This window comes from Eleginops maclovinus, chromosome 22 (assembly GCF_036324505.1).
Source record: "Eleginops maclovinus isolate JMC-PN-2008 ecotype Puerto Natales chromosome 22, JC_Emac_rtc_rv5, whole genome shotgun sequence".
NCBI classification, from domain to species: Eukaryota; Metazoa; Chordata; class Actinopteri; order Perciformes; family Eleginopidae; genus Eleginops; species Eleginops maclovinus.
In genome coordinates this window covers 23,325,554-23,397,642 of record NC_086370.1, presented here as the reverse complement: position 1 = coordinate 23,397,642, position 72,089 = coordinate 23,325,554, and the positions used below count along the sequence as shown (strand labels likewise).

At 43.6% G+C, this 72,089-nt stretch overlaps 2 protein-coding genes across 2 annotated transcripts; one reads left to right on the top strand and one right to left on the bottom strand.

Annotated features, from left to right (window-relative positions):
• The first annotated feature begins 10,927 nt into the window (after positions 1–10,927).
• Positions 10,928–13,511, top strand: LOC134858946 (protein phosphatase 1 regulatory subunit 3C-B-like). Its single transcript, XM_063875188.1, has 2 exons — positions 10,928–11,113; positions 11,642–13,511. Exons 1-2 carry the CDS (start codon positions 11,100–11,102, stop codon positions 12,648–12,650), a joined length of 1,023 nt encoding a protein of 340 aa, XP_063731258.1. The 5' UTR covers positions 10,928–11,099; the 3' UTR covers positions 12,651–13,511.
• Positions 13,512–37,147: 23,636 nt separating this feature from the next.
• hectd2 (HECT domain containing 2) lies at positions 37,148–71,359 on the bottom strand. The gene is made up of 22 exons (XM_063875504.1): positions 70,887–71,359; positions 68,244–68,388; positions 62,648–62,786; positions 62,378–62,480; positions 62,087–62,176; positions 61,854–61,918; positions 61,346–61,391; positions 60,352–60,461; positions 59,204–59,352; positions 58,942–59,065; positions 58,760–58,856; positions 58,424–58,531; positions 57,779–57,911; positions 55,019–55,101; positions 51,718–51,782; positions 51,423–51,516; positions 49,648–49,722; positions 46,952–47,039; positions 45,929–46,035; positions 41,238–41,353; positions 40,216–40,359; positions 37,148–39,609 (listed from the first exon to the last, which is right to left on the bottom strand). The coding sequence occupies exons 1-22, from the start codon at positions 70,953–70,955 to the stop codon at positions 39,489–39,491; spliced, it is 2,271 nt and encodes a 756-aa protein (XP_063731574.1). The 5' UTR covers positions 70,956–71,359; the 3' UTR covers positions 37,148–39,488.
• Positions 71,360–72,089: the final 730 nt, after the last annotated feature.

Here is a 72,089-nt window from a genome sequence, read left to right as displayed (position 1 = left end):
AGTCTGGAAGCTTTATTACCAGACATAAAAAAATAACTGTCTGTACTGTTTCAAAAACAAAGCAATAAGTATGATTTATTTAGAGCTGTATGAAGAATCAAACATCTTGTAATGTCTTCTCTCTTCAAGATGATTTCATCAATGGAAATAAATCACTGTCTGTTCTATTGAAAAAAACATATTGCTGTTTAAATGTGTAGCTGCATGCAGACTCCTGAGTGTGTCTCTGCTGCTCTCTGCTGGGAGACGGACAAAATTACAGAACAGCTATATTAATAAATCCAGAGGGATCTCAGTATGTAGTGTCTCTACTTTAAAGAGTCCTCTCCTGCTGATGTTCAGGTGTATATCAGTATGTAGCGTCTCTACTTTAAAGAGTCCTCTCCTGCTGATGTTCAGGTGTATATCAGTATGTAGTGTCTCTACTTTAAAGAGTCCTCTCCTGCTGATGTTCAGGTGTATATCAGTATGTAGTGTCTCTACTTTAAAGAGTCCTCTCCTGCTGATGTTCAGGTGTATATCAGTATGTAGCGTCTCTACTTTAAAGAGTCCTCTCCTGCTGATGTTCAGGTGTATATCAGTATGTAGAGTCTCTACTTTAAAGAGTCCTCTCCTGCTGATGTTCAGATGTATATCAGTATGTAGAGTCTCTACTTTAAAGAGTTCTCTCCTGCTGATGTTCAGGTGTATATCAGTATGTAATGTCTCTACTTTAAAGAGTCCTCTCCTGCTGATGTTCAGGTGTATATCAGTATGTAATGTCTCTACTTTAAAGAGTCCTCTCCTGCTGATGTTCAGGTGTATATCAGTATGTAGAGTCTCTACTTCAAAGAGTCCTCTCCTGCTGATGTTCAGGTGTATATCAGTATGTAGTGTCTCTACTTTAAAGAGTTCTCTCCTGCTGATGTTCAGGTGTATATCAGTATGTAGTGTCTCTACTTTAAAGAGTCCTCTCCTGCTGATGTTCAGGTGTATATCAGTATGTAGAGTCTCTACTTTAAAGAGTCCTCTCCTGCTGATGTTCAGGTGTATATCAGTATGTAGTGTCTCTACTTTAAAGAGTCCTCTCCTGCTGATGTTCAGGTGTATATCAGTATGTAGTGTCTCTACTTTAAAGAGTCCTCTCCTGCTGATGTTCAGGTGTATATCAGTATGTAGTGTCTCTACTTTAAAGAGTCCTCTCCTGCTGATGTTCAGGTGTTTATCAGTATGTAGAGTCTCTACTTTAAAGAGTCCTCTCCTGCTGATGTTCAGGTGTATATCAGTATGTAGTGTCTCTACTTTAAAGAGTCCTCTCCTGCTGATGTTCAGGTGTATATCAGTATGTAGTGTCTCTACTTTAAAGAGTCCTCTCCTGCTGATGTTCAGGTGTATATCAGTATGTAGAGTCTCTACTTTAAAGAATCCTCTCCTGCTGATGTTCAGGTGTATATCAGTATGTAGTGTCTCTACTTTAAAGAGTTCTCTCCTGCTGATGTTCAGGTGTATATATCAGTATGTAGTGTCTCTACTTTAAAGAGTTCTCTCCTGCTGATGTTCAGGTGTATATCAGTATGTAGTGTCTCTACTTTAAAGAGTCCTCTCCTGCTGATGTTCAGGTGTATATCAGTATGTAGAGTCTCTACTTTAAAGAGTCCTCTCCTGCTGATGTTCAGGTGTTTATCAGTATGTAGAGTCTCTACTTTAAAGAGTCCTCTCCTGCTGATGTTCAGGTGTATATCAGTATGTAGTGTCTCTACTTTAAAGAGTCCTCTCCTGCTGATGTTCAGGTGTATATCAGTATGTAGTGTCTCTACTTTAAAGAGTCCTCTCCTGCTGATGTTCAGGTGTATATCAGTATGTAGAGTCTCTACTTTAAAGAATCCTCTCCTGCTGATGTTCAGGTGTATATCAGTATGTAATGTCTCTACTTTAAAGAGTCCTCTCCTGCTGATGTTCAGGTGTATATCAGTATGTAGTGTCTCTACTTTAAAGAGTCCTCTCCTGCTGATGTTCAGGTGTATATCAGTATGTAGTGTCTCTACTTTAAAGAGTCCTCTCCTGCTGATGTTCAGGTGTATATCAGTATGTAGTGTCTCTACTTTAAAGAGTCCTCTCCTGCTGATGTTCAGGTGTATATCAGTATGTAGTGTCTCTACTTTAAAGAGTCCTCTCCTGCTGATGTTCAGGTGTATATCAGTATGTAGAGTCTCTACTTTAAAGAGTCCTCTCCTGCTGATGTTCAGGTGTATATCAGTAGTTCTTTCCTTCACCACTAGAGGTCCCTGATGTATCACTGGAGGAAAAACCAAACGTGGATGAGAGCAAGAGATGCATCCAGGTGCATTCAATACTGGCTTTGTGGCTCAGCTTGTGAACATGTATTTGAAACACTAAAGTCTTTGTGTTTGTTTGCAAAAATACTTGTATTTATCATGAGGTAAAAAGAAGTAAAAATGAAGGAAGTCCAGGCCAGTCACTCAGAGACAGTGCATGAATAAAACTGAGAAACAACACACCCAAAAACGTCATCTAAGGACGACTGAGAGCTGTGGTGTTTGGCAGCAAAACAACGGAGACACTAAGAGCTTCAGCTCCTCCAAACATCCTTTTATAGGGTAATTAGAGCAGATCTGCAACACCTGAGCAAAGAGGAGGGATCAGAAGAAGGAGGAGGTGTAATCAGGCTGGGGATTACATGTCCTAATCAGCACAGAAAAAGGGATTCAGATTAATGTTACATCTCTAAACGCTGTGGATTAACAGCAGGACTACAGTGTTAGTAAAACCCTTTAGTGTTTGTAGTAAAGGCTCAGATGATCTCTCTTCTGTGAGCTGTTCTGTAGGCTCATACTTTAAGAGTGCATCTATGTCATGTGTCGGTCTGGAGGCATCCGATGTGTGAAATAATCCCCTCAGAGTGTTGGACCTGCTGCTGCATTCAGGTGGACGTGCACAGTTCAACATGTTTCACACCGGGGATAAGATGTGTGATTAAACCAGTGGTCTCTCCACAAAAGTTCATTTGGTTTGGTCGCACTGTGGGTTTGTTGGAGGACATTGGGATACTTAGATGAGGTAAAAAGTAACTACAGCAGTATTTGACTTGTGTGTCGTGTGTGTGTGTGTGTGTGTGTGTGTGTGTGTGTGTGTGTGTGTGTGTGTGTGTGTGTGTGTGTGTGTGTGTGTGTGTGTGTGTGTGTGTGTGTGTCAGTCAGGACTGACCTCGATTCCCATGTGCCAGTCCATGGGGTTTAAAGAGAGATACACACCTCAGCACGCTGAAACGGCATGACTGATAAAATGCTTTTAACTTTATTGACTTCAGTAACACAGGGACACAACATAACGCATTATGTCACCACCGCTAAGCTAAAGGAGGCTAATGTTGGGCTATAAAGGAACTACAGCACGGTCACATGACTTCACGTCACCACCGCTAAGCTAAAGGAGGCTAATATTGGGCTATAAAGGAACTACAGCACAGTCACATGACTTCACGTCTCCACCGCTAAGCTAAAGGTGGCTAATGTTGGGCTATAAAGGAACTACAGCACGGTCACATGACTTCACGTCCCCACCGCTAAGCTTTTTTTTATGTCATCCTGATCCTTGAATCTTGCTGCCACTAAATGTTATTATCATCTAAGTTTTCCACTTAACACTCCTCACTTAAATACCAAACACATGGGTTTGGCTAGATATACTTCCAGTGCTGGTGCACACTTAACTCTTTCTAGTATTACTTGCTTAAGGGCATGTCCTCGTGTGCCAATGAGATAAACACGTTCTAATAAAATTAAAAATCCAGCATGTTCTCTCTCCCTGAAGGTGTCGTTACAGCCTCCCGCAGTATTCCCGTTACCTGAAGCCTTCAGTGATCACCTCATTTTCTCGCCAATGTTGAGTGTGTTGCCATCCGACCGGTTCAATCTGCCGCCCGGCCTGAACTCTGCTCCTGCTCTGCTGTTTCTATTCCTGGAGGTGTGTTACAGAATGTGATGATGCATTGTTCTGGATGCATCTCGAACAATCTGACCCCAGAACAGGTGAAATCTATAATTTTAGTACGTCTCTTTCAACACCTCAAGGCCGATCTACAGTATGTCTTCATTGCGAGTACTCAGGAACTTACCCTAGGATGACCTTAAAAGAGAAGCAACTCATCAGTAACCCTATGAAGTTTGAAAGTAATCCTGAAGCCACCGTGGTGACTTTAGCCAGTTTAGCCAATCCCTCGGTGATATTGAGTGGGCAATAGAAACCACATTTAAGTAAGAAAATTCCTGCTTTTCTCAGTCCCAAATCCCACAGCTGTACCTGGGAGATGAATTATATGTTGTTGCCCCATCACGCCATCCGGTGCTCGAAATAACAAAAACATTTAACCATTTCCATGGGTCTGACAGTCCGGTCCTTCCTACATCATTCATTGCAAGTTGGACCCAGGTACGCCTCAAGCAAAAGACAGCTGAAGAAAATCTTCTTCTGACCCGATTGATTCACTTGTACCTTGACCACAAGCAGCACCTCTAGGGTTTAGCTCATTTGAAATGATCGGAAGCGAATTGACCTGCATTTCTGTTGTTGTTCTGAGTTGTTATCTTTCTGGTTTATTGCATTTATTCTGAGTTGCTTTATGTCATGTAATCTAACCTCAAATATCATTTGATCTCGTTTGCAATAACTTCGAAAGAGAGACAATTGGTCAGAAAAATAAGTTGGGATTATGGGAAGTAATAAATTACCCTAAATTCAGAAAGACCCCGAATTAAAAAATAGAGTCCGGTGGGTAAAGTCAAAGACAATCCCTAAAGACATCTCAGCTGACCTGAGAAGAACCTGAAGTCAACAGTAGCCCGGTAAACTGTCAATTATAATAACAATAACGAGTAGACCCAAAGTGAGTTGTGCAAAAAGCAGTCTCATGACATTCTGTTATGACAAACATTGACATAAAACATTGAGTACAAAAAATTGACTTTATCCTGCTCTGATTTAATATCTGTCCATGAACTTTATTGCTGGTTTCTGCAGCCAAAGACATTTTCAGCCAATCCATGGAGTATCCTCACCGTGTGCCTGTGTTGTGTTTATTGTTGTATGCATTGTTTTTATATATCACACACACATATAGACATATATATATATGCTGTATACACATGCACACAGCTGGGGCCGAAGCACTGGGTGATCTTCAGGATCATAAAACTGGACAACTGTCTCTGTCTCAGAGTGAGTCTGTCTCAGAACAGGAAGTGTTTGTCAGTATGAAGGTTAGCTACGTTAGCGAGCTAGCTCACAGCAGATCTGCAGTGACATCAGAAGGAGTCATGTGATCACATCATTAGAATAAGACCAGATAACATTTCAGGAGAACAGCAACAGAGACCCAGCTGTGTGCGTCTCTCTTTAGTGTCCCCTGGTCTCCAGCTGTGTGTGTCTCTCTTTAGTGTCCCCTGGTCTCCAGCTGTGTGCGTCTCTCTTTAGTGTCCCCTGGTCTCCAGCTGTGTGCGTCTTTCTTTAGTGTCCCCTGGTCTCCAGCTGTGTGCGTCTCTCTTTAGTGTCCCCTGGTCTCCAGCTGTGTGCGTCTCTCTTTAGTGTCCCCTGGTCTCCGTTGTGTTGGAGCTTCTTGCAGCGTTTGGTTTCTGCAGCTTTTAGTAAACTGCTCATGTTTCCTCTGCTGAATGTTCTCTAGATGCTGCATGTGTTGAAGAGCTGCTGCAGATGTTTCTGTGTGAGTTTGTGTTTCTATTTCTGCATCGGTTCTGAAGCTGCAGCACGTTCCTCCAGATGGTAGAAGTATGGGCCGTTTGGGCTCGTTTGTATCTGTCGGCCACCGTATATTATCCTTTTGATCAAAACCAAGGGCAGATATTACTAATTGTTGGTTACATTTCTATGCAGATGACACTTTATTAAATGCAAAAGAATTCATCACTGAGAAAAGGCTCTTCTTTTTCAGCACAAAGATCCCTCAACATAAAGCTAAATAAATGCAACACACAATAGTATGGGCAGTATAAAGAACTGTAAGACTATTTTATCATCGTAGAGTAAAGCCTCCTAACACATGTTAACCTTCTCAATGTGTTTGCAAATGTCAGCACTACCGCAGAACGCTGCCAGATCCACAGACAGAGAGAGAGAGGGACCTCGTATCAGGGCTGGCTCTGGCGCGATCTCTGACTTTCCAGTTGGCGCTGCGACAGTTCACGTAGCGACCTCTACTTGACCCTCATATGAAAAGGATCAAGAGAGGCTATCTGACCCTGTGAGTGGCTGGCAGCTGTCACAAGACCTCTCTTAAAATGTTGACAGCTATGAGGAGAGTGTTATGTCAGGCAAACCTGCTTGATAGCCAGAGTAAAAATACACCTGATTCCCTCCATGTATTATATCGCTTCATCTTCATTCATACCGGTCAGTGAATGGGAGGACTGAAGTCAGTGGTCAATGTCAAACTGTGGGGAAGAGGTGGTGTGTGGATGAATCCGAAAATCCTTGTTATTATGACAATATCGTCAAGTTATGTGTACTGCCGTCAGCATCGTGCTATTCGTGCTACGATGGCCGACAGGTGCAAATGCGTTACAACAGCGTAGACTCTTCCATCGGGAGAAACTGCAGCTTCAAGAAGGATGCAGATATAGAAACACAAATCAGAACTCCTGCAGAAACATCTGCAGCATCTAGAGAACATTCAGCAGAGGAAACATGAGCAGTTTACTGAAAGCTGCAGAAACCAAACGCTGCAAGAAGCCCCAACACAACGGAGACCAGGGGACACTAAAGAGAGACGCACACAGCTGGAGACCAGGGGACACTAAAGAGAGACGCACACAGCTGGAGACCAGGGGACACTAAAGAGAGACGCACACAGCTGGAGACCAGGGGACACTAAAGAGAGACGCACACAGCTGGAGACCAGGGGACACTAAAGAGAGACGCACACAGCTGGAGACCAGGGGACACTAAAGAGAGACGCACACAGCTGGAGACCAGGGACACTAAAGAGAGACGCACACAGCTGGAGACCAGGGGACACTAAAGAGAGACGCACACAGCTGGAGACCAGGGGACACTAAAGAGAGACGCACACAGCTGGAGACCAGGGGACACTAAAGAGAGACGCACACAGCTGGAGACCAGGGACACTAAAGAGAGACGCACACAGCTGGAGACCAGGGGACACTAAAGAGAGACGCACACAGCTGGAGACCAGGGGACACTAAAGAGAGACGCACACAGCTGGAGACCAGGGGACACTAAAGAGAGACGCACACAGCTGGAGACCAGGGGACACTAAAGAGAGATGCACACAGCTGGAGACCAGGGGACACTAAAGAGAGACGCACACAGCTGGAGACCAGGGGACACTAAAGAGAGACGCACACAGCTGGAGACCAGGGGACACTAAAGAGAGACGCACACAGCTGGAGATGCTGAGTTGCTCATGTCTTTTGCAGATCAGAAAAAGCTTGTTGTAATAAAGTTTTGTAATCGTGTTAATATTTACTCTCATGTTGATCTTATTGCTAAACTCTGCTTTTCTTCCCGGTTTATCGTCCCTGCTTCATGTTTGCAGGGTGTGGGTTTTAGATTTTGTAATATTTACTCTAGGTGCCGATAAAGGTCGCTGAATTTAAATTGGAAGAGGGAGAAGGATAGATGAAAACTCTCCAACACAGAGAGAACTTACCTCGTGTCCTTTCATCTTCTTTACTCCTTTCGTCGCGCTCTCCTTCCTTCCTTATGTCCTTAGCTGGTTGCATGTATTCTCTAAGAATCAGGATAGGTTTCGTTGTTATTATCCCAATCAGCAACTGTTTTTGTTGGTTATTCCCTTTATGTATTTCTCAAGGAACGCTATTCCTGCCAAACAGATGCAACCAGCTAGAGTAATTTTCCTCCTCCAATCATGTATCTGATTTCTAACCGTGTATATCTCAATCTGCTCGTGTGTTGCATCAGTTTCCCTTCAGTGTGTTTAACCTCAGTTTGAAATCTGACTCCTGAATGATCAGCTGCACCCTGCATGACAAGTGAGACCTTGGAGTAAACACTGAGTATTGGAAAGCTTTAACACCAAATCAGCAACAGATACGAAGCAGAGTGAGATTGAGAGTAAGAGTTGCACAAAAGCAAGAAGAAGAAGACAATCAGAGTCCCTGATGCACACTGTATAACATAGTCTCTGCATAAGCCATACTATTGACCTGTTTCCCTTCTTATAAACATGTTGTCAGTGTTTGGAAATGTTTGTTGACTTTTACACCATTGGTCAGTAATGTTGGAAATGGTTGGGATTGATCTTGGTGGCTCATCCAGACGGAGATAAATATGGAGTGTTGTCTTTGTGAGCATGTGAAAGTGACATGCTCCGTCCTCTGAGTCTAAAGTCTGCTGCACACCAGCGGGGAAAACCCTTCAGGGACGACCTTCGACCTGCAGGTTCGCCAAAAAATCAGAAAGCAATAACTTACAAAACTGAGATAAAGATGGGATTTAAAGAAATGAAGATATTTGAAAAACAGACGGACTGAGAGTCTGTCCGTCATCATTACAGTAAAGTGATGGTTTTTCACTCTTTACATTCACATTATGTTTGTTTTCATGTGTAAACAAGGATCTCATTCCTATGGAAGAGGATTACGGACCACATCTTTGGACCAATTTGTTGAATTTCTCAGAAAAAAAGTCAGAAAATAAATAAATAAATAAATAAGATTCATATTTTTTTTCTCAGGAATTAAAAAATATCACTTTTTGTCCTTTTTTTTTTTGGATGGCCCGAACCCTCTTCCATGGATAAATGCATTTCACTTGCATCATTATTTCTCTTGTGCCATTTTATTCCATTTAATGTCTGTAGATATATTGTTGCATCTACTGGACTTCAGGCACATGAGAGCTACCCATCCGGTGCTTCCCCTCTCCCCTTTACAGGGTTATACAAACTCCTTCTGAGGTTTTTCTCCCATCACAGAAAAGTAAGAATACCAAGCATTTTGGATCCACAAGGAGCCCAATGAGGGATTAGACAGACAACAATTAAACCAAGCCTTTGGAGATCGATGATCGGTGGTGAAATGAAAAGCTATGGAGGGTTGGTGGCCAGCACTCAAACTGGGGCTCCCTAGTCTTGCCAGTGTTTGATAGTTTAATGCCTTTGACTTTTATCTGTTTACTTTGAGAGTCAGGCGCCATCCACCCTAAGCTTCCTTTCTCTGGAACCTACTTCCTGTCTCTATCAGAGAGGCTGCAGCGTCCAAACCTTTAAGAGAGTGTTGAAGCCTTCCCTTTTAATGAAGCCTGTTAGGGCGGCTCATTTAAATCTGAGAAATTCCATTCTCAAGTTTGAAACTGTCCATGATATTATGTCCTCCCACCCCCGGCATGCAACAGGTGACCTAAATACACAAACCACTCCCATGTGACAATGGCTGGAAGTGCTAAACGGCATTTAGACGCTCCTCAGCCTACAGTTGAATCTGGATTAAGAATGCCCTTTGTTTGTCCTCCGTAGTCCTACACTTTATGGTATTTCATTTATTGTTTTGTTGAAATCTATATTGTTGTTTATAATGTTCTTTATCTGTGAACACCGTCATGTGAGCTAACCTGTAAACCCCACTGAGACACAGGTCTTCTGTGATGTTGGGCTTTGTGAATAACCTTTGATTTGACTCAGCGACGGTCGTTAGCCTCGTTAGCATCACACTGTGGCTGTGATGAAGGCTTTCTCACAGACGTTGTGAGTGGAGGCCTGAAGACACAGATCTTATCTTTTACTAAATACAATCCTCATTTGGATCTTTGACCTGGAGATCAATCAAAGCTCTCCTCACACCTCACAGAGATCCTTTAATTCATTCATTTCTGTCAGTTGTTTAAAAAGCTTTCCTGATCGGCATACAGATCAAGTCCCTGACTCTGACGGGGTGACGTTTGACCAACCGCTAAAAGAAAAATCAATGAGGTATGTATAAATAGCCTCGCTGTCAACATGAGCGAAGGTCAAAATACCATGGACCAAGAGAAGGAGTCCAAAACACCAAGAACATTTTAAACGTCAGGAATATGTTGGACTCTACACCCTCTAACATGCATGTGTTAAAGTCTGAAGTCATTTGTAATTAAAGAAGGAAATGTGTGACTATTTGAGAAGCCCAGGGTCTTCGAGTCTTTTAAATAAGCATTTGTGGCTCTAAGATTGAAGTGATTTCTGTGGCTCAGTGGGTTAGTGCACTGGATCAATCCCCACTGCTGTCAGCATGTCGTTGTGTCCTTGGGTAAAACACAGAGTTAAAAAGACAAGTCAATCCACCCTGACTCACACTTTGAAAGTACACAGACTGATGGGATCGGTGCACAAGAGAGGGCAAAGTTGTTTTTTACCTTTACGGCAAGGTGGTAAAGGGGAAACCATTGCCCCTTATGATGCTGGGTTATTGGAATACAGATAAATACATGCACTAAAGAATAGTCTTGCCTGGACATAGGATCAGTTTCGTGGGTAAGATTCCCTCTCTTGTGCCCCAGCAGCAGTCTACATTTTGAGTACATATTTTAGAAGTAAACTGCCTTTCTATCTGCTGTACAATCCTGGGAATGCCCCTTTAAAGAATCCCTAAAAAAGCAATAAAAATAATCAAAATCCAAACACATGCTTGATCATCTGTTGGGTTGACTTCCCGAGAGAGTCCCAGCCCTCAGATTGACCGAGCAGGAACACCTCCCCCTCCCACCAGCAGGGGTCCATCATGGCCCTCAGATATCAGCTGAGCACCAGCCTGAGGTCTGCAGCCATGAGGACATGAGGGCGACACACCCCTACCAGCTGGCTGGAAGCCACACAAAGCTCCTGCTGATTGGCTGCAGAGGAACTCCACTCACTTCTCATTGGCTGATTCAGGCAGCAGATGATTGCATATGCAAATGTCCTCTGTGAGGCAGTTGAAATCCCAGAGTGCTGAGCAACCCCGGCACTAAAGAGGCAGGAAGGGCAAGAGAGAGGAGGCATCGCTGGGGCTCAGCATGGTCTGCTAGAAAGAAGGACTGAAGACTCTCCAAAAAGACCCGTTCTGTTTCTTTGGAGCTGCTTACTTCTTTCATCCATGAGTGCTGCAAGGTAAGGATCAGAGTCGGTTTGTTTTCTCACATGTTGCTGATTGAACATCGAGTTCTTTGTACTGTGGAGAGGATTTCATTCCCAGCTGAGTTTTAATTTGATTTAAAAAACTGTTATGTAACTAAGGGCATTTACTCAAGTACTGTACTTCAGTAAAGAATTGAGGTACTTCTTCCTGCACTATATTTATTTTAAATGTTCAGTTCCTTTGCTGATTTATTTGCAGTTACTTTATATTTGGTCAAATGAGTACTTTTACTTTTGACACTTTTTCAACTTTAACTTAAGTAACATTTTGACTGCAGGACTTGTACTTGTAACTGAGTATTTTTACTCTGTAGTGTTGCTACTTTGAATTAAAAGAACCTGTCCCTATGCAGAGTTCTGGTGTCTTTCTAATCCAGAATTTTAAATCTAAACAGACATTTTGAAGTCCTTAAAGTGGAGCCATTGTTCTGACTCTCCGCCTCTGTCTCTCTCCACCTCTTCCTCCATTTTCTCTCCCCGACACTCCTCCTCCTCCCGCAGTGTGCTCAGGTCTTTCAGTCCATCAGCGATGCCTGGCCCCGTAATGCCGATGGACGTGGCTATGAGATTCTACATGAGCCACTCTCCGCCTCCTCTCCGAGGTTTCCTCAGCTCCTACGAGGACCTGCAGAGGACCAAGAACCGGGTGAACCAGTCCGTTGGTCAGCAGCTGTACAAGCCCCTGCGGCCCTGCCTCAGCAGCCAGCAGAAGGCCATGGACGACGTGGACTGCTTGGGCTGGAACAGCAAGGCCTGCAAGAAGAAGAAGGTTGTGTTCGCCGACACCCAGGGCATGTCTCTCACCGCCATCCACGTCTTCTCCAAGTTTGACGACGAGCCGTACCAGAAGCGCAGCAAAGGCATCGCAGAGGAGCTGCAGTTCGACATGTCGGACCTGGAAGCCGCCACCAAGGACCTAAAGATCAGCTCGGTGCGCAACCTGGCGCTGGACTTTAAACAGCCCTCCGCCGACTACCTGGACTTCCGGAACCGCCTGATTGCCAACTCTGTGTGTTTGGAGAACTGCTCGCTGCAGGAGCGCTCACTGACCGGCACCATCAAGGTCCGAAACATGGGCTTCGAGAAGCAGGTGCAGCTGCGCGCCACGTACGACTCGTGGGTCAGCTTCACCGACGTCTCGTGCACCTTCATGAACAACGTGTACAGCTGCCAGGACAGCGACACCTTCGCCTTCGTCCTGGACCTGCCCGCCCACATCCCGCCGGAGAACCGCGTCGAGTTCTGTGTCTGTTTCAAAGCCCAGAACCAGACCTTCTGGGACAATAACGACGGCAAGAACTACATCCTGAAGCACGTCGGCTGGAACGGAGAGGACCTAAACATTCTGATACCGCCGGCCTCTCTGGACCAGAGGAAGCCCTCGGAGCACAAGGGGGTGAGGGTTCTGGAGATGGAGTTCGACCAGTTCGGCAGCCCCCGCATGTCGAGTGGACTGTTCCCGGGCTGGCAGAGCTGGGGTCAGATAGATAGCGCCGTGCCTTACTGGTGAAGCCAGGACTCTGTTTGCTGAAATGACATTGGAATAAGATAAGAGACGGGGCATTCGGTGCGAGTCCAGCTGTGGGTCGAAGCTTAGAAACTGAACTGAAGCAAACATGTAAAACCAGACCGCTCACCTGAGCCGCCTCCCGCCGGCCTCAGAGCGAGGACTCGTGTGGAAAATGAGCCGCATAATTTTTGTAAAATATGAATGTGCCTTCTAAGAGTGCCTGTCCACTAAAATACAGACGATGTGTTCGAGCCCCCCCAGGAGGGCCTATTGTAATGGTTAAATATGCACTGATTGAGATGAGCCTCTCAATGTGATTTCTGTAAACTGAAGAAGTAGAAATCAAGATGATTACGTCCTTCATATTGAAGGGGAAGCACACGGCGATAAAATGGTTCTCTACTAATTGAAACACAGCTGATTAATTTTAATGGACACTAAGCACCTTCACGAGACGATAATTAGACTCTTTATTTTAAATAAAGTCATGCAGCCCTTCCTTCCCCTCCTGGTAAATTGCACATGTATGATGAGAAATGCTGTTGGGATGATGTAATATTTTGGTACGTGTATTGAGCTGCTATCAGAAGAGACGATGCACGTGATTGGTTGTCTCCAACTTGGGAGATGGATGGGTTAAAGAACGTTTTAAAGAGGAATGATTGGATGTTTATATTTGACTGTTTTAAGTGCAGTTGTGTGATGAGTGTACAGTATGTGTGGCTGGAAATGAGAAGTGTCCTTAGCTGGAAGCCATCGGTTCTCACTGTGAAGAGAGGTCTGTCTGCGCCCAGCCTTTTGTTCCACTTGAAGGTGTTTGTAAAGTATTTCCCTTTTCAGAAATAAAATGTCTATTCAAAAGTGACTCCTGATCTTTTTGTTGAATGTTGTCGTGTTTGCACACATCTAAGAGTTTATTTTGATCAAGGTGGTGCAAATGCTTCAATATGTATGGATGAACTCGTACACAACATTATTTATTTGCTTTAAACACCTTACTAGGCCTTCCCACTGTGTGAATAAGGAATACCACTGCTCCCAATATCAAATAAAAGTAGTTCCTTCACATTAAACGGATATTTTGGAGCCATGAAGAAGTTATATAAGGTCCATTAAACTTACACAAATTAAAAGTGATACTGAGTGCATGCAACAGGACATTAAGACATGCAAAAACATGCAAATCCAACATGCACACACACTCTGCCTCATGCATGTAGGATGTATGAATTGCAAAACCCTTTCATTAATCATTAATTAAACTACAGAGTGGACAGCCCAGTACACAGTACACTTGGATTGAAAACAGAGCGGATGCCTGAAGCGTTTTCACTGTGCTTCCTGCTTTTCAATTGTCCGTGTCGTCTGTTGTCCATGCATTCTCATTCTGCAGGAGGAATGCTCGCTCCTTCCTTTGGCATGTGAGCAGGAAAGACCTCAGGGCTGCACCGGGATGACCTTCTGCAGCCGCTGTAGCATCGCTTTAACCCTTTGAATACAGGCCATCTTTGCTCAAAATCCCCTACAAGTACTGTGACAATACATTTCCATGGGTCATAGGGGTGTTTACCCAGGGCACCAGGGTCTTCAGACTTCAGTTGTGTTTGTGCTGCCTTTAAATGGAAGAAAGTGAGCGGTTCAGCACGTATGATCTTTTCATTTTGTAAGAGTTTGTTGGCTAATGCCAGTTAGATCTTCAGAAGCGTGAATCAGACCAGTCCTCTCTGCGAGGTGTACTGTGGAGAGTAGAAGAGCTGATCCCTAATCAGCTTCAAAGATCCTGAACTCACCCTGGCCTCCCGCTCATCTCGACCTGACGGCTGATGGACCCACATTCCTGTTCTACCTGTAATTTCCTGATGGATCAGAGTAACCGGCCTCCTCCTCTCTGACCCTCCATCTCTCTGTTCTCCCTTCCCTTTGCTGACGTAGGTAGGAACCAGTTTGAACAGAAACACTCATTGTCTTTCTGATTTTCTACAAGGTCCGCTCTCATTTCCTTTCTCTGTTTTTTTATTTATTGGTGAATTCGAAAGGTATGTCAGCAAGAATGGAGGAAATACCGAGTCACATTTCCACACCAGCTTTAAAGAGTCCTCTCCTGCTGATGTTCAGGTGTATATCAGTATGTAGAGTCTCTACTTTAAAGAGTCCTCTCCTGCTGATGTTCAAGGTGTATATCAGTATGTAGAGTCTCTACTTTAAAGAGTCCTCTCCTGCTGATGTTCAGGTGTATATCAGTATGTAGTGTCTCTACTTTAAAGAGTCCTCTCCTCCTGATGTTCAGGTGTATATCAGTATGTAGAGTCTCTACTTTAAAGAGTCCTCTCCTGCTGATGTTCAGGTGTATATCAGTATGTAGAGTCTCTACTTTAAAGAGTCCTCTCCTGCTGATGTTCAGGTGTATATCAGTATGTGGTGTCTCTACTTTAAAGAGTCCTCTCCTGCTGATGTTCAGGTGTATATCAGTATGTAGAGTCTCTACTTTAAAGAGTCCTCTCCTGCTGATGTTCAGGTGTATATCAGTATGTAGAGTCTCTACTTTAAAGAGTCCTCTCCTGCTGATGTTCAGGTGTATATCAGTATGTAGAGTCTCTACTTTAAAGAGTCCTCTCCTGCTGATGTTCAGGTGTATATCAGTATGTAGTGTCTCTACTTTAAAGAGTCCTCTCCTGCTGATGTTCAGGTGTATATCAGTATGTAGAGTCTCTACTTTAAAGAGTCCTCTCCTGCTGATGTTCAGGTGTATATCAGTATGTAGAGTCTCTACTTTAAAGAGTCCTCTCCTGCTGATGTTCAGGTGTATATCAGTATGTAGTGTCTCTACTTTAAAGAGTCCTCTCCTGCTGATGTTCAGGTGTATATCAGTATGTAGTGTCTCTACTTTAAAGAGTCCTCTCCTGCTGATGTTCAGGTGTATATCAGTATGTAGTGTCTCTACTTTAAAGAGTCCTCTCCTGCTGATGTTCAGGTGTATATCAGTATGTAGAGTCTCTACTTTAAAGAGTCCTCTCCTGCTGATGTTCAGGTGTATATCAGTATGTAGTGTCTCTACTTTAAAGAGTCCTCTCTGCTGATGTTCAGGTGTATATCAGTATGTAGTGTCTCTACTTTAAAGAGTCCTCTCCTGCTGATGTTCAGGTGTATATCAGTATGTAGTGTCTCTACTTTAAAGAGTCCTCTCCTGCTGATGTTCAGGTGTATATCAGTATGTAGTGTCTCTACTTTAAAGCGTCCTTCTCTGCTGATGTCAGATGTATGATCAGTATGTAGTGTCTCTACTTTAAAGAGTCCTCTCCTGCTGATGTTCAGGTGTATATCAGTATGTAGTGTCTCTACTTTAAAGAGTCCTCTCCTGCTGATGTTCAGGTGTATATCAGTATGTAGTGTCTCTACTTTAAAGAGTCCTCTCCTGCTGATGTTCAGGTGTATATCAGTATGTAGTCTCTACTTTTGAGCCTCTGCAGACCATTTATATGCACACAAACCTACAGATTACACTACAGTAGAGGGAACACTCAAAAAGCAGAATAGGGTGTGCCGGGCATTCCTGATTGTCTAGATATCCACTATTATGGTGAAAACATATGCAGACCAGACAAACTGGTTTTAAGAGCCAAAACATTTCAGCATCAGGCAAAGCATAGCTGGTATTGATCAGAAACCTGTCAGACCGTTCTGTCCCAAAGTCGCGGTGTCACTGATCTGTTTGCATTTATTTAGGAGGAAATGGAGTCACATGTAAGTCACATTTGAACTATGTCAAACATTAATGGAGGCGGAGGACAGAAATGATGCAATGAGGATGCAAAGACAGAACCCTCTCAGTCAGCGTTGTTAAGGTCACAACAACAAACCTCTGCTCAGTCTGTGGGATTTAAACAGGTTACTAAAAGTCATAGTTATGTCTCTATTTATTAAAATATGCTGCTCTTTTTAAGCTACAGATGAGTCATTACTGGCTAAATTACAATGAGGTTATTAATAAAGTCAACACATCTAGAAGAGGAAAAACAAATGTGCTCTCCAGAACAAAAAGACATTAAGAAAAGTAAGAAATGGAAAGGGTTTTGTTTTGAAACGTTTGAAGGCGATTAGTGGAGTTAGATCGTCTGCTAAAACATAAATAACAGTTGTGAAAATGTGTCAGTAACCCTAAAGATATTCAAAGATGCTTCCATGTGCCTTTAAACATGTCAAAAAGAAGCAAAAGCCCAGAAAAGGCTATGCTAAATATAGCTAACCTACTCAGAAGTTCAATTCGGGGAAAGGCAGACTATGGTGTGCACATGAATCATTTAGCATCCTCTAGTCAGGGTAAAAGAAAGTGCTACGTGTTGCTGAATTAATCATTGTGTCTGCTCTAAGTATGCAACATTTACTCAGTCAACAACAAGGCCAATTTAAGATCACTTTTGGAGCTGGAAGGGACTGTTTTTGGATGATAGGGTTAGACACCGTTAGCGTTAGCATGCTAAACGCTAGGTTACCAGCTGATAAAAGTGTTAGCTTGGTTTGCAAGGTCCATCAGTCTTAATTCCTCCAAAACAGCCAATTCATTCGGTCTTATATTATTAGTAATCAACATGGTAGAACACATTTAAAGTGAACGCTACACAGGGTGACTTAAGAGTAAGAGTTTAGCAGCTGTCCCGCATTCAGCACATGTTGAAATAGGTGAGAATACCAATAAGAAAATCAATAATTACTGTTGTGTTTAGTAACATGGAGGGCCGCCAAGCCTCCGCAGAGACAGGACATGCAGGTTGGAACGTCAGGACAGGACTTTTTTCTGGCAGGGACAGAGATCAAATAGATAAGACCGGGACAGGTGGTCTAGTTTCAGGGTGCCATGTCCGGTTGTTTGTGCTTTGTTGATATCTATTATTTTAAGAAGCCGTGTTCATACATTAAACTCAAACACATGCGCTGACTCAGGAGAAAATCCACTCACTGAGATGCTTTTAGACTCTTATAAGGGCTCTTAGGCTTGAGGACATGTTTGTCTTTGCACAAAGGATCTGTTCTGCCGTGAGAAGGAGCCGTGTAGCGCTGGTTAACCGGGATGGAAATAGTCTGTGTGGGTTTGATGAGGCCTGAGGAGATGCTTTAAGCAACAGACTGTCGGTTTTTCTGTCTGACATGAGTTGTAAGATAGCCATCCAGGCACAACGAGGAGACATGTAGGCATGTAAGGAAAGACAGGAGCCAGAAATAAGCTCAGACATGCTAAGGAGTAACTATTATTAGCTGCCTGCATGACTCAGGACACAAGTTATCACATGGTGACACGTAGAAAAAATGAGAAGTGGTGTTCATTTGCGCCACAGTAAAACACCAGGCTACGGCTTGAAGTATTTATACTCACATACTCTGTTGTTGTTTCAATGGTGAGAACAGTTTTCATCCAAACTAGCTTTGAGGAAAATAATTGGGATTCATTTACAATATCTGTCTGAGGAAGAGATTAGGACAGGTTCTCCCGTTGCCATTGGCTTAGAACCTGAATAACTACAGTCTCATGATGTGAGGATCTGATGTAACATTGAGACTGGTTTTGTTGTTGACCCAAAGAAGAGTCAGCAAATGTATTAGGAGTTATAATTTGGGGTCCATGAACCATACAAAAGAATGTCAAATGTGTCCGTTAGTGGTTTGTGTAATGGTTCAGCATTGGTTTGGTTTCGGACAGCAGGCGGGTAGAGGTAAATATGTCGAATCATGCTCAGAAAAAGTCCATCCCACACAGGAAAGGGATAAACCAAAGGGACAGAAAGCAGACAGGAAACACAAGAGACAATCTGCCATTATATAATCCTCGCTGTGACACAAAGCACAAACACTGCTGTACACAACCAACCAGTACGGCCTCTGTGATGTGAAGGTGGGACCAATTTGCCCCAAAGCAACCAACAACAAAGACCTTCTTGTTCCTATCCTTCCCCGCTCGCTCGGTCATAAAACATGCATGTGTGTGTTTCTGGGAGCTGGAAACTGATTTCTGATTTAGGGAAATGCTTCAGGTTGGAAACCTTTAGACTTTGAGAGAGTCATGCACTGGAGACAGCAGAGGTGTGGCTGTAGGGAGTCAAAAAGAGGGGTTTAACCTCCTTAAGATACCATTAAGATATATACAATCAAATCTTGCCCCAGCAGTGGAAGGCCGATTGCAACTGGAAGTCAGATTGGGAAAGAAAATGTGGTGAAAAATTGCGATGACGAGAAATTGTCACTTCCTGACTCACACCATCTCTCTGCCAATGCAAAAACCCTGAGTGAGCAGGTGAGCGCAGCCAGGTAAAACAAAATACTCATGGCAAGTTAGCAGCAGCATTGTGGCTGTAGGCGGTCCAAAAAAGAAACTCCACGAGGGGTTGAACACAGTTAGAAACACCTTGCACAAACAAATCCATTCCACTCCTTCAAATACAGTTTATTACAAAAAACTTGCAAAAGATCGGACGAAAAATGTGGTCAATAAAAAATGTACTTCCTAACTCAGCCCTTCTCTCTGCCAATGCAAAACCCAAGTGAGCAGGTAAAACCACTACCAACTCCAACAGTGCCAACAATGAATGAAATACCACGTGGTCAATAAATGTAAACACGTCCTACGAGCACGAAGGCAGAGGAGGTCAGGACTTTGGGTCGGGGTCTCATGGCTCGAGTCAGCGGGGCAGCATGTGGTTCACGGTCTTGACCACTGCACCAAATTTGGGCACAAAGTCCTGTTTCAGGTACCAGATTAGCTCTGCAGGACTGAATGTTCCTGCAAAAACAGAACTGTGCAGAGTGTGAGCTGCATGCTGGGAACTGTCCTGGCTCCCGTACTGTCGTAATAAAAGACTTGGTTGAGCTTTGAACAGCAAACCTTCTTTATCTACCTGAGAGAGCTGTGCTTGCTTGTGAAGGCGTGACTATCTTCCTATCAACCTTCATATCGGATACAGAGATTTCAGTTGTTTGTGCAGCAGAGTGGACGATTGATGCCCTGAGGCTAGCTGCTCTGTGAAAAACCCTTCTTTAGAAAAGTTCAGTTACATAATGCAGTGTAAAGGCAACCAATGTTTAATACAGCTCCCAAGACCTGACGTCAGCCACTCAGCAGCACTTCAGCAACTGGGATAAACACACAGGCTGCCTGGGAGACATGCATCCAGCTGCCTCTGGAGTCTGCAGGGCAAGACATGTGCATATAAACCCTGTGTGCATCTTAGGTATTATGACTTGTGCACAAGCCGGTAATGCTGCCTCATCCAATGACAACACGTCTCAGTTTTAAGTGACATCTTTGAGTTGTCAAGTCTTTGTTGCATTCAATTCCTGCAGATTATCTCAGCGTAGAGATACTCAAAGAGAAGAGGAAAGATTGAAACCTTGTTTGATTCTGTTCAAGTTACATCGGAAGAAATGCTGCTCCAAAATCAAATCAAAAACCAATAACAACAAGGTGTTTTCACTTGCAAGAAGTTGAGAAACCTTCCAAAAGAACAAGTGAAAATGAGCTTGGTTAGATGTCTTGAAGTAAGATGGGCTATTTAAATAAATCAGATCTTTTAATGAACTGGGGAAAACTTACTTATATCTATTTTTCCAGGATCAGGAAATGGAAATAAGCCAGAAATGCTCACAATCTTTCAATTTCTTGTATGTTAGTTGATGGGTTATACAATACAAATATGTTTTCTAACATCAAGTTAGATTTATGTATTGAAACAAGATGATCCATCCTTGAGAAATACCACAGATGCTTAAGAAAACTACTTTAATCTGAAATACTCACAATAAGATGTTCTGAAGAGTCTCTGACTTCATGAGGTACTTCATACTTAAGTTATTAGGTTCTATATCAGGAGTGTTTACAGGGTACTGATTGACTACAGCATTGTTCTTAAGTTTTATGGAACAATTCCAGTCAAGCTAAAAGTTACAACTGAGTTTCCAGGTGTCCATAAGATATTTGGGGAAATGCTAATTGTTAAAAAGTACAGTATTTTACAATTTTCCTTCAAAATGTATGATAATAGAAATTGAAACCAAGTCCTGTCAGAGCAACACACCTTATAGTATTACAGCAAGTTTTAAAAAGTGCGTTTTGTGCATGCATGTGGGACTGTAGACAATTCCCCAGTAGGAAGATGGTCTATCTATGGAAGATATTCATGCTACACTGTTTAGCAAAGGTTGGTTCTTCAGAAGCTTCCATATTGTGTAAGTCAGCTGGATGATGTCATGCAAGGATAACAATCTTACTTTTTCCTTTATTGCATCTCCATTCACTCTGGAAGGTAATGCATTCATACCCCCGGCCCTAACTTCCTAAAAGCCTGTTAAAAGCCAATGCTTATAGAGCTTTGCCTTAATGCTAACAGAGCCTAAGGTATCAGCATGGCTGCTACAGTTCAAGCTTAGCTATTTACCATCAGCACTGATTTCATTTTCTCGGTCCTGTACAGATGTTGCAGCTGCAGGGAAACAAACAAAACCAACGACGGCCAATTTTAAAGTTTCCTTGTCATCAAGGATGTAACTGTAGCATGCTGCTGTTAGCATGTTAGCAGCCTCACATGACTTCTACTCTTAGTGTTGTGCAGCCCAACAGACCAGGAGGGAACACACTCTCTGAAGGCCAGGTTCAGGGTCCCACAGTGTTTGATGAGCAGATTCACAGGATTATTAGACTCAAATCAATAGAGGGGCTGCAGAGGGTGGAAATTCCTCTCGGCTCTCTCTCCCTATTATTTACCGTACACAGAGTCGTTGCTCCCATTGGTTCTGGCTCAGCCCTCAAAGGTCAGAATAAGCAGAGAAATATTTCAAGCATTAGACAACATTCTTCTGCGGCAAAAATAGCATTGTGCGTTTTACCAGGCAACAAAACACATCATGTTTCAAGAACCATATCAGTGTGCCTCTGTTGGCCTTTATATCAGCCCTCACACATACTGTCTTTCTGAATCAATCTGTTTCACTGAGAACCGGAAGTCTTGTTACCTCACCGAGCTTCAGAGTGACATTGTGGTAAAGTCATAAGACGTCTGAGTCAAGACTGTCTTCAAAACAGATGTACAATCATAACACTTGACACTCTTCAAGTCTTCAATGACGCTAATGACGAGCATTGGCCCAGATATATTTTCTGGCTAAACCAATCATTTGCCAATTGGTCCCGAAATGTGCGATCTTCTGGCTTTTCCTACGACTGTCTGTCACCAAGCTATGTGACAGTAGCATGCTGCTGTTAGCATGTAGCCTCACCTAGCCTCTTAGTCTTGTGCTGTTTTTGGTCTCAACATTACTCAAACATGCAATAAGATGTGATAAGAGCTTAAGAAAAAGCAAAGCGTAGGAGATAATGAAGACATGAGGGAGATCAAGGATGATTCAGACAAAGGGGGAGTGGAGATAAAGGATGATGCAGACAGAGCATGAGGGAGATAAAGATATGTTTCCGCCGACAAAGACCTCTCTAAGAACTGTTTAAGTCTTATCCGTTGTAGGTCAACTAATGCATGAGGGTAACTAGAGTGGTTGGGGTTAAACGATCAATAAGTGATCTCTCTATGACCATCACTAAGTCTGCTCCTGCACAATCTGCAGTACAAAGTAAAACTGAAAAGAGACGATGGTTACTGATGGGGGAAATGGCTCCCAGCTATAAATACAGTTACAAGATATTAGTGACCGAGTATATGAACTGTAATTCTGTATTTAAGTACAGTTTTCAGTTTGTAGTTCCTGATATTTAAGGCTGAGACAACAACACACCTTGTAGATGTACAAGTAAGAACAAAAAAAATGACTCCCTCCCTAAACGAGACACAGGTCAACACTAAATATATGACATCAAATAATAATTGTAATTAAAATTATGAAAGCCATCTATTTGGCCATAGCTAGCTAATTAGCAAAGATTGATAGCTAGCTTGTAAAGTTGGGTAAAGTACTGTAAATTAGCTAGCTTGTAAAGTGGATGGCTAACATCAGCTAGCAAACCTTTTTAAGTACAGAGCTCATGTTAGGGAGCTACTTTGATAAATAGTTCACTTCGCTATCCAGCTGGTTAGATAGCTAACGTTTGCTCGTTAGCTTTATTAGACAGATAGCTAACGTTGGCTAGCAAAATAGCACACATAGGGAATTGATTTCGGTACCGGGGTTAACCTCTATTCATTCCAGCACTGTGGACCTTTGTCTCTCCTTCAGAGAGTCAGAGCTTTTATAAACTGAGCTTTGGTCTGAAGTCTGACCGCCCAGGTTAGCTTCAAATACTTTTATAGTTCGTCAAAGCAGAGCATCTACACGAAGAGACACTTCAGAGTGTTATATAATGTCCTCTTTGGGCCATTCTGTCAGTCCCTAACAGAGGATGGATGTGGTTCTGTAAAACTACTCCATAGACGCAGTGTGGCTGTGAATGATCCCAAGAACTAACACTCTTTCTTTTGAAATGGAAGTGTGAGAAGGGGCTTCTTAAGGTGAGTATTGCATCGTTTAATGGGCAAACATTCTCTGCATGTGAACATCCTGCAAATCCTCCCATGTATGCAGAAACCGAGAGCCTTTGTCAGATAGTTGTCAGCTGGAGTCACGTTCAGTGCCACACGTTATTCCTGCAGAGTAGCAGAGGTGTGCAGCTGTAACGCGATGCCATGCCAGAGCCGCTATGCCGGGCTCCATGCTGTGTGCTCGTGATCGGTGGGGGAGGAGGGTAATGGGAGAGGGCTGGGGAGGGCTGGGGAGAGACAGAGAGAGAGAGAGAGAGAGAGAGAGAGAGAGAGAGAGAGAGAGAGAGAGAGAGAGAGAGAGAGAGAGAGAGAGAGAGAGAGAGGTGACGCAGCACTAAAAGAGCCTCTCAGATGCCTGACCTCAACTAGACCTTGTTCAAATCCAAACTAAGCCCTGAGTGTCAACAAACCCATCAGTGGTGCGAGTCCTGTACAGCACAGCTCGTCACACCAGCTAACATGAGAAATTAGAGGCGCTATGAGGAGCTCGTTATTACAGCAGATTGATTATAAACGTGTCGTAGGTACATGAGAAACATAAAACAACACACACATGCATGAAGAAGAATGACAGCGATCTGCAGCCTGCTCTGGAGACTCCATACAGGCTGCAGGCGGAGGGAACGATCGTTTAAGAGCCGCCAATGAATCCATTAGCATCGAGAAGTGTATGTAGGTCATGTTGTGTCTGCCACTGGAGAGATTTGGCTGTGAGTTGGAACAGAACCAGATCCATGTGAGAGGACACAAAGGGAGAGCTCCCACACACACACACACACACACACACACACACACACACACACACGCACACACACACACACACACACACACACACACACACACACACACACTCATCCATAGAGAAAAACAGACCCATAAATCGACACCCACCCCCATGAATGCAACCAACAAGCACTCAGATACGAGGGGTGAGCAGCGGTTCCACATTTAGAAACACACTCACGTATACTGCAGAGTCTGACGTCATGCTTATTGTCTCCAATCATCTCATCACGCAGCTTTTCTGCTAGGTATGTCAGGCAGAAATATCCATAGAAGCTGAAAGGTCAGAGGAGTTGAGGCACCGGTGAAGCCAGGGAGGTTGCTTTGACTTTGTAGTGACCGTAGGGCTGCAGAGAGGCCTGTTGGTTCAGTAAACCCTCTACTAATGCAGCTGTCTTTAAGGCCATTTAGGAGTGGCGTGACTAAAATGAGAACAGCTGGTCCACCTTAAAGGTCAGCCTTTTATTACATTTCAATTGTTTTATCTGATGTTTTATATGAAGTGAGTTACATTAAGGGATTGAAGCGGAAAGGATGAGGATCAGTACCTTGAAATCTGAGGCCATGGTTCAGAGGAGGACACCAATGGACTGTCCAGTAGGGAAGGAGTCCTTAACCCCAAGTGCCGGAGTTCAAGTATCTTGAGTTAGGGGGAGATGGAGCGGGAGACGGGCCAGAGATTCAGAGCAGCGGGAGTTTTACCAAAGAGAGAGCTGAGCCAGAAGCAAAGCTCACATTCTATCACTCATCTTCAGTCCTACTCTCCCCTGCCGTCACGAAAAAACCCTTTCCTAAAAGATCTGACTTTTTTTTCAGATTTCTGGATTTTATTCTGAATGTCCCTAAAAATTCTGCCTTTTTCTAAATTTCTCTTTTCTCCAATATCTGCTCATTATTCTAACTCCTTCTTCTGACCCGAATCATCTTCTTTAAAAATTCACACTTTTGGTCTCCAGATTTGTCCTTTTGATTTTCTTTTCAAACTTCAGATTTTTGGATATTTTCTACGTTTTAGATTTTCCGACTATTTCTTCTAAATGATCGACCCAACATCAGTGAATTCATTTTCCTGAAAACACTGACTTTTGCAGCAGAGCCAGCATGGAAAAGTGGATTACAAATGTATCTCGAGGGCGATCATTTTGTTGTGGTTCTCCAAACCCAGCAGGTGCAGAATGACGGTGACTTGATTAAGTGGTGTTGAAAGTCACACAACACGGCGCTGACATACTGTACGAGTCCAGGACACAGTGTATCAGGGAGCCACACGTAGCGTTCAGAGGAGACGGAAGGAACCGCTTTCATTGTGTCCTGCACCAGCTCTTTCATAAAGTCTGTCACTGATCTAAATGGACAGAAGTTTAATTTCAGAGGAGGGAGAAAGTACTCAGATATTGTACTTCAGTAAAAGTACACCATTTCTCTGAACTGCAGTGTAGAAGTACACAGTAGCATAAACCATTGAAATACTCAAGTAAAGTACAAGTATCTCAACATTGTACTTAAGTTCAGTACTGTTCCTCTGAAGTGGTGCTGAAGGTTTAACAGTCACGAGGAGACACACTCGAGCATAAAGAGCCCAGACATCTCGAGCAGGTGTACGTGACAGACAGAGGGTGTGACGGGACATGTGGTCTGGATTAAAGCCATGCCGAGTCGCTGCATCACGATGTACATAGCTGCAGATAAGGTGATGGTAAACAACATGGGTGAAGGGGCGAGGTAAAGGGAGGAGGTGTTTAAGGGCTGGAGAGGACACGAGAAAGTGTTAGAAGTTTTGAGAGGAAGGAGAAAGTGGGGGAGATCATTCAGAGATGGGTGTGAGAGAGAAGGTGACAGCTAACAGCTGGAGAAATGATGCAGAAACACGTGAGAAGTGAGAGCAAACAGAGAGAGTTACTGGATGAAAATTCTGGGAACGGAAGATAAATCTGTGTGTTCAGGACATCCAGAGTACAGCCGAGTCCCTCAGATGACCCGGCTGTGATTGGAGGACACACAGAGGGAAAAGGACATCAGAACATGTTGTATGCATTAGATACTGAAGAATGCATCTTCCCTAAAGCAGTCGAGATCAAACCAAACAGTGAATCTGTAGTGGGGGAGACGTAGAACTGTTAAGCTCCATGACAGAAGCAATGGTGTTTATTATTTAGGTTAACACATATCATGGATAACAAATGAGAGCAGGATTAACTTTATAATGATGGCAAACTTTCGGATCAGGACAGAAATGAAGCTGATATAGGATTTCAGGATGGGGGTCTAATCACCAAAGACTTTAACACCTCCATCATAAGGAGGCTCACCAAATGTTCTTTAAACTGAACTCTCATGTTTAAGGATCTTCAGACACACGCCTCCTGTGGAAGTCTGAAGCAGTACGATCAGGATGTGAAATGTGTCTGTATGCTGACAATGACATCATTTATCTTGACAACACTGCAGTACTTGTTCCTTCAGTTTAAGATCAAGGAGTGGTTGAAGCAAAGCATCCCCATAAATGTAAAGTTATAAAACCCTTTCTGTGCAACACTTAGAAATGAAGACCCTGTTCTGGTCTCTTACCCTGTGAGAACTTATAGAAGTTGGAGTCCAATATTTGGGACAGCATGTACCCTAACAGTGTGTGTGTTCACAGGGGAGGAGGAAGCTGATTGGCTGAGAAGCCCGCCTCCTGCAGCCTGTGAGGGGGCTGCTGTGTTCTGGGCTCCGGTCCAACAACACGAGGGTATAGGAACCCAGACACATACATTCACTTGTGTTCTGTTCATATACAGGAAAACCGCAGGGATCGAGTAATAAAAAGCTCTGTTGTTCTACTTGATTCTTATCTGAAAAGGAAGTTCAATATATATATTTACGTGCAGAACAGAAAGCCGGAGGGGCTTTGTACGAAAACACAAGACAGTTATAGTTCTGTGAAGTTTTCAAGCCCTTAAATATTAAGAGCATGAGTTGAGATGCTGAGCAGATGTCACATTCTGTACATGTTCTCTGTTGTATTTTTGAAAAACAAGTTAGTGTATGCCGTTTGTTTAAAGTCATGAAGGGTTTTGATTTTGCTCAATTGGACACTAAGGCGTGCATGAGTTTCAAAAGAAAGTGCTTTTACTTAATTCAATCTGAAAAGAAACAGATCCCTTTAACGTGGCGGCAGACTGTCGGGTAGGACTCATGAGTGATGCATCTGAATAGACATTCAGGTAGACTCTTTAACCTGCATGAAAGCAATCAGAAACACTGTGGACCTACAGGCAGTTACAATGGTGGTTTTAGTCCAGATTAGCAAACAGATTGCAGGTTCACTTTGTAAAATAAAAGGTCTTTCCAGGTGTAGTGTGCATTTATAGGCCCAGTATTACTGTGGGTCCCACAATGATCTAAGAGTCACCATTACATCATCTCATGCATTCAGCCACATATGCAACGTTGTGCAGGCATCCAACGAGACGAGACCAGCTGGAATAAGACCTTAAAGCTCCTCTGAACATGGATTATGAATATGCTGTTTTCTGCTCCTCAACAATAAACACATTCCACTTCTTAAACATGCTTCTTTTGTGACTCGGCTGCCAACACCCACACTTGTTGGGTTGCATCATCGATGGTTAGAAGAGGAAATGTGCTGAGGTGACACAATACCAGCGTCATACTCACAGTGTGAGAAAGTACCAACGCTCCACACCTGATGTTGATACCAGTAACTCAGAAACCGGTGATTAATGGGCTGCTCATCAAACTCCTCTCTCACCAGGTCTGGTGAGAGAGGAGGGGTTTGATTGATACGTGTTCTTTCATCAATGAATAAGGAGTTTTAAATAGTACACTCTACGGGCGGGACTGAATTTATACTGTATTTCTCTGACTCATTGAAGATGATGTAATAAAGTCAGTTAGGGAGTCAATTTAGAGAATCAGAATTGTATTTTATTTGCAGGGAAAGTTGAACGCATACGAGGAATTTGTCCCAGTGTTTTAAATAACGTACAAACTAACTCCTTTTAGACTCAACTGACACACTTACTCATTTTGGGAACGGACAATGCACAAAAAGAAAAGAACAACAACAAAGACGATGCAGGTGTGGTTTATATCTAAGTAGTGCCAATAAATGTATTTCCAAACTCTTTCATCTGGCTTTAAAGCATCCAATTCATTTCATATTGGCATTCAGTGAATTGAGAAATATCCAGGGCCTCGTAAAGGGTGTTTTTTGTTGCACATTTTAAGGCGTTACGACGTGAAATTCAATTGATGTTTCTGATTTGATCTATTTGGCTTACCAAAAAATCGCTAAAGTGAATACTAAAAATAAAACTGAAAGTGCTGTGTGCAAATAAGATGCAAGGTCTGGAGTTATCTAACATTGCTACATCAAGTGCAATAAAGTGCATCTATGTGCAACCTAATTCCTCTCTGGCTGTCATCTCTGTGCTTGATTCAGGTTCTGATCAAAAATCTGTTCAGAGTCAACTGTCCAACTCTTCTGTCGTTAATTCCAGTCATCCTGGTGCTCTTAACTTTCATTGTATTACATCAGTAACCCCTACCAAGTGGCTCTTCCTTCCTTCATCTTCTTCCAAGGTTTGTTTGGCTCTACATTTACCTCAACCTGAAGCCAGAGACGAAGCTCACAGGAAGCAGCCTGATGTTCAGATTATAAACCCCTTGATGCTAATCGCTAACATGGGTTACACAAACAAGACTGAGAGGACTTGAGTCAGGGGCTCTGTCTTCTGCTTCCTATGGCTGTTTCCTTTGTCACATGTGTTATGCAGGTATGATCTAGGTTTAATAAGAATAAGAATAATGCAATGCATGATCAGCAGAGGGGGATTTGAGAGCTCTGACTAACACAGCAGACATGTCTTAATGACCTGGTTACTGTAAATGCAGTAAGACGGGGCACAGCCTGTTGTGTAACTCTGGATAACACTGAATGTCTCACACAACACACACATTACACACACACATTGTAAAAGGTGTTATCCCAGTTTAATCATGTCTCGATCTTCACCCTTCACTTTTACTTTTTTAGGTCACATTTGCCAAATCTGATTTAAATTGTAATGAGCGGACATGTAGGTGGCTTTCTCTGTTTATGAAAATTCATGAAGAAACCCCAACATATTTATAAAGTCACAGTCAAAGCTTGTGAACCTTTGAAGTGAAATGATAGGATGGTATCACACTGAAATGGTGAGTGAAGCAGTATCATCAGCTGTGCAGAGACCGCTGCCACTCTCTCCCAGAGTTCACAGAGTCACGCCTCGCTTATCTGCAACACATCCCCATTAGCCTGATGCAATGTGGAGCTGGCGGTAAACTGGGCAGTGACGGCAGCATTGCACAGCATCAAGAAGAAAAGAAAGAGCACGTACACACTTGGTTCTGCAATTCTAGAAAGTAAGGAGACAAACCAGAATGAAGTGTGTGCAGTTGGTAAAGTCCTTCGATTAGTCACTGTGGTAAAACCCAGTAAAGGTCAAAAGGTCGACCTTAAGGCTCTGACCTTGACCTCAGCATTTGGTCTTACCTGCTGTGTTTCCTGGTTGCTCAGAATGTCCTCAGTAATCAGATTTAGACTGAGTGACATGTTTACCTACTTTCATATCTGAATATGCAGGGTTGTTATCCTAAAGACTTGTTTCCTAAAGACTTGTTTCCTAAAGACTTGTTTCCTTAAAGACTTGTTTCCTAAAGACTTGTTTCCTAAAGACTTGTTTCCTTAAAGACTTGTTTCCTAAAGACTTGTTTCCTTAAAGACTTGTTTCCTAAAGACTTGTTTCCTAAAGACTTGTTTCCTAAAGACTTGTTTCTCAAGAACTTGTTGTCTTAAACACTTGGTATCCTAGAGATGTTTTGCACTTAAGACTTGGTATCATAAAGACTTGTTTCCTTAAAGACTTGTTTCCTTAAAGACTTGTTTTCCAAAAGATGTATAATTCAACAAACTTGTTATCGTAAAGACTTGGTACCATAAAGACATGTACTCTTACAGACTTGTGGTCTTTAACACTTGGTATCCTAGAGATGTTCTACCCTTAAGACTCGGTATCCCAAAGACTCGGTATCCCAAAGACTCTGTATCCCAAAGACTCGGTATCCCAAAGACTCGGTATCCTAAAGACTCTGTATCCCAAAGACTCGGTATCCTAAAGACTTGGTATCCTAAAGACTCGGTATCCCAAAGACTCGGTATCCCAAAGACTCGGTATCCCAAAGACTCGGTATCCCAAAGACTCGGTATCCTAAAGACTTGGTATCCCAAAGACTCGGTATCCCAAAGACTCGGTATCCCAAAGACTCGGTATCCTAAAGACTCGGTATCCCAAAGACTCGGTATCCCAAAGACTCGGTATCCTAAAGACTTGGTATCCCAAAGACTCGGTATCCCAAAGACTTGGTATCCAAAGACTCGGTATCCTAAAGACTTTTTTTTCGTAAAGACTTGCTGTCCTTTATGTTAGGTTAGACTTGTTATGCTAGAGACTTGGTATCATAAAGACTTGGTTAGAAATAGGAACGTGTATGTTTGAATGTAGTTGCATTCTGTCCTCACAAGTGTAACAGAGCAGGAGTCTTTGTGGCACAGCAGCACAGATCACGTCAGCTGAGTGCTGCCCTTTGAAGCTTGTTCTATCAGCTTCTATCAGCTGTTGCTGGAAAACACAAACACACATTAGCAGGATATCAACGAGGATCAGGGAACACCAAGTCTCAGTTTGACCTGTCACAGAGCGTCCTCTCATCAGGGTCATCACCCCAGTTATTTCAGAGTGTCCCCTCTTGTGTTGCTCAACCTAAACACAGACAGGAGCAGACGCCTGAGATACAGCGTGTCTGTAACTAACGCTGCATTGTTTCGGTTTAATTACGCACCAGTGTTTATTTATCGACAGGGTTGCGTTTACAGCAGTGTGAAATTACTGGTTGAATATAGATCAGAGGGTGGATCACTGGATCTCATTGCTCTGGTTTCATTTCAGAGGTGATTTGATGGAGGTAAAGATGGTTAACATCCAGCAAGTCCTCTAAATCAAGTGACAGAATATCTCTTTTGAATGTTGTTTACATGCAGGATGACTTTCCCTGGCAACAGATTAACATTCTCAAGATATGAGACGTCTACTTGCAGACGGACAGACAGGAAAGAGGAGAAGGAGAATCAGCTCCAGTTCTGCTTCAATCGTTTAGCAGCAGAGGTGTGTTCAAAGAGCGTACTCCAAAGATACGGTATCCTTAAGACTTGATCATCTTAAAGACTTGATCATCTTAAAGACTTGGTATCTTAAAGACTTGTTGTCCTTGGGACTTACTATTCTTAAGACTTCCTAAAGACTTGATATCCAAAGGAGGAGGATTTGGAATCCTTAAGACCTGATACCCTAAAGACTTGTTAAACGTAGGATAAGATGGGACAGTGGAGTTACAGATCAGACTGTGGCCCTCCTCTCTCTGAAGCACTGAGCGAAACCAGCAGCTTTATGTAACATTCTCTCGTCCTGCCAAGTCCTTTTTACCCAGCAGACCACCTCCTTAAAGTCTGTAAAACTGCAGAGTCCAAATCTGAAAGCCCTCCAAACCACGGAGAGAAAGAGAGAGAGAGAGGGAGAGACGGAGAGAGAGAGAGAGAGAGGGAGAGAGAGAGAGGGAGAGAGAGAGAGACGGAGAGAGAGAGGGAGAGAGGAGAGAGAGGGAGAGAGAGAGAGAGACAGAGAGAGAGAGACGGAGAGAGAGAGAGGGAGAGAGAGACGGAGAGAGAGAGAGGAAAAAGAGAGAGAGAGAGAGAGGGAGAGAGAGAGGGAGAGAGAGAGAGAGAAAGAGGGAGAGAGAGAGAGAGAAAGAGGGAGAGAGAGGGAGAGAGAGAGAGAGAGGGAGAGAGAGAGAAAGAGAGAGAGAGAGAAAGAGGGTGAGATAGATCTTGGTTTCTTCTGTTCTACGTTCACAATACTCTGTTGTCTTACGTCTTATATCACACACACACACACACACACACACACACACACACACACACACACACACACACACATACACACACACACACACACACACACACACACACACACACACACACACACACACACACACACACACACACACACAGCCAAGCACAATGAGAAAAAACATGTCTCTCCTGTAAGTGACAGTTTACGCATGATGCAAGCTTACATTCTGGTTGCGTGTGTGTGTGTGTGTGTCTGTGTGTGTGTGTGTGTGTGTGTGTGTGTGTGTCTGTGTGTGTCTGTGTGTGTGTGTGTGTGTGTGTGTCAGTCAGGTGACTATGTTCACCGACACACCTGTGATAGGGAGCCAGGTCTGTGAGCCTGCATGATTCAACCACACTGTGTGATCAGTGTGTGATCAGTGTGTGATCAGTGTGTGATCAGTGTGTGATCAGTGTGTGTAGAGTTTAATACCCTCACTTTTAAAACCATGTGCTCTCTGCACAGCTGATGAAACAGTCAGGTAAACAAACCAACATTCGGGTTTCATTTGCAAAGTTATGAAAGCTTCTTTCAGTGATGGATCCGGAGAGGAAGAGCAGTAAGACAAGCAGAGGGGCTAAGACTTGTGTCCTAAAGACTTGTGTCCTAAAGACTTGTCCTAAAGACTTGTCCTAAAGACTTGTGTCCTAAAGACTTGTGTCCTAAACACTTGGTATGCTAAAGACTTGGTATCCTAAAAACTCCACCAGAGCATCGTCCAAACATACTGCTGGGTGCATCTTTGGTTCAGTCGTTCTGTCAGGGTTGTAGTAAAGGACCCAAATGTAGCGAAACAGGGGGAATCAGGTATTGGGGTTTAACACAAGGCGAGCTTTATTTCACAAAAGCTGTAACAACAAAACTCAATCAAACCAGAAAGACAGGAGGGCAGCCGAGAGGAATCCAGACAGGCAGACCGGACTGGAAACAAACAGAACTGGACCACGAGACCCAGGGACATACATGGGAATGACGACGACCGAACCAGACACAAAAGGGAACAAGACTAATACAGGGTAATCAGAAGACCACACACAGCTGGAGAGGGGAGGAGAAACACAGGGGCAACAGGTGAACACAATGACACCATCAGGGGAAGGAGGGAATCTAAAGACAGGGAGTGAAACTTAACCTGAAACAAGAGGGGAAACATTTCAAAACACAACACAGAGACATGACAGACACGAAACCAGGATCATGACAGTGATGGTGGGACTGCGTGGCGCACCAGTGTGAGTGAGCAAATGGTTTTTGACCAGGAGAAACACGGTGGTGTGAAACCATTGGTCTTTACAAGTGTTTAAATGGAATCCTGCGTAGGATGGACCGACTATATGGTTTGAATAAATGAGCTGCATTTAGAAATAATCCATGATGTGTGAAAAGCAATGACAGTTTTGATCTGGATCAGTTCTGCCCTCAAGAGCCCTGGGAATGTTGGACTGTATTGGGAAATGTTTTTATGATTTGACTCCGTGCTGGTTATCAGGTATGAGGTGTGGTACAGCCGCAAATAGAGGGAGTGCCAAGGCAAACAAATCAAATACTCAAAGCCTCTCTCGTGACTTTAATTACTCATGTCTGAACGCATCACTTACCGTGAGCCATGACACAAAGCAAAAGTCATATCCATTTACATGGCACGTGAAGCACATGTATGACGTCTGTTACAGACTGTTTACTTCTGTTGGTTTTGTGGAAAGGTAATTTTGGAGATGCATTATTATTAGTCAAGGGAATATAAGACGAGAATGTCCATAAAGAGACCGTTAAATACCAAGACAAGCTACGGCTGTTTCTGTTCTTACAGGTTGGCATTAAGACAAGTGAACTAAAACCACCCTGGTGTATTTGAGGCAGTGGAAAATCACACAAATAAAAACAGATCAATGCTTTGCTCGACCTGATAAGTTAACTAAACATTTGTCCTCATTAAACACGTGAAATATTAAACTCTGTCATGGGTTGTGTTTATAAAACACACCGATCCAAAAGTGAGTCAAATAAAGTCTGCAGGTTGTTGACACTGGTGTGTGTACAGGGTTGTGTAATCGACCCACTTTCATTCAGGTGTATATCAGTATGTAGCATCTCTACTTTAAAGAGTCCTCTCCTGCTGATGTTCAGGTGTATATCAGTATGTAGAGTCTCTACTTTAAAGAGTCCTCTCCTGCTGATGTTCAGGTGTATATCAGTATGTAGTGTCTCTACTTTAAAGAGTCCTCTCCTGCTGATGTTCAGGTGTATATCAGTATGTAGTGTCTCTACTTTAAAGAGTCCTCTCCTGCTGATGTTCAGGTGTATATCAGTATGTAGAGTCTCTACTTTAAAGAGTCCTCTCCTGTTGATGTTCAGGTGTATATCAGTATGTAGTGTCCCTACTTTAAAGAGTCCTCTCCTGCTGATATTCAGGTGTATAGTGTCTCTACTTTAAAGAGTCCTCTCCTGCTGATGTTCAGGTGTATATCAGTATGTAGTGTCCCTACTTTAAAGAGTCCTCTCCTGCTGATGTTCAGGTGTATATCAGTATGTAGAGTCCCTACTTTAAAGAGTCCTCTCCTGCTGATGTTCAGGTGTATATCAGTATGTAGCGTCTCTACTTTAAAGAGTCCTCTCCTGCTGATGTTCAGGTGTATATCAGTATGTAGCGTCTCTACTTTAAAGAGTCCTCTCCTGCTGATGTTCAGGTGTATATCAGTATGTAGTGTCTCTACTTTAAAGAGTCCTCTCCTGCTGATGTTCAGGTGTATGTAGCGTCTCTACTTTAAAGAGTCCTCTCCTGCTGATGTTCAGGTGTATATCAGTTTGTAGAGTCTCTACTTTAAAGAGTCCTCTCCTGCTGATGTTCAGGTGTATATCAGTATGTAGCGTCTCTACTTTAAAGAGTCCTTTCCTGCTGATATTCAGGTGTATATCAGTATGTAGTGTCTCTACTTTAAAGAGCCCTCTCCTGCTGATGTTCAGGTGTATATCAGTATGTAGTGTCCCTACTTTAAAGAGTCCTCTCCTGCTGATGTTCAGGTGTATATCAGTTTGTAGTGTCTCTACTTTAAAGAGTCCTCTCCTGCTGATGTTCAGGTGTATATCAGTATGTAGTGTCTCTACTTTAAAGAGTCCTCTCCTGCTGATGTTCAGGTGTATATCAGTATGTAGTGTCTCTACTTTAAAGAGTCCTCTCCTGCTGATGTTCAGGTGTATATCAGTATGTAGTCCCTACTTTAAAGAGTCCTCTCCTGCTGATGTTCAGGTGTATATCAGTATGTAGTGTCTCTACTTTAAAGAGTCCTCTCCTGCTGATGTTCAGGTGTATATCAGTATGTAGAGTCTCTACTTTAAAGAGTCCTCTCCTGCTGATCTTCAGGTGTATATCAGTATGTAGAGTCTCTACTTTAAAGAGTCCTCTCCTGCTGATCTTCAGGTGTATATCAGTATGTAGAGTCTCTACTTTAAAGAGTCCTCTCCTGCTGATGTTCAGGTGTATATCAGTATGTAGTGTCTCTACTTTAAAGAGTCCTCTCCTGCTGATGTTCAGGTGTATATCAGTATGTAGAGTCTCTACTTTAAAGAGTCCTCTCCTGCTGATGTTCAGGTGTATATCAGTATGTAGCTGTCTCTACTTTAAAGAGTCCTCTCCTGCTGATGTTCAGCTGTATATCAGTATGTAGTGTCTCTACTTTAAAGAGTCCTCTCCTGCTGATGTTCAGGTGTATATCAGTATGTAGTGTCTCTACTTTAAAGAGTCCTCTCCTGCTGATGTTCAGGTGTATATCAGTATGTAGAGTCTCTACTTTAAAGAGTCCTCTCCTGCTGATGTTCAGGTGTATATCAGTATGTAGTGTCTCTACTTTAAAGAGTCCTCTCCTGCTGATGTTCAGGTGTATATCAGTATGTAGAGTCTCTACTTTAAAGAGTCCTCTCCTGCTGATGTTCAGGTGTTTATCAGTATGTAGAGTCTCTACTTTAAAGAGTCCTCTCCTACTGATATTCAGGTGTATAGTGTCTCTACTTTAAAGAGTCCTCTCACAAAAATAGAGAAGAGACTTTGACTTGTGTGGAAAGGTTCAATAACAAAGCACCAATGACTACAGCAGCCCCCCCTCCCGTGAGGCCATGTGTACATGTGTGTGAGGATGTGTTTGACTTATTAAAGGCCACACTGAAAAACCAACACATAAAAAAGTACCCGTTTCAAAGGGTCATTGTCCCGACTCTTGGCTCTACAGTGTTATTATTTCTGAAGCTTTAATAGGGAGGACTCCGCTCAGTCAGCCGGACTGCGCTCCTATTAAAAACAGATAATGGTTGCTTGTCAGCAGCAGAGAGCCGCCGGCCATGGCCTACATACTTCTGTTTGTTTAATGATGATAAGAGAGCTCAAAGTAGGCCACCCCCCCACAGAGCGGGACACAGGCAGGGGAAAGTGAGCCATCTTTGAGCATTAATTGGCGAAGGAGGGAGTGTAAAGGTGACAGTTCATGACCAACACTCACTTCAAGTGTGCAGACATTAACAGCTAAGACTTCAACTTCCTGTTCCCTCGTCTGGATGGTTTTTCTAATGTGTTTGTGTGTTTTTATCCTGTGTTACAACTCTCAGGCCGCACAAAGTTAGAAGACGCGCTCAGGATTTAGCGAGACAACATCACATTAATTAAGATAGAAAACAACAAGTCCAGGGCGAAGGGACGGGATCCAATCAGAGGGAGAGTCCGCAGGGACTGAGACACTATGGCTTAAACAGGTCCTGGGGCACTGGCCAGGTGTCCCCAGTTAGGCTGATTGGCCTCCTTAGCTCCACCCTCCTTTGAAGACCTGTAACACACATACACACTCACAGGCAACAGGTTCTGGGGCTGTCACATCCCATTTGAATGGCTGTTGCTAACAAGAGTCTAATTGAGAAGACACGCCCAACATCAACCACCTTTAGCTTTATGTCAGGATAACAACCAAAAACACATTCAGAAGACCATTGACCTCCAGACCATGGGCCAGAAAGTGGTAAAATGTGGAGTGTTTTCTGGGTTTTAGGTCTCATCTCTGGAGCTCTGTACCCAACCAACTCTCCCCCTTCCCCCTCCCACTTCAGCTGTGATTGTTAGCAATCACAGCTGAAGTGGGAGCAGGTGGCGTCCAATCAGCTGCAGAGACAAGGATGATCCGGAGGAATGGGAGGCACAGAACCACCACTGAAATGCATCACACACAGAAACAGATACTGAGGAACATTTATTAAATAATAATACAGACACATCAACAACACATGACCGTTCTCTACATCTGAAACGCTGTCTGCACATTTCAAACATCCAACACGCAAACATAATTACATCTCAACAAACCAGTCTGAACTATTTTCAGACTGGTTTTATTCACTGTATAACCCGACACAGCTTGGTCCCATTAACACATTCAAAACACTCTCACGTTGTCCCCTGCCTACATCATGTCCCATGTTTCCCGTGCCACTGAATGTCTTGTGCTGACTTCTCGTCCACTCCACTTTTACAGTCGTGATGTGGACGTGGCATCGGACAGACGAGCTGCTCCTGGCTCCTGCTGCTGCTCTGGACTCGTCCTTGCGTTTGAGAAAGGATCCATTGTTGAATAAGCAGCTAGTCAATGAGTGACCCAGATCAAACTGAGATGCTTCTCTGTTGCTTGGTGATGTCCGTATTTTGCCAGTTCTGTCTTGAAAACTCTCCAGTCTTGCCATGGCAACCCTATAGGTCGGTGCAGAGGGTTTGAAACCGCTGTGAATGTGACAGAGAAGCTAAGGAAAGCTTCACTAGAGGCTCATTTCAGTTGCATTCAATCAGGTCATGCACTTAATCTGCCCTTTGCATTTTCTGCCTGGGTAACAATTGCATTTCAATGTACTCTGTGACAGTAAAGTCAATGCATTTTAAATTACACCAGTACGAAGCCGATCCTAAAAGCTAAACTTGCTGATTTTAAATCCAATGCTGTGTAAAAATCTGCACAGCACGGTCACATGATTCCACGTCACCACCGCTAAGCTAAAGGTGGCTAACGTCGGGCGTGATGCTGTGTTAGCAACCACGGTTTAGACAGGAAGTGCTAATTAATGTCTGGGTTGTTTTGAGGACTCATTCCTGCACCACTCTAAAGGCCACATCTGATAACCCGTCAAACAACAACATAAGACCTTCATGTTACAACACAAGGTCAGGATTAACCAGAACCAACACCTAACCGCCAGTCCTCCGCTCTGGTTGAACCTCACCCTCAGATCACAACATTTAAAACACAAGGAAATATTTCTGCAGCGGCCTTTTGTTTACCTAAACAGGCAGCAATGTCAACAACAACAATAAGAAAGCGTCACAACGTAAGACATCCACATGATCCCCCCAGCAAAGCTTGACATCCTGCAAACGAAGCTAAATGATATAAAACACCGTGCCTCCAAACAAATATATTTACAGGTCGCTGAAGCAGTAAACAGGAACAGCAAATAAAACAACTCAAATCCAGAAATGTCATCATGTGTTTCAGAGACGCTGCTTTTACCGCTTCACAATATTTAGCTCTGAGTTTGGATTATTTCCCTCGCACTGATGGATGTAATTAACATGTTTTAGCTCCATTTAGTGTCCAAACTGACTTTGATTTCACCACCAGTATCATCATTATTCATTTAGAAATAAGATAATGTAAGACATAACGTATTATTATTCATTAAAGAACTAAAGTAAATAATAATAATCATCATTAAACTTTAACTTGTTATTAATAGTTTTTTATTTCAAATTCTAAAGAATAATTATAATAATTATTATTCATTAAAAACAAACACATTTAGATTAATAATAACACAATAAAAAGAGTGTTGTTGTTGTTATTGTTATTATTGTTGTTGTTGTTGTTGTATGTTTAATAATAATTACCTGAGCAAACTAGCAAACGATCATCAATTAAAAAACGGACCTTCTGTGAATTGCTGTGTTTCCAATGGTGTGGGAACAGAAATATGAAATACCTCATCTGAAAAATATGATCATTACATTTTCTGGAAGCTGACAAAGAAAGAGCGACATCTCAAAAACCTAAAAATGTAAACTACAACGTCAGGTTGTTTCGCAATAATAGCCGTGTGCAAATAAAATAAATTCTGGGGTGTGTCGCGAGCGGGAAGTTTCCAGCTTATCTGCTGCAACACAGAACCACACACACACACACACACACACACACACACACACACACACACACACACACACACACACACACACACACACACACACACACACACACACACACACACACACACACACACACACACACACACACACACACACACACACACACACACACACACACACACACACACACACACACAGCATTACAGTCCATAATAATAATGTCTGACAATAAAAAGCACACATTGTAAAACTCCACAATCTGATCCACCACCACGTAATGTGCACTGTGGTAGCGGTGGCCGCTAGCTAATTGTGTGTGTGTGTGTGTGTGTGTGTGTGTGTGTGTGTGTGTGTGTGTGTGTGTGTGTGTGTGTGTGTGTGTGTGTGTGTTCGTTCACTCCAGGCCGAAGCCCTCGGCGTTGGAGATGGCGATGGTGAGTTTGTGTTTGAGCTCCTTCCTGTTCCTGTACGGAGGCAGACAGATCTGGTTGAAACAGGTGTGAGAGATCGGCAACCTGCAGACGGGGGGGGACAAAATAATAAGAACACTGGTTTTAAATCAACATTCATTTGTCAAAGCTTACCAGTGATATTTAAACACAACTGTTCACAATTTTTATTTTCGTAATTGTGAAATTGGCAAGTTAGTAGTTAGTAAGTAGAGAGTTAGTAAACTAGTTAGAATTAAAGGTAATTAAGGAAGTAAATATGGACTGTAAAAGTTGGTGAGTGGGTAGGTTAGTAAGTAACCAGGTAAATAAATAAGTAAGTAAGTAGGTGAGTATGTAACAAACAAGTTCTTAGTTGGGTAGGGAGTTGATTCGTTACTGTAGTTACTTAGTTATTTAGCCAGTTAGTTAGTTAAGTAGTTAGTAACAGAGTTAAGCCGTTGGTTGGTTGGTTGGTTGGTTGGTTGGTTGGTTGGTTGGTTGGTTGGTTGGTTGGTTGGTTGGTTGGTTGGTTGGTTGGTTGGTTGGTTGGTTGGTTGGTTGGTTGGTTAAATTGTGTTGTGGGAAGGTTTTCCGTAGCAGTTTAAACATCTCTTCCACCACACATGTTTCGATGTGTATTTCCAGTATTATTTGTGAAGCTGCAGATGACCGAGCTGAGATGGAACCCACCAGTCCGTGGAAACGTCGATCTTGGAGATTTTGAAGTTGAGGTCGGCCATTCCTCCGACGGGAACGCGGTCACTTCCTGTAGCGAAGTGGAGCAGCTTCTTCTGCAGCTCCAGAGGGAAGGCCAACACCACGTCCCAGAAACACCTGGGGCGACACAACATATGCAAGAGATGAGTTCTGCCGGGGGAGAGGAGTGCATATCTCTGTTTGTGTTAGGGTGTTTCTAGAATGAAAGGCTGAGAACAAACAGGCAGACAGGGTTGTGTAACTGGCCCGCAGCTGCTGACCGACAAGTGCTGGCTCGCTCTCCTCCCCTGCTGCTGCACTCAAAGGAACCCAAGGACGTGTGTGTGTGTGTGTGTGTGTGTGTGTGTGTGTGTGTGTGTGTGTGTGTGTGTGTGTGTGTGTGTGTGTGTGTGTGTGTGTGTGTGTGTGTGTGTGTGTGTGTTTTTTGTTTGTGTATGAGAGAGTGAGAGTTATTACAAAAGGAATGTCTGAGCGTTAATCTCAGTCGGTCATCACTTCCTGTCACTTGAACTGAAACTTTGGTCGGCTAACGAGAAACCAACATGGTTTCTCATTTTCCAAACAACAAGATCAGAAATACTGATACTGAACTAACTAACATACTAACTAACATACTAACTCACTCACTCACTCACTAACTAACTACATACTTAGTAACTAACCTACCTACTTACTTAATTACTAACTAACGTACTAATCAACCAGCTTAGCTTCTAACTAAATGAATGACTTGCTTAATAACTAACAAACCAACAAATTAACTAACTATCTGACTTATCCACTAACTCACTAACGCGTTCTTTCTTGATTCCTTACTTACTAATAAGTGTCTCACCTACTGCCGTTATAACTAACTCATTAACAGAACCAGCTGCTGCTGAACGTACTTCAGTACATAGAGCATGGGAGTGTATTAAAGGAAACCTGAGGTGGTTTATTGAGCAGTACGTGTGGCTTCCTGCTCAGTGACAGTAAACAGGAAGTGGTCGTCTCACCGTACGGTGGAGTCGGTCTTGCTGTACCCTTCGTACTGAGCCGCTTTCTGCAGAGCGCTCATCTCCAGCTCTGGGCTCCCACACACCAACATCTCCACCTCCTCTGGACGCAGCAGCTGAGGCCAACACAGGAAGAAGTCAACACACACTCCTGACACACACTCCTGACACACACTACTGACACACACTACTGACACACACTACTGACACACACTACTGACACACTACTGACACACACTACTGACACACACTCCTGACACACACTACTGACACACACTACTGACACACTACTGACACACACTCCTGACACACACTACTAACACACACTCCTGACACACACTCCTGACACACACTCCTGACACACACTCAATACACCTCAGACCCCACAACCCAGTGTTTGTTTTAAATTGACTGCAAAAATGGGTTTCAAAATCTTTGTAGGTAAGTAAGTAAACAAGTAAACAATGAAGTAGTACTGTAAAGTAAGTAAGTCAACAAGTAGTGAAGTTAGAAAGTAATTAAGATAATAAGTAAGTACAAAGGAAGTCCAGTAGATCTGTAAATAAGTTACGAGTACAAACGCAAGTAAATAAGTAAATAAGTAAATAAGTAAGAAGGTAAACAAGTAGGTAAGTTAGGAAATAAACAAGTAGGTAAGTTAGGAAGTAAATAAGTAGGGCACAAGTAAGATAGTAAGTATTAGGTCAGTACTGTAAATAAGTAAATACGCCGGGCTACAGAGAGAATGAGGAAGCACTTTCTGTAAACAGCTGGGTGAACGCAACGTCTGCTTTTAGCAATTTCCACCAAAACACAACCTCCGATAAACAAGCTGTGAGGAAACAACGCCAGAGAGCCAGTAAATGAGGAGACAGGAAGCTGCGCCTCGCCACAGCAGCTGATAGAAAGTCAAGATAGGAGTTTCAATGCAGGGACCGTTTCTTAATTACAACGGAGGAACAATGACTTTATGAGAAGAGAGCCACACGAACAACCACCATCTGAAAACACAGGAGTGAGACAGACAGAGATCCTCATAGAAGCAGATCAAAACTCATTCAGTGTTTACATGCACAACTGTTTTGACTCTCTCACACACACACACACACACACACACACACACACACAGCGTTAAACTGATAAACACACAACCCCTATTATTACATCACAGCCTGTCTCAGCATGCCCTGAAACGTCACACAATGAGGACGTGATTGAAGGCTGATGCAGACAGACAGACAGACAGACAGACAGACAGACAGACAGACAGACAGACAGACAGACAGACAGACACACAGACACACACACACACACACACACACACACACACACACACACACACACACACACACACACACACACACACACACACACACACACACACACACACACACACACACACACACACACGTATATCAGCAGGAGAGGACTCTTTAAAGTAGAGACTCTACATACTGATATACACCTGAACATCAGCAGGAGAGGACTCTTTAAAGTAGAGACTCTACATACTGATATACACCTGAACATCAGCAGGAGAGGACTCTTTAAAGTAAAGACACTACATACTGATATACACCTGAACATCAGCAGGAGAGGACTCTTTAAAGTAGAGACACTACATACTGATATACACCTGAACATCAGCAGGAGAGGACTCTTTAAAGTAGAGACGCTACATACTGATATACACCTGAACATCAGCAGGAGAGGACTCTTTAAAGTAGAGACACTACATACTGATATACACCTGAACATCAGCAGGAGAGGACTCTTTAAAGTAAAGACACTACATACTGATATACACCTGAACATCAGCAGGAGAGGACTCTTTAAAGTAGAGACTCTACATACTGATATACACCTGAACATCAGCAGGAGAGGACTCTTTAAAGTAGAGACACTACATACTGATATACACCTGAACATCAGCAGGAGAGGACTCTTTAAAGTAGAGACGCTACATACTGATATACACCTGAACATCAGCAGGAGAGGACTCTTTAAAGTAGAGACGCTACATACTGATATACACCTGAACATCAGCAGGAGAGGACTCTTTAAAGTAGACTACCCAGCAGTGTAAAACCACTTCCTGTGCAGCAACATGTTGAGTCACAGCTGAGTAGGAAGTGACAGGATTTTACTTTAGAACACCTTTGACCAAACATGGAGCTCCGGCAGTGAGTGTTGTTTGCTTCCTCTTTACTCAGACGGTATCTCTGCTGACAGCGGGCTGACCATGCCGTTGTGGGCTGAACATCGGAAACCCTGACAGAGTTCAAACGCTGCTGAGAGAACCACACACACAGCAGAGGCACTCTAATACTTTTGGATTTAGTTTTTACTTTTTATTCTTCTCACGACTCTACAGGTTTACAGAAAAACTACAATATGTAATATTAATAAATAACCAAAGAGATCAAGAGTAAAGAAATAAATATAAAGGAGGACTTTCCTTTCCGTGGGAGGAGGTTGAACAGTTCAGCTGACCCTGTTCACACACACACACACACACACACACACACACACACACACACACACACACACACACACACACACACACACACACACACACACACACACACACACACACACACACACACACACACACACACACACACACACACACACAATCTCCTGCATGGATCGCTCTGAACCCGACTGTTAATGTGACCTGAGACAATGTGGGGCAGGAGCCAAAGGTCAGAGGTCACAGTGCTACTGTTCACATAGAAACACCTTTCTCTTTTATTCCGCTCAGAGAGGCCCCGCCCCTTAGCCTATCACATACAATGTGTTGAAGCCCTAGCCAATAGGAGCGTGAGTGTTCCACAGTGAGGTCACAAGGTTCTGGGAGGATGAAACCCGCAGAACACACCACAGACATCACAGAACAGGGTCTCTTTAAGGCCGTTTTTTCCACTGATCTCTTTGACATTCAGTCCTCTCTGCTCGGAAGGGGAATCAAGGTTTAAGATTTAATGCAATGACGTCTGTTCAAGTCATCTCTAGACGGATAGAAGAATCAGGATGACTGTATGAGGAACTCTTTATCTCCTAACGCAACAAGGCCTAACAACAGCTGGCTCTCACACGGCGCTGCACCTTCAAACTTTTAACCTCGTGCTCATTCAGCCTCCTGTGCAAACGATCGTGGGTGGGAATAGAAACCAACAGCCGGTGATATATCTTTCAGAAGCTCCAATCAGACAGGGATACTGTTCAAACAGACAAGTTCCTCTTTGTGGTTGATGATGCAGCCATAACAATCTGAAACTGAATGTGTGCAAAACTACCAACACTAATGACAGCGCAGCCCCCTCAAAGAAAATGTGATTAACAGTTATTATTATTCGTGTGGATTTAGACTTTAACGCTACAATCTATATGGTTTTACAGAGTCACTGTCATGACCTCTGCGTAGTCTGCAGTCTCTTCCTCTGTGTGTGTGTGTGTGTGTGTGTGTGTGTGTGTGTGTGTGTTTATTGTTTAAGAGGGTCCCCATTAGCTGTCACCAAAGTGGGACAAGCTAGTCTTCCTGGGGTCCAAACACAAACATAGCAATACAGCAGATACAAATCGTACTTCCCTTACAATGAGAATCTAAAAGCAGTAAGTTACAAACATCATCAGAAACGATTCAGAAAAAGTTATCACATTCATTATTGCGTTCATACAGCAGGTACGTCCATTCCCTACTCACACTTTTAAATTCTCAGATGGTACTTGAAAGATACTTTGCTATTCAACGTACGTATATTCAGTGGGCAACTATTCCAGTGACTGATGGCACGATAAATAACTGTTCAACACATTTAATTTTGGACTTGGTAAATCATCTGGCCCTCATTAGCTGACCTAGTGAAATGAGAATGAACCGGAGTACATCTGACAGTTTGGTTATATCAGAAAACGGGTTGAGAAGAAAAAGACAGCGTGTGTGTGTGTGTGTGTGTGTGTGTGTGTGTGTGTGTGTGTGTGTGTGTGTGTGTGTGTGTGTGTGTGTGTGTGTGTGTGTGTGTGTGTGTGTGTGTGTGTGTGTGTGTGTGTGTGTGTGTGTGTGTGTGTGTGTGTGTGTGTGTGTGTGATTAAAGGAGTGCAGACAGGTGTGTGGGAGCAGAGCGTCTACAATCCAATCTTCTCTGCTATAAAACTCCGCCAGCCTGACTCCTACCTCGTGTCTCAAGACCACCTCCAACATTGGGCCCTGTCCCTGCTCCTCCTGGCTCTTTCCCTGCGCTCATCAACTCGGTCAGACCTCCGTCCCCCTCTCCCTTCAACACCCTCTAGCTTTCCTGGCGCAGACCCCCCTGCCTACAGCTCAGTAATATCCATTCCACTCCATTATCGTGCTTCAAACTCCTGCCTCCAGTCTCTGCTCTGCTCCTGGGATCCTTGCTAGCCCTAACAGGCCCTTAGTGGACATTTGCACATGTGAGACTTTATCGTGAGCATGCAACATGTCCAAACCTAACATGTAACACCATGTCTACCTACACAAGAGGATCAGGGCCAAATGGGAACATTTCTGGGGAGATCTGCCCAAAAGTTCAGAGGAAAAAGTCAAAACTTCTGAGGGAAAGAAAAATCGGAAAAGGTTGGAATCCGACTTTTATTCTCTGAACTTAAACATAGAAATCACTACACACACACACACACACACACACACACACACATTGGGGACTCACCATGAGTGCATCAGAGGCACACACACTGTGGAAGCCGTGGAAGAAGGCAGCAAACTGTTTATAGATGGATTTATTGAGCAGGAAGTCGACGTAGAGCTGGACGTACTCTGTGCAGAGGGGGGAAACACAACAGTGATTTCTTTAATAAATATTCCATTACGGGCTTTTACCCTCACAGAGGCACCGAGCTGGAGCGGGAGCAACAGGGGAAATGGAAAATTAGTTTTAATTAGAGGAATTAAGTGTGTTTTCTCCACTTCAGGCTCATAAAGAGAACAGAGAGGCTTTAAGCCGAGCGAGAAGGAGAAACACATGGAGGATTTAAGAGGCATTAACCAGAGCTGGGATGTAAATCAATATGATATACAGTATCAGACTAGATTCTGGATGGGTGTGATTTCCTGGATTTAAAGGGATGTCATTTCCTATTTTGTGTTTTCCATTCGGATTAGATTTACTTTATTCAACCCAAAAATGTGGTCAAGTTAACAGGTTTGAAACACAAGATGTAAATTAGATAAAATACATTTATAAATGAACAGTACATCAAGAGAAGAAAATACAGAGTTGAAAGGGGAAATAAATAATCCAAATCTAAAAAATACTGAATAAATTACAATAATCTTTTCTACTTCAGACACAGAAAAATAAATACAGCACGAGGCGCTAACGTCACTTCCGGTCTAAAATCAGAGCGAAGGAGAAAATAATAGTGTCTGCTGAGTCATCTATTGCACCTCCAACAACAAATACATCCAGAGTTTCTTTACTTCCTCTCCAGAAAAAAAGGAGAGTAAAAGAAAGGATCAGAAATCTCAGTCTCAGTGTCAGCCTGCTGCCGGCCACTCGTCCCCCGGCAGACCCACCGGACATCCATCCCCTCTTTATTCTCCGTAAGCTGTCTCTGCCGTCTCACGGAATCGATAGCAGAGTATTTGATTCCAGGCTGATGGCTCTCTCAGGTATGAAGGTGGTGTGCCAGTGTGCATGCTTTAACGACTTCCTGAGTCACGGCGCACTCACCCTTCCTGTTGTGTTTGGTCACGGGGATCTTGTCTCCTCCAGGCTTCAGGTTGTGGGATTTGACCACGCCCATTTCCTCCTGAAATATCTGCAAACACACAAACATACACACATGAATCAGGTCACATCAGGGCACACACACACACACACACAGCATCAGGAGTCCTTCAGGGTCAATAGCTACTGCAGAGTGGAATAATGCTCATTTAAATGCATGTTTTCACCAATATTGTATTTGTTCATACCAGTAGGTTCCCTTTAGTGTTTACTTCCTGTCTGTCTTCTTCTGCTGTTCCCTTTAGTGTTTACTTCCTGTCTGTCTTCTTCTGCTGTCCCCTTTAGTGTTTACTTCCTGTCTGTCTTCTTCTGCTGTTCCCTTTAGTGTTTACTTCCTGTCTGTCTTCTTCTGCTGTTCCCTTTAGTGTTTACTTCCTGTCTGTCTTCTTCTGCTGTTCCCTTTAGTGTTTACTTCCTGTCTGTCTTCTTCTGCTGTTCCCTTTAGTGTTTAGTTCCTGTCTGTCTTCTTCTGCTGTTCCCTTTAGTGTTTACTTCCTGTCTGTCTTCTTCTGCTGCTCCCTTTAGTGTTTACTTCCTGTCTGTCTTCTCCTGCTGTTCCCTTTAGTGTTTACTTCCTGTCTGTCTTCTTCTGCTGTTCCCTTTAGTGTTTACTTCCTGTCTGTCTTCTTTCTGCCGATTAATATGGGTGCAAATAGTCCCTTAATCAAAGCGACCTCCTTAGCAACAGCCCGCTCTCCTTAGCAACCGTCTTCTAGTGAAAATTAACGACCTCTGGAATGTCCAAATTAACCAATCAGAATCGAGTATTCAACCCAGCCCTGTCATAATGTCTAAGATTGCACAAGACAAAAACATACGTTTTCATAAACACATTTTGTGGATTTTGAAAACGTGTTATATCTTAGTTTTTTAAAGTCAATCATCGAATCCCAACTTTATGATTGAAACTCTCTTGTAAATAGACTGAATGTGTGGTCGTGGGAACAGAGAGGTTAAATGTACACTACCCTGAGGCGGGTGATCACATATACAGTGTATTATTAAATACAAACCCTGCAGGCACCACTGTAGCTTTATGTTTAGCATACAGTCAGGAGGGGGAATCAAAATATGTGTCAACAACACTTCGTATACATGAATAATGTTTGGATTTAGGGTCAGAAATAGGTCTGGGTTAGAGGCTATAGGGACTGCTTTATGTCAGTGGAAGCTCTTGCAGGACAAACATGAAAATACAGCGTTATAAATACAGGGAAAGAGACGCAGACGAATGAACAAACACATGGAAACAGCAGGGATTCACAGAGTGCTGCAGGTCAGCGGGTTCATCAGCACCACAGAAGTGTGACGGGTGAGCCTATAGCTCACACTGCAGTTAAAACAGCACCTCCAGTCAGGCCTCTACACGCTGTTCCTTCTCACATATGTTCCGGCGACCCAAATAATTCCATGAAGCCTTCCTTTGTATCTGGTTACTACGGGGACTGGGTGACAAGCTGATTCAAAAACCTGCTGCCGTCATGACATGGAACCACTTGTTTGAGACTGAAGGTAATGTTCAATGATGACTGGCAGCCTTTAAGAATAGAGTGGTGCAGTGATAAAATGTAATCCAGTCACCACGGCTAAGCTAAAGGCGGCTAATGTTGGGCTATAAAAGAACTACAGCACGGTCACATGACTTCAGGTCACCACCGCTAAGCTAAAGGAGGCTAATGTTGGGCTATAAAGGAACTACAGCACGGTCACATGACCTCACGTCACCACCACTAAGCTAAAGGAGGCTAATATTGGGCTATAAAGGAACTACAGCACGGTCACATGACCTCACGTCACCACCACTAAGCTAAAGGAGGCTAATGTTGGGCTATAAAGGAACTACAGCACGGTCACATGACCTCACGTCACCACCACTAAGCTAAAGGAGGCTAATGTTGGGCTATAAAGGAACTACAGCACGGTCACATGACTTCACGTCACCACCACTAAGCTAAAGGAGGCTAATGTTGGGCTATAAAGGAACTACAGCACGGTCACATGACTTCACGTCACCACCACTAAGCTAAAGGAGGCTAATGTTGGGCTATAAAGGAACTACAGTACGGTCACATGACCTCACGTCACCACCGCTAAGCTAAAGGAGGCTAATGTTGGGCTATAAAGGGTTAGTTCCCTTTTTAACGATACAAAATGCCTTGTCAATACTTACTAACAGCTTTATGTTGCAAGGTTCAATGTATTTGCATATTTGACTTATTTGCTGTATGACGTCAGTGGGGCACATCCAGATCAACCTCTGGTTTACATTTAACTTTATTAATATCACACAGCAGTGACAGCAGTCACAGCGGGCTGTCAGCACCCTCACACTGACATCTGTGAGAGTGTGTGTGTAGATTTGAAATGTATCACAAAACTAAAAGCCTTGAAGAAACTAAAACAAAGATACTCATTATCTTATTTCTTTAAAGATTCCTTCGTGTTTGTGACATTTATTGTGTGCTTTAATTCATTGTAAAAAGGCAAGACCTTACTTATCAACCAAAAACACACTCAGAAAACCATTGACCTCCAGACCAGGGAACAGGAAGTGAGGGAATGCTGACTCATTTCCAGATTCCATGACTCATTCCTGCACCACTCTTTGAACCTCTAAGCTTTTGAAAGCATCTTGATACCTGGAAGGTGAGGTAGAAGTCTTCCTCGACGTTTCCCTCGTAGTTCAGCAGCTCCCCCAAACCGTGAGCCAGCTCCTGCAGAGATCGGGAAAAATATGAAAAACATTTCAGACCACATTATAGCTTTCAGAGACCGTATTCCCTCTCCTGTAGTGTGTTTGATACGTTTTAGTGCATGTAAATGGTCTGCAAAGACTAAAATCCCTGTGTTCCTCCAGAGGGAGTTTCTTCATTCACTGTAGTTTATAAAAAACTAAGTGATATTACTGCTTTTAAAGAGTGGTGTCACTTATGAAAGACTCTAAGCTCCCTTTGGCTAACATTCATTTATTCTATGCATAATGTTTGAATAGATTGCCTGTCTGGGTTCAGGCTGACCCTCCTGCAGGCCTCAGTATCTGATGTCCTGCTGTCACGTATCCTCAGGGCTCATTTTAGCACCCCACAGTGTGTGTGTGTGTGTGTGTGTGTGTGTGTGTGTGTGTGTGTGTGTGTGTGTGTGTGTGTGTGTGTGTGTGTGTGTGTGTGTGTGTGTGTGTGTGTGTGTGACCTAGTTGCACAGTGAGGAAGGTTTTGGAGGTGAAACAGCTCGAGGATCAGGTCACTTTGAGCCATGTTTCCCTCCATGCTGCTGCACAATACAGGGGAATTGTTCTATTTGTCACCTGTTGCAAAAGAAAAGGCACTACTTTCTGTTTCGGCAGAATAAAAAAGGTGCATTGGGGTTCAACGCTTTTCTAAGATGTTGTAAGTAACTGTTGTGTGTGTGTGTGTGTGTGCTATGACATGTACATGAGGTGAGTACAGCGTGTACAAGTGTGCACATACATTGGCATGCAGGGGTGTGATGGAACATACTGAATAAGAAGCGAGGAGGTTTCCCAACAGATATCTACTATGGAGTGTTTACATCAAACATATGGAGATCTTCTGATAGATATAATAGCATATATCATATTCTAAAACATGCTCAAACTAAAAAAGGTATCTTAAGAGCCAAGCAATGCATTCAAGTCACATCGCAAATTGGTGATTGATGTACAAAAGGCACCCAGTGAGACTCTACTGGAGAAACTGTAAAGTAATAAACACAGTTATACAGAAAGTGTCTCAAAGTGTTAAATACTATGAATATTTTCTCAAAAACTAGAAATAATAATGCCTAAGAGGATGCAATTAAAACTACTGCATATTAGAGTACAGAGTAGAAATGGATGTAGAGGTTTGGACTCCCAGCTAACACAGCTGAGTAAATGATCGGCTGGGAGACTCTACTTTAATCTGCCAGCAACACATGCAGTTAAATTTAGACTCTGCAAAGACCGGGGTCAGAGGGATGGGGGATGGGGGATGGGGGGGGGGGGGTGAGAGTGAGCGAGCAGAAATCAGAAGTGAACCTTAGGCGCTCTCTAGTGGCAGAGCAGAGAACAGATTTGAGTTTGAGCTCTGTAATGGAGCCCTGTTCTGGTCCTTTTCAGGAGTCTGTCAGTCTGTAGTGCCTCTCCTGTGACTTCTTTTAAAAGCCAACTCACGACCAGCCTTTTTATTCAGGTTCCTTATTATTGTACTCTTTTTTTACTCTAAGTGTTCTGCTGATTTATTCCAACATTGTTTTGATTTTCTTATTTTCTGATTATTTTATTTTGGATTCATTTGTATTTCTGGATTTTACTCTTGTTCTGTTATTATTTTATTCCTTTGATTTATTTTATTGTAGTGTTGTTTTTATTTGTGCTTATTACTGATGCTTTGGATTTTGTCGCTGAGGCACATACCGGCATGATCTGCTGCAGGTCGTCCAGGGTGGCGGTTGCCATACCGACGGATGCGTTTGGGTCACATGGTACAGTGGGCGGAGTCAGGAGCTTCCTGTGAGGGAAGTCACATGATCAGCAAATTGAAAAAATAAGTACTTAATTACTTTCCTCTAGATTGCATAGAGGAACACACACACACACACACACACACACACACACACACACACACACACACACACACACACACACACACACACACACACACACACACACACACACACACACACACACACACACACACACACCTACCTACCTATAGCAGTAGAGGGGGAAGTGGATATCCAGAGCGATGCTGTTGTAAACGGCTAAGCCCATCAGCTGAGAGCACGGGGGTTAAGGAGGAAGTCTGTTTTACTCCATATGACATCATCCTTTAGAACATCATACTGTATTAGAAATATAGAGACCACAAAGTAGAAGGTATAAAATATTATTGATTTACTTTTATATCTCGTGGCTCATTTTCTCATAGACTTGAACACAGTGTGGAGTCGCCCCCTGCTGGACGCTAGAGAGGACGCAGGTTTAAGACTCCACTTTCCCCCCAATGTAAGTAAGAAGTAGTAGTTGTAGTAAAACATACTTGGAGTAGAAGTAGTATTCGTAATATAAGTAGTAGGGTTGGGGTTAGTAGTAGCATTTGCAGTAGTGTATTGAGTTAGTGGTATTCTTAGCAGTAGTATTTGGAGTATAGGTATTATATGTTAGTAGTAGGGTTAGTAGTAAGAACTAGTATTCTGTAGTATTAATTGTAGAAGTATTATCTACAGTAGTAGAAGCTGTAGTAGATGTAGTATTCATAGAAGAAGACAGACACACACACACACACACACACACACACACACACACACACACACACTCAGTGCTCTTAGCTGCCACATGTGGTGACCATATGTGGTGTAATTGTATGTGTAAGTAGTTCTGTGTGTGTGTGTGTGTGTGTGTGTGTGTGTGTGTGTGTGTGTGTGTGTGTTCTGAACCCTACTGATTACAGGTAGGCGACACACACAAAAATAAACATAAACGGTACAATTACCAGAACCATTAAAGGTCATTATGAAGTCACACACACACACACACACACACACACACACACACACACACACACACACACACACACACACACACACACACACACACACACACACACACACACACACACACACACACACACACACACACACCATATCAAAGAGAACACTTCTCTTTATGGGACAGCGTGAATAAATCTCTCTCTGTTTCACGTTATCTAGATCTTGTTTTAAACCCGCTTCCTCTCGGTTTGCCCGACTGGTCCTCAGTGTTGTTTGTTCTAACAGCTACTGAACAAATTCAGCAAACAAACAATCCACCTCAAGCTCATTTCCTGTTGAATTAGCCGATTGACAGAGTTACAACTCTATGGGCCACAGAACAAACACAGAAATGTATAAAAACACAAGAACATTGCAATAAAAAGATCCTTAAATCAAATACGTTCAGTGCACGTTGTCTTTCTGTCGCACATTTCACATTAGATTTCTTATGTTTAGTAAACATGTTTGAGTAAAAGATTGTACGTCGCACTAAAATGAATATATAAAAAGGTGCATATTGTAATGTGGTACACACACACACACACACACACACACACACACACACACACACACACACACACACACACACACACACACACACACACACACACACACACACACACACACACACACACTAGTGGTGTAATGGTATTAATAAAGATATGAAATATAAAGTGTAGTGCATGTTTGTCTCCTTAAACTTTAAAGAGGCTCAGTTTAAATTAAGAGAAGCTGCTAACAGGAGGAGCTAACACACATGCATCAAACCTCCTCTCCGCAGTGTTTGTCTTACACTATCCATGCATCTCTCTCTCTCTCTCTCTCTCCCTCTCTCCCCATCTCCATAGTGAGGCGACGCTACCATGACGACCAAACAGGAACAGGGGGGGGTTGATAAATTAGCTCTTAGTGCGAGCACACATGGGGAACATGCATGGAACACCCAGGAGCACGCACACGCATACACAGGCACACGCGCGCACACACACACACACACACACACACTTCCCACCCTTTACTTTTTTCTCTGTCTTGCTCTCTCCATCAAACTTTTTTCCATGCACACTCAGTGTTCCAGCCCCCAACTTAACACACACACACACACACACACACACACACACACACACACACACACACACACACACACACACACACACACACACACACACACACACACACACACACACACACACACACACACACACACACACACACACACACACACACACTCTAACCTGGCGAGGAACAGGCTGCTATTAGGTTATATAACCTTTTGACAGTTCCCAGCTGGCTAGTAAGACTGAAGTGCTGCTGGACTGCTCTTTTTACACACACACACACACACACACACACACACACACACACACACACACACACACACACACACACACACACACACACACACACACACACACACACACACACACACACACACACACACAGCCTAAGTAAGCCTAAGTGTTGGGCAAAATAGGATAATTTCCTGCTGAAACAAGCTGCAAGTGGAGGAAAGAATGTGCAGCTGCCTGAGGTAAGGGGTTCTCTTCACTTGGAAAGCTGCTGGACACAACCCTCACTACCAGAACACACTGCTGCTGTTAATGTGAGACAACAAACACGTCTTTACAGAGCCGTGCAGTGAGGATGCATTTTGTAAACACTAAAGGGAACAGTAGAAGAACACAGACAGGAAGTAAACACTAAGGGAACAGCAGAAGAAGACAGACAGGAAGTAAACACTAAAGGGAACAGCAGAAGAAGACAGACAGGAAGTAAACACTAAAGGGAACAGCAGAAGAAGACAGACAGGAAGTAAACACTAAAGGGAACAGCAGAAGAAGACAGACAGGAAGTAAACACTAAAGGGAACAGCAGAAGAAGACAGACAGGAAGTAAACACTAAAGGGAACAGCAGAAGAAGACAGACAGGAAGTAAACACTGAAGGGAACAGCAGAAGAAGACAGACAGGAAGTAAACACTGAAGGGAACAGCAGAAGAAGACAGCGTTCAGTTCTGGAGAAATGTTCCACTTTGAAACCTGTTCTGTTTTACTTTATATTCTCTGCTGAATAAAAAACCACGGCCTCAAACACATATTATAGCATCTCTCATTCCTCTGGGGTTTAAACAGAGGAATGTTATAGTGTGTGAAAGTAGAGAGGGAGGGGCGTTAAAGAGAACTGTGTGTGTGTGTGTGTGTGTGTGTGTGTGTGTGTGTGTGTGTGTGTGTGTGTGTGTGTGTGTGTGTGTGTGTGTGTGTGTGTGTGTGTGTGTGTGTGTGTGTGTGTGTGTGTGTTGGCTGAACATAACTAACATTCTGAAGTCTGAAAATAATAATGTCTGTGCAGAAGTAAAACTCTGGCTGGGATAACACATTCAAAACCTACAACCTTTTAAATAAAACACACGTTCCCTTTCTTAACCTCAGAGTACAGCACCCAGAGACCCTTTAAAGCAGTGTTATTAATAAAGGATACAGTCCCGACCAACTGGAACTCCGAATAGTTGTCACACTTCCAGCTGCTGAACCAATGGCAGTCCTTCATGTAGGTGAACATCCCTGGAAATTAAAATGACGTTAAGCAAATTTCTCGGATAAATCCAGCTTAATTTATTCATTTAGCACACCATTAACACATTCACGAACCCATTGACTTCCAGACCAGGGAGCATGTACTCTGATCTACAACACTCTGTAAGCAATCCTTTGGAATCACCACGGAAAGTTAAACATTAATAAGGCTATAAAGCGGCGAGGGCCAAGGGGTGTGCACCTTTAATCCTGTTATGCGAAATTAGATTTTTCACCAAACCTTAGTTTTTAAAGATTCTTGATTTTTATCAAATTTTCACTTTTTATAAGAATATTATTTCTTCAGATTTTTGACATTTCCAAAATTCTGACTTTTTCTCAGCACTCAAAATCAGTCTGATCTCTGATCTCTGATCTCTGATCTCTGATATATCTCTGATCTCTGATAAATCTCTGATCTCTGATATATCTCTGATCTCTGATCTATCTCTGATCTCTGATATATCTCTGATCTCTGATATATCTCTGATCTCTGATCTATCTCTGATCTCTGATCTCTGATATATCTCTGATCTCTGATCTCTGATATATCTCTGATCTCTGATATATCTCTGATCTATCTCTGATCTCTGATATATCTCTGATCTCTGATCTCCTATATATCTCTGATCTCTGATCTCTGATATATCTCTGATCTCTGATATATCTCTGATCTATCTCTGATCTCTGATATATCTCTGATCTCTGATCTCCTATATATCTCTGATCTATCTCTGATCTCTGATATATCTCTGATCTCTGATCTCTGATATATCTCTGATCTCTGATCTCTGATATATCTCTGATCTCTGATATATCTCTGATATATCTCTGATCTCTGATATATCTCTGATCTCTGATATATCTCTGATCTCTGACCTCTGATATATCTCTGATCGCTGATAAATCTCTGATTTCTGATTAATCTCTGATCTCTGATATATCTCTGATCTCTGATCTCTGATATATCTCTGATCTCTGATAAATCTCTGATTTCTGATTAATCTCTGATCTCTGATATATCTCTGATCTCTGATCTCTGATATATCTCTGATCTCTGATATATCTCTGATCTCTGATAAATCTCTGATTTCTGATTAATCTCTGATCTCTGATATATCTCTGATCTCTGATCTCTGATATATCTCTGATCTCTGATCTCTGATATATCTCTGATCTCTGATATATCTCTGATCTCTGATCTCTGATATATCTCTGATCTCTGATATATCTCTGATTTCTGATTAATCTCTGATCTCTGATATATCTCTGATCTCGGTGCTGTTTTCCCTCAGCCTTAAAGTCCATCCACTGTCATCACAGCGAGACAAAGACACGATGATGAGCGGAGTGAAGGAGAATAAAGTGGACAGAATAATGAAGCTGTTCCAGCTCTGCAAGAGGAGACACACATCTGGAGTCTCACATCTCCCAACAGCAGAAACTGACACCGCTTTCATGCATAAAAGAGCCTGTGTGTGTGTGTGTGTGTGTGTGTGTGTGTGTGTGTGTGTGTGTGTGTGTGTGTGTGTGTGTGTGTGTGTGTGTGTGTGTGTGTGTGTGTGTGTGTGTGTGTGTGTGTGTGTGTGTGTGTACACCTGCTGAGTGTGTGTTTCTCTATATGTGTGTGTTAGAGGCAGCGAGACGGGGCTTTCCCTCGCTGCTAATGAGGGGAACACAGCTCTCATTGAGTGTGTTTCTTTGGGCCGGCTTCCCTTGGCACCAAAAACACAGACGACCGCGGAAAGACGGAGAGAGGATGGAAAGAGCGACTCGACCGGAGGAGAGACAGAGAGGAGACGTTAGCAAACACCAACGCAAAGAAGGGTAGACGTGGAAACCAGAAATCATGCAGAGATTTGTCTTTGGGTTGGGAGGGTCATTCTACATAAATACTGCAGCTGCTTTTTCTAGCTGTTGAGAGAAACCTCGCGCTGGTCCCGTGTGAACTAACAGTTTGTTTCCCAGTTTCCCGTAACCAACACTGACCGTCCACCGAGACCCCGTCTAATAAAAATCGGCTTTTCTTTCCGCTCGTCGTTTCATAACGCTTGGCTTCTCTTTTCATCACTTTGCATCAAGCTGGATTTCCCTCCAGGCTGTCAGCATTATCTGTCGCTCCCGTGGAAACATCTCCTCTCCTCTGGTGTCTCTACTCTCTGGGTTGAAGCTGTTACATGGAGATGGTTTACATTGGAGGGGGGGGGAGAAGACCACCACGGGAAGTCAGCTGAATACAATATGATAATACTTTTTCAGAAGTCTATAAAACTTCTTGTAGGGCAGCAGCTTCTCCTGTTCATAAGATAAAGGGGCCCTGTTCTGCTTTTGGGGTTTTTTCTTTCCTGGTGTGTGTTAGCCTGTGTTCCCTCCAAAGGGAGTTCTCCCCCGCCTGAAAAGCTTCCCTTGGACTCCTTTGTTTACTCCCAGAACAAAGTTACAACACTATACAACACTTCTATTGGCTAGCATCCAACACATTGTATGTGATAGGCTAGGCTAAGGGGCCGAGACAATCTCTAAGCTGGTTTATCACAACCAGCTAACCAATCAGAGCAGCCTGGGCTCTGGTTTCAGACAGAGGGTGAAAAGAGGTGTTGCAGCACGGGCAGTATGAGAGAACACTCACACAGTTCTGAACCCTGTGCCTGAGAGCGTGTCTCACCGTAGTCGGTGTGGAAGATCTGTCGCACCAGCAGCAGGAACCACTCCTTCGTCAGGCCGCCCATGTCCAGCCCCGCCTCCCCCACAAACGTCACCCGCAGCTTCTTCTTCAGGTCACACCGCTTCCTCGTCAACTGGAGAACACATGGATGAGATTCATTGGTATATGGGTCACATAGTGGAGCTGACGGCCCGTGTTCTGGGGTACAACTCATCCTGGTTCCATTCGCTGCATATCAACCGCCCCTGTCCCCCCCTGTCTACTCTGTCTCTTTAATTAACAACAAATATCTTTACAAGTTGTTGCTTTAATGTTGTGTTTCATACACAGTTTTGAAACCAATAATTGCACCCTCTACTATAATTTATAACACAGCTGTTCCCTTGAAACCTCAGACAGGAGTGTGTTAGCATCCTTTATTCCTAAACTTCTGCAGACCAAAGAACAACAGAGCATTTAACACCTCTTTGATTTACGTTCTCTGGTTCTCCTGAGATTTACGGGTAGTTTAGGCTGACTGACTGTGTGTGTGTGTGTGTGTGTGTGTGTGTGTGTGTGTGTGTGTGTGTGTGTGTGTGTGTGTGTGTGTGGGTGTGTGTGTGTGTGTGTGTGTGTGTGTGTGTGTGTGTGTGTGTGTGTACTAACCTCATCCAGTGAGTCGCTGAGGAGCTGTGCTCGTCGTACTTTAATGTTGAGAAACAGAAGGTTCATGTCCACTCTCTGCCTGCGAGAGACCTTACTGACCAGGCTTTGCTGCAACACACACACACACACACACACACACACACACACACACACACACACACACAAAGGTAAAGTTCATGCATTTGTTTCTTGCTTGCATGTTAAATTGAAATGATGTTCCCCAAAGTACATATTTGTGTGTGTGTGTGTGTGTGTGTGTGTGTGTGTGTGTGTATGTGTGTGTGTGTGTGTGTGTGTGTGTGTGTGTGTGTGTGTGTGTGTGTGTGTGTGTCTCACCCTGGCCTGGCTGATCATCTGTTGCTCAGAGTCTTTCTGGATGATGGCTTTCTTCACCACCGTCGACAGGATGAAGGGGAACTGACAGAAGGAGAACCTGATGGAAGACGAGAGGGAAGTATGGAAGTGAAAAACCTGTCATTATTCTGAGACTAATCCTAATCAGTCGATGAGAATCTGACCTGTTTGAGTTGCCGTAGTTCTGCCAGGTCCGGTACTCCTCCATGAAGTCGATGTGCTCCAGAGTGATGTTGTAGAAGTCGGTGAAAGGCATGATGGGAGTCGAGGAGACACTGTTGGCTGCGTCTGAGGAGAGGAAGGAATAAAGGCATTACGTTACTGTTCTACGCTCGATAAAACTGTGTGTGTGTGTGTGTGTGTGTGTGTGTGTGTGTGTGTGTGTGTGTGTGTGTGTGTGTGTGTGTGTGTGTGTGTGTGTCTCACTGAAAAGACTGAGCACTTTGGTAGCAGAGGGGATCCACCAGGAGCACTTGGTCAGAGGAGGAAGTTCGTCGGGCTCTGCAGGAAACAGACGGGTCGAGATGAACTGCAGGAGGCGCTCCACCAGCTGCCTGAAACGCCTCGCCGACAGCCTGACACACACACACACACACACACACACACACACACACACACACACACACACACACACACACACACACACACACACACACACACACACACACACACACACACACACACACACACACACACACACACACACACACACACACACACACACAATTAGTATTGGTTAGCATCCTGGCCAAGTCAAAACTGCTGACCTGCACATACCCTGAAACAAACACGTGCACAAAAGTAGACGCTGCAAGAGAAGAAAATAGCAGCGGCACGGGAACATGTTTCATACGAGACCTGTAATTTAAATCAAATCGCTCGGCTATAAAGGAGCACCTCTTTTCACCCTCTGTCTGAAACCAGAGCCCAGTCTGCTCTGATTGGTTAGCTGGCCGGCTCTGTTGTGATTAGTCAACCTGCTTAAAGATGTCCCGCCCCTTAGCCTATCACGTACACTGAGAAAATGGTGGGATAATTTAAGTCGAAATTTAGAAAGAAAATCCAGAATTTAGAAAAAACTATCTGATTTTTTAAAAAGTTGACATTTAGAAAAAAAAACTGAAACATTTTTAGAAAAAAGGGATAATTTAGAAAATAAATTGGAGTGCTGAGAGGGTTCCGTAGTGATGTCACTATGTTCCGGGACATTTTCCTGATACTGAAGTAAAACCTCTTCCACATGTGCATATAATACTGACGGTCTGTTAGGGCAATAGTCTATATGAAGCATATCTGAAGGTGGTAAAAACATGTCTTTTTTATTTCAGCCACATGACCCCCCCCCCCTCAGTTTAGAGGGGGAAACCAAGTGGGTTGTTAGGAAGAACTGGAGCGGCTGCAGTGTGTCAGGGTCTGTGGTGTGCAGCAGCTGACAGGAGAGATTCATCAGAGCTCAGAGCGGTGTTAGAGAGGATTTACGTTCCCATCACACACTCCATCAGCCGCGGACCCAATGCGCGTACAGGAGGTACACACACACACACACACACACACACACACACACACACACTTACTTCTTCAGCCAGTGAACCAGGTAGTGGTGGTCGGCCTCGGACAGAGATGCGATCTGCCTCAGCAGGTGAGCGTAGATCACGTAGGTGCTGGTGCTCGAATACTGCGGGTTCTACACACACACACACACACACACACACACACACACACACACACACACACACACACACACACACACACACACACACACACACACACACACACACACACACACACACACACACACACACACACACACACACACACACACACACACACACACAGATAAGTCATATTGAAGCTTGACGGGTTCAGCTGGGTTTAAAGGGCTTTTGTTTTGGGTTTTCAGAGACATGGCTCTGTGAGAACACGACCTGCTGCGTTAGACTAACGTTTGGATGCAACGGGAATAATAACACTTGACATAATGAGTGAGATAATCCCAAAGAGGTTAATTTACTCTTACAGTAACAGGGTGATACACACACACACACACACACACACACACACGAAGAGAAATGAATGAGTAGCAGTGAGTCACGTCATCAGACAGGAAACCAACGGTCCTCTACTCCAACATGATCTCACCCAGTGTGTGTGTGTGTGTGTGTGTGTGTGTGTGTGTGTGTGTGTGTGTGTGTGTGTGTGTGTGTGTGTGTGTGTGTGTGTGTGTGTGTGTGTGTGTGTGTGTGTGTGTGTGTGTGTGTTGTTGGAAGACGAGGCGAGTCAAACGGGACAAAATCATACTGTGTGTGGAGAGAGGGATCAGGAATAAGATGAAAGTGGATTTTAAAAAAGATCAAAGAAAGCACCCACATGGGGGGGGGGGTGTTCAGCTGGAGAGACAGCTGTATGTTCATGTTTCATTCTATTTCTTTATATGGTTTTGGCAGTTTATTGACCATCTACCCTCAGTGTCTGGATTGCAGCGTGCTCAGACTGGTACTTCTGAATGTGAGTCAGTTTGTTCTCTATGAAGGAAACCTTTGACCGTGTTTCAGAGGTTTACAGTCTCACCTGAACCAGAATGAAATAAGCTCGCAGGTCGTCTTTGGTCCGGGGCCTGAAAACAAAACACACACACACACACACTCAGATCTTGTACTTGAGTAAAACTAGAAGTACTCAGATCTTGTACTTGAGTAAAGTAGAAGTACTCAGATCTTGTACTTGAGTAAAAGTAGAAGTACTCAGATCTTGTACTTGAGTAAAGTAGAAGTACTCAGATCTTGTACTTGAGTAAAGTAGAAGTACTCAGATCTTGTACTTGAGTAAAGTAGAAGTACTCAGATCTTGTACTAGAGTAAAAGTAGAAGTACTCAGATCTTGTACTTGAGTAAAAGTAGAAGTACTCAGATCTTGTACTTGAGTAAAAGTAGAAGTACTCAGATCTTGTACTTGAGTAAAGTAGAAGTACTCAGATCTTGTACTTGAGTAAAGTAGAAGTACCAGAGTGTAGGATTACTCTTTCACAGTAAAAGTATTCTAAAGTAACTAAAACCCACACAGAGAGATGTGTCCTCACCCTTTCCACTCCCTCAGCAGGCTGTTGATGATCCCTTTCAGCACCGACTTCTGGATGTCCTGAGGCTGAACACACACAGGCAACATTTAGAAAACAGAAGGAGTCCAAACGCTGAGGAATCTATAACAGATGAACGAACAAAATACTATGGTGGTGTGTGTGTGTGTGTGTGTGTGTGTGTGTGTGTGTGTGTGTGTGTGTGTGTGTGTGTGTGTGTGTGTGTGTGTGCTTACTGTGCTGAGCAGTGCGTCGTAAACAGCGTTGACAAACTTAGCGTTGACTCCGGAGTCATCGATGGTGTTAAAAGATGCGTTCGCCTCCCGCTGGGTCGACAAGGGAGGATTCAAAATAAGGAAAGGACGGGAAGGAGGGAGCACGAGAAAAAAAAGATCATTCCCATCGTAAAAAAAGTGATAGTGTGTGATGAAACTTTAACAGGATCTTAAACAGGCTGAGAGCCAGAGTGTGTGTGTGTGTGTGTGTGTGTGTGTGTGTGTGTGTGTGTGTGTGTGTGTGTGCTCCACCTTGAAGGCAGCGTTAATTTCTATGAAGGAGTCGAAGGTGGTCAGGTAAAACTCTCGGACCTCCCTCCAGTCGCCTGATTGGACGGCTCGCTCCATGTCCTCTCTGGAAACAAACACACACACACACACACACACACACACACACACACACACACACACACACACACACACACACACACACACACACACACACACACACACAGTTATAATTATATATTTTTTTTGCATAGAATGTAGAATTGTGTTGTTGTTGAGTGAGTGGGAACTGACTGAAACTCTTTGGTGGTCTTGGTGCGGAGGGGGATGACGGGGTCGCAGGGGAACGGCGCTTTGACCTCGGGGGGGAGCGTGTCGATGGAGAGACGCTGCTTATGACGAACATCGCTGCAGATGGGAGGCAGCTCTCTCCCTGGGGGAGGAACCACGACAAACAATGAACTCACTGAGCAGCAAAAAGAGCACTGTTCATCCAAACCCCCGCGGGAGAAATCAATTAAAAACTGCTAAAGATTCAATTATTCTAAAGAGTCCTCTCCTACTAATGTTCAGAAAGCTCTTTATGTTTCTCACTGCCTGTGCTGCAGCACCTCTTTTCACCCTCTGTCTGACCAGAGCCCATCTGCTCTGATTGGTTAGCTGGCCAAAAAAAAAGAGTCAGAAATGTGAAAGAAAATCAGATTTTTGATGAAAAAGTGACAATTTTGAGAAATAGTCGGAAATTCCAAAAAATCGAGTTTGAAAAGAAAATAGAAAGGAAAGAAATTAGGAGACAAAGAGTGTGAATGTACTCTTGAGTCTAGACATGAAAACTGCTGAGAAACAGTTCCTTATTTTACCTCGAGATAAATATGAGTGTATACCAAAAATATGAAGGTTACATTAGACGGTCCTCTGGATCACAGTCTGCCGTCACGACTCACACTCACTGGGTTCAGGGAGGATGGAAACGATTCAGGAATAAATTAAGAAAAGAATCAAAGCAGAAACATCAAAACATCTGAAGCTCAAAGAACACACACACACACACACACACACACACACACACACACACACACACACACACACACACACACACACACACACACACACACACACACACACACACACACACACACACACACACACACACACACACACACACACACTTCAGACCATCCATCCCTCTTAGCCTCCTGTTGTCTCTGTTTCCACAGTAACAACCGTCACCAGGTGCATTGTGGGTGCTCGTTCAGATAAAGGAGACAGGTGTTAGATCAGAGGAGCTGAACGGTTTCTATCTGAGTCGACAGGAGGGTCAGACTGAGGGTCTCCATCCAATTATTACTGCCTATTAATATATGTGTGTGTCCTCTGTAAAAGAGCGTGGATGTTTTCCTCTCACAGTTCTTAGGTTTTTCATTATCTGTAAAATCGACAGTCGTGTGCAAATAAATGCATTAAATAAAATAAGTAAAATAAAAACAACATAATAATAAATACATTAAAATAGGTCCCAAAATAACAAAGATAAATTCATATTTGTGTAAAATATTTTAGAAATCTACCGTACAATCATATCATCTATAACAACTAAATATAAAATGAATAATGAATTTTAAAATCCTACAATATGCAAGGAAATATTCTCTGAGAAGAGGTGAAGAAGTAAGTCCGATATCCATTAATGGGGTCACAAAACAAATGAATCCTCAAATCTGAAAATGAGCCATTGATTGACAAGAGGATCATTTCCCCTCCCCCTCCTCCTCCTCCTCCTCCTCCTCCTCCTCCTTCACTAATTACTTGTGCTTTGTCAATGTGTGCGTCACCCAATTAAGTCCAGATAACTCCAAGTCTCGGTCGCCATGACAGCCTTTAATCAGAGCAGTCACCTTTAAGACCCCTGAGGACGCCCCCCCCCCCCCCCCCCGGGTCCTGTTTGAACATCATCAAAGTTTATTATTTGACAAAGCTCTGATGTCTGCTGACGAGGAAACCTTCCTCACGTGTTGTCGCCGAGCGTCGGCCTTTAATTAGGGCACCGAGAGTCGGAGCTGAGGACAAATTGGAATCCCTAAAGTTATTATTATTTCCAGATTGAATCACGTTTTTGAGGGTCTTGAGGTGTTTAAAAGCTGGAGGTTTTTGGCACAATTGTCAGGACTGGTGTAAAGTGTGGTATATTAGGGGTCTAGCAGGCAAAACGGCTCTGGAGCCCCCCCTACAAATCTGCTAAAAGGAATCCCCTTGTTGTGGTTTCACCTACAGATCTGAAATTTGGTGAAGCTCTGTTGTTGTTGTTCTCCTGAAATGCTTTCTGGTCTTATTCTAACGATGTGATCACATGACTCCTTCTGATGTCACTGCAGATCTGCTGTAAGCTAGCTCGCTAACGTAGCTAACCTTCTGATATACTGACACACACTTCCAGTTCTGAGACAGACTCCCTCTGAGACAGACTCACTCTGAGACAGACTCCCTCTGAGACAGACTCACTCTGAGACAGACTCCCTCTGAGACAGAGACAGTTTTTATTTTTCAACTAGATTTTTTGTGTCGCTAACTTTTTCTCCTTTTGTCACCAAATGCTCTGTTTGATAGGCAACTATTTTTGGACCTGTCATCAACGTGACCAATAACTAGGGGTCAAATAGTGACAACAACAGAGACCCAGCTGTGTGCGTCTCTCTTTAGTGTCCCCTGGTCTCCAGCTGTGTGCGTCTCTCTTTAGTGTCCCCTGGTCTCCAGCTGTGTGCGTCTCTCTTTAGTGTCCCCTGGTCTCCAGCTGTGTGCGTCTCTCTTTAGTGTCCCCTGGTCTCAAGCTGTTTGCGTCTCTCTTTAGTGTCCCCTGGTCTCCAGCTTTGTGCGTCTCTCTTTAGTGTCCCCTGGTCTCCAGCTGTGTGCGTCTCTCTTTAGTGTCCCCTGGTCTCCAGCTGTGTGCGTCTCTCTTTAGTGTCCCCTGGTCTCCAGCTGTGTGCGTCTCTCTTTAGTGTCCCCTGGTCTCCAGCTGTGTGCGTCTCTCTTTAGTGTCCCCTGGTCTCCAGCTGTGTGCGTCTCTCTTTAGTGTCCCCTGGTCTCCAGTTGTGTGCGTCTCTCTTTAGTGTCCCCTGGTCTCCAGTTGTGTGCGTCTCTCTTTAGTGTCCCCTGGTCTCCAGCTGTGTGCGTCTCTCTTTAGTGTCCCCTGGTCTCCAGTTGTGTGCGTCTCTCTTTAGTGTCCCCTGGTCTCCGGCTGTGTGCGTCTCTCTTTAGTGTCCCTTGGTCTCCAGCTGTTTGCGTCTCTCTTTAGTGTCCCCTGGTCTCCAGCTGTGTGCGTCTCTCTTTAGTGTCCCCTGGTCTCCAGCTGTGTGCGTCTCTCTTTAGTGTCCCCTGGTCTCCAGCTGTGTGCGTCTCTCTTTAGTGTCCCCTGGTCTCCAGCTGTGTGCGTCTCTCTTTAGTGTCCCCTGGTCTCCAGCTGTGTGCGTCTCTCTTTAGTGTCCCCTGGTCTCCAGTTGTGTGCGTCTCTCTTTAGTGTCCCCTGGTCTCCAGCTGTGTGCGTCTCTCTTTAGTGTCCCCTGGTCTCCAGCTGTGTGCGTCTCTCTTTAGTGTCCCCTGGTCTCCAGCTGTTTGCGTCTCTCTTTAGTGTCCCCTGGTCTCCAGCTGTGTGCGTCTGTCTTTAGTGTCCCCTGGTCTCCAGCTGTTTGCGTCTCTCTTTAGTGTCCCCTGGTCTCCAGCTGTGTGCGTCTCTCTTTAGTGTCCCCTTGTCTCCAGCTGTGTGCGTCTCTCGTTAGTGTCCCCTGGTCTCCGTTGTGTTGGAGCTTCTTGCAGCGTTTGGTTTCTGCAGCTTTCAGTAAACCTGCTCATGTTTCCTCTGCTGAATGTTCTCTAGATGCTGCATGTTTTGAAGAGCTGCTGCAGATGTTGGCCACCGTAGAGGAGGATAGGGATGTTTAAAGGACAGACAAACCAAGAGACTGATGATAGAGGACATATAAATGTGACTTGATTTGAAATTTGATTTCTGCTATTTCCCCCTCTCCAATACGCCTCAGATTCCCTTTATAATACCCAAAAAAAGCTCTCTATTTCTACAAAAGGTGTCATTGTTGTTTTTATATCTTGATATGAAGCCTCAGCACATGAAACCATAACAATAAAGAGGAAATACAAACCTCCTCTAATACGTTACAGATGAAGTGGCTAATTGTGGTGAATTTCCAGCAGCCGGACGACTGTAACAGGACTGAGGAATGCTGCACTATCTTATATGTGTGTGTGTGTGTGTGTGTGTGTGTGTGTGTGTGTGTGTGTGTGTGTGTGTGTGTGTGTGTGTGTGTGTGTGTGTGTGTGTGTGTGTGTGTGTGTGTGTGTGTGTGTGTGTGTGTGTGTTTCTGCTTTCATATGGTTTTCATTTGGGGCGGAGGTTTGCATAATTACTCTGGCATCAGGAGCCGTGGTGACAAAGCGGCTGGTGAGCGTTCTCACGGCAGTCAGAAAATAACCTCGCCTTTAACAGGAACTCACACTCCCTTTAATCTCAGAAGCGCTGACGAAGGGTAAACAAAATGCCGCCTCAGGATATGTTGGTCACCTTTATTTATATTTTAGTGTTTTTGTCTAAAAATGCCTGTCTTTTACATTTTCTGAGCTGTGAAATTGAGAACAGAAGCTTAATTCCAGCCTCATAAAACGCCTCTCACAGTCTAATTAGCAGTTTGTGACCTTGTGATTTTCTGTGAGATTATTTCAGTGGAAATCATGAACAGCTTTTCTTCATCTTCACTCTTTTTTTTGTACTGAAAACTTTCCGTTTAGGAGACGCTGCCATGTTAGCAGCTCGACATAAACACAGAGCGAGCGCATACATCAAGCGCAGTGTAAACAAAGGAAGTAACACATCATTACGTCCTGCAGCAGACAGTGAACGCACCACAGTGACACTCACACTGCACACAGGCAAAGAAAGCAAGTTGCTTGTTGCATTAAAGTACATCTATGATTTGATGCCACAAGTTGGGAGGATATTCTACAATGTTTATATGCCTCTTTTTCCCAAAACGGATTTAATCTGTCTTGTTTTGGGAGATAGGTTTGGTCCTTAGACTTCTTAAAGATGTCTTGTCCCTAATATCAGACAGAGCTACATATGAGACTTGAAACTAGAGATTGAGAACATACAGTGATAAATAAAATAAGTAAATTAAGCTAAAGGAGGCTAATGTTGGGCTATAAAGGAACTACAGCACGGTCACATGACTTCACGTCACCACCGCTAAGCTAAAGGAGGCTAATGTTGGGCTATAAAGGAACTACAGCACGGTCACATGACCTCACGTCTCCACCGCTAAGCTAAAGGAGGCTAATGTTGGGCTATAAAGGAACTACAGCACGGTCACATGACTTCAGGTCACCACCGCTAAGCTAAAGGAGGCTAATGTTGGGCTATAAAGGAACTACAGCATGGTCACATGACTTCACGTCCCCACCGCTAAGCTAAAGGAGGCTAATGTTGGGCTATAAAGGAACTACAGCATGGTCACATGACTTCACGTCTCCACCGCTAAGCTAAAGGTGGCTAATGTTGGGCTATAAAGGAACTACAGCACGGTCACATGACTTCACGTCTCCACCGCTAAGCTAAAGGAGGCTAATGTTGGGCTATAAAGGAACTACAGCACGGTCACATGACTTCACGTCACCACCGCTAAGCTAAAGGAGGCTAATGTTGGGCTATAAAGGAACTACAGCATGGTCACATGACTCACGACACCACCGCTAAGCTGAAGGAGGCTAATGTTGGGCTATAGAGGAACTACAGCATGGTCACATGACTTCACGACACCACCGCTAAGCTACAGGCGGCTGGGCGTGATGACGTTTAGTCGTCTCAGTAGAGAATCGTTGGACTGACCGTGTCGGAGCCACTGGTTGCTGCTCAGCGTTCCCGTCATGCCGCCCGTGAAGCCTCCTCGCCCCAAAGCGTCTCTCCTCTGGTTTAGCGTGGAGATGAATGTTCCCAGAGACGGAAATGGCTGCTTTGCGCCTCGCCCAAAACCCTGGAAGAAGAGGAAGAAGATCATCATCACAGCGAGGAACAGAGAAGAAGCGTTCCTGCTATTAGGATGAGTCAAGATCCTGATCAGCCTGTCAGGGTTCTTGTATCTCACCAAAACCAAACATGAATCCTCAAAGATAGGCCACAAAAGTGAACTAAGCTGAGGAATAGGAGCTCCTTAAATCAATCCAGGCGTCCGACAAAATGAAATCTATCTCATATAACGTTCATTTGATCACCTGCTGCAAACTGAAGCAGAATCTCAGGAGCAAAAACAGGAAGAGGACAACTTTTGAGAAATGGAGAGGGAAATATGGAAGGTGAGATGGTTAGAGAGTAAAGAGAAGAAGACGAAGACGTAATGCATGTGATCAAAAAAGTAGGATGGGGAGTTTATCAGGAGGGGTGAGAGGCTTTGGAAGATCAACAGATGCACAGCAGCCGCTACTGACAGCACACACACACACACACACACACACACACACACACACACACACACACACACACACACACACACACACACACACACACACACACACACACACACACACAGTATCAGTAAACAAAAAAGGACGATGACAGAAGTACAGGAGCTCTCAGACAGACGGAAAGAACATCAGCCCTAGACTAAACAAATGAAGTCCAGACCCAATTCAAGATTCCTGGACTGACATCTTATAGAGAAAACCTTGTTTAGAAACGTACCTAACCCTCACCCCGAGGCTCTGTCCTGAAACAGCAGCTGTTTTACTCTCTCAGGTAGAAACCCCCCTCAGTGAACACCAGCTGTCTTCAATTCCTCTGTGTTTTTATAGGTCTGCGATGCTCCGTCAGCCCCGCTGTAAGTCGGAGCTTTCAGCCCGAATTTCCTCAGATGTGAAACTCGAGGGACGCAGAAACTTCTGCTGCAGAGAGTAAACGCATGCAGCCACTCAATGACATCTCCAGACGGCCTGAGCAATGACAGACCAGAAACCATCCGATCCGCACATTCCTGCAGCCTGACACAATGGAGATGACATCAAGCTACCAGCGAGAGGCAACCTCCGTCTCACTTTAACACACACAGTTAATCTCACACACACTGTTTCATGAACATATAGGTTCACCTGCTGGATTACAAACGCAACAAATGAACCGTCAAGCAGATTCAGGCAGTAGGCGTATAGATCACACTTAAAGTGTTAGCCTACAGAACAGAACAGCTGACAGAGGAGAGAAACATCTGAAACAAGTCAGAAATGTAAAGTGAGAATTTAGAACAAAATTGTCGAAGAATTCACAAAAGTTAGAGATTTGGAAAAAAGCGAGAATAAAAAAGAAGTCTGAAATGTGTAAAAGGGGAGAAGGAGATGTGTTCATTTGAATGAGTTGAATTTTTAATCAATTCTAATTTGTCACCAAAATTGATGTAAAATCATCATTTGGAAAATGAGTCAGAACTTTGTGAAAAAAGTCTAAAGTTGAAAGAAAAGTCAGAATTTAGAAAAGAAGATGTTTAGGGTTTAGAGGAGAGTAACATCTGATCCTTCACAACAAACACTATGATCTCTTTAGGGTTTACCAACACTCTAATCCAGCTGGTAATCCCTGTAAGATTTAACAACTCGGAGGTTGCATCATCAGACGCTGCTGCAGGAGTCATCGTGGAAGAACGGGAGCCTCACTTTTTCCACACGGAGAAACTAAAGCATCTTAAAGGGGCCCTCCATGCTGCTCCCTCTCCTGCAGCATAGGTTTCTGTGCAAAGCCTAAAATACCAGTGTTCCCTCTGGAGGGAGTTCCTCTCCCACACACTGTTTACATTTGGAACACGGTGACATCACAATGGAACACTCACGCTCCTATTGGCTGGCGCTCCAACACATTGTACGTGATAGGCTAAGGGGCGGGACATCTCTAAGCTGGTTGATCAATCACAACAGAGCCGGCCAGCTAGCCAATCAGAGCAGACTGGGCTCTGGTTTCAGACAGAGGGTGAAAAGAGGTGCTGCAGCACAGGCAGTATGAGGAACATAAAGAGCTTTCTGAACATTAAAGCATGGAGACATGGAGACATGGAGACATGGAGACATGGAGACATGGAGACATGGAGACATGTCCCAGGAGAGACTCTACATACAAACTGAACATGTCCTGTGACTTCCTTGTGTTATCCTTGATCCTCTGCAGTAAATATCAAATGTCAAAACAGAATATCTGCTGGTCACATAATGCTAACAGCGGCTGAAAGCAACTAATTACATTTACTCAAGTACTTTTTTCGACATACGTTGTACTTTACTCAAGTATTTCCATTAAAGCTACTTTTCAGAGGCAGAAATTGCTTTCTTAAAATCAACGCTAAAGGATTTTTATCCGTTTTTATGGATTATTATTAAATTCCCTCTTAATGTTAATTGTTTTTTCCAATTTGAGATATAATGTATTGTTATGAAAACCATATTTTCTGAGATATTAAAGAGGACATCACTTTGAAAGTAAAAAGGGTTTCCTTACAGCAGGAGCGGAGCTGTGGTAAATCGGAGGAAGCCTCTCTCGTTCCCTCTCCATATGTTCCCCATCCATCCTCTCGGTGTGGAAGAACTGGAAAAAGTTGTTGTGTTTTTATTTCCTGGAAAGCCTCAGTCTGAGTTCCTGCTCATGTTCTTACCGGAGCCAAATCAGACCCCGAGGAACCGTCAAAGTGCTCCGTTACTTTCTCACAGATCCGGGAGAATCACATCCTAGAGAACCGGAGTGAAATCTACCTTCGTCGCGCAGGTGGGCTCTCCTTTACGCAGCGTCTGGCGCGTACACCTTTCCAAAAGCGGTGCGTAAAGAGCCTGTTGCTTTGTTTTTGTTTTGTTGGTGTTAAAAGGAGATGTTAAAACTCGGTCATGGTGAGTCGCTGCTGCTGCTTCCTCCCCCTCTCCTCCTCCCTCTCTCCCGATCTGCGTCGTCTGTCAGGAGAAAAGCAGCGCTGCGGGCCGGCGCCATGTTTGAAGGTGGAGGAGGAGGTGCCAAACACACACACACACACACACACACACACACACACACACACACACACACACACACACACACACACACACACACACACACACACACACACACACACACACACACACACACACACAGGGAGAGAGGGGGAGAGAGGGGGAGAGAGGGAGATGGGAAATGAGAGGTTTGGATTCACAATAAAAGAGGGAGCTTTGGAAGAAAGAAGAAATATTTGTTTTTAAAGAAAGAAAGATAAATAAATAAAAACATCTAAAAAACAACAAATATTTGGCTTCTTCTGCTGTTCCCTTTAGTTTTTACTCCTCTGTCTTCTTCTGCTGTTCCCTTTAGTTTTTACTCCCTCTGTCTTCTTCTGCTGTTCCCTTTAGTGTTTACTTCCTGTCTGTCTTCTTCTGCTGTTCCCTTTAGTGTTTACTTCCTCTGTCTTCTTCTGCTGTTCCCTTTAGTGTTTACTTCCCTCTGTCTTCTTCTGCTGTTCCCTTTAGTTTTTACTCCCTCTGTCTTCTTCTGCTGTTCCCTTTAGTGTTTACTTCCTGTCTGTCTTCTTCTGCTGTTCCCTTTAGTGTTTACTTCCCTGTCTGTCTTCTTCTGCTGTTCCCTTTAATGTTTACTTCCTGTCTGTGTTCTTCTGCTGTTCCCTTTAGTGTTTACTTCCCTCTGTCTTCTTCTGCTGTTCCCTTTAATGTTTACTTCCTGTCT

Coding starts and splice junctions, on each gene's coding strand:
- hectd2 (XM_063875504.1), bottom strand. CDS start 70,955: ATGGATGGGGAACATATGGAGAGGGAACGAGAGAGGCTTCCTCCGATT. Junction 60,462..61,345: donor CTTATTTCATTCTGGTTCAG/GTGAGACTGTAA, acceptor GTGTGTGTGTAG/AACCCGCAGTATTCGAGCAC. Junction 57,912..58,423: donor TCAGCGACTCACTGGATGAG/GTTAGTACACAC, acceptor TGTGTTCTCCAG/TTGACGAGGAAGCGGTGTGA.